The sequence below is a fragment of the Dipodomys spectabilis genome, unplaced genomic scaffold (assembly GCF_019054845.1).
Source record: "Dipodomys spectabilis isolate Male_0828 unplaced genomic scaffold, ASM1905484v1 ptg000080l, whole genome shotgun sequence".
Classification (NCBI taxonomy): Eukaryota; Metazoa; Chordata; class Mammalia; order Rodentia; family Heteromyidae; genus Dipodomys; species Dipodomys spectabilis.
Genome location: NW_024870757.1, coordinates 1,482,772 through 1,554,860, shown reverse-complemented (window position 1 = coordinate 1,554,860; position 72,089 = coordinate 1,482,772).

Below are 72,089 nucleotides of genomic sequence, written 5' to 3'. Positions count from 1 at the left end.
TACTGTACAGAGGGGTTACAATTAAATGGGCAAAATAATGAGTACATTTCTTACCAAGCATTGTAGCCTCCTCCTTTGTTTCCCCTTCCCATCCTCCCCCGGTCCCCCCCAACTAATACTCCTCCCCCCACCAAAGTTGTAAAGTTCGTTTTTCCACACAACGACTTGTACATCTCATTTTTGCAATGGATCCACCTGTATCCCTATTTAAACAATTTGTTACCATTTTGACTTTCCAAGGTACAGAGAATATAGAAATCCTTAGAACCTCTCCCTCTGAATCCAGCATAGCCATTACACATAATTCTAAAGGACATAACTTACATACATATGTTACAAAAGGGAAGACCAAACTTCCCCACATCTCATCACTCCTTACAGAGCACAAAAAATACTAACAAGGTAAACATAGTATGAAGACAAGAAGAAGCACATAAATATAAATGCAGATGAAGAAAAAGTAATAGAAAACAAAATCATCAAACCAAATGTTGGATGACTGAAAAGATCCAAAGCAAGACCAAACTTTACTTAGATTGATAAATGAATGATATGGAGGACTGAAATTAAAAAATCAGAAAGGGTTACTATTTGTTATTCCTAACCTGCAGAAATGTAAAATAGACCCAGGCAAAGGTGGCTAAGGCCTATAATCCTAGATCTTCTGAAAGATGAGATTAGAAGGACCATATAAAACCAGAACAAGCACAGAACCACATGAGAATGCATCTCCAAAACATCCTACTAGGTGGGTGCGGGTGGCTCATGTCTCTCATACCAGATACTCAGGAGACTGAGATTTAAGAATCTCAGTTCAGCAATAAGAGACCTTCCATCTAAGAAAAGCCCAGGACCAGATGGATTTACAGCAGAATTCAACAAGGCCTTCAAAGCAGAACTCACACCAATACTCCTTCAACTATTCAATGAAATTGAATGAGAAAGTTCACTACCAAATTCATTCTATGAAGCTATAATAACCCTCATCCCAAAATCAGGCAAGGACTCATCAAAGAAAGAGAAATATAGACCCATATCTTTGATGAACATTGATGCAAAACTTCTCAACAAAATTTTGGCCAATCGACTTCTACAATTCATCCAAAAAATCATACATCACGATCAAACAGTATTCATTTCAGGGATGCAAAGCTGGTTCAATATAGGCAAATCAATTAACATAATTCATCACATCAACAAGAGCAAGGATAAGAACCACATGGTTATCTTAATAGATGCAAAAAAGGCATTTGGCTAGATCCAACACCCCTTTTTGATGAAGGTTCTGGAAAAACTGGGAATCCCTGAAACCTTCCTCAATACAATTAAGGCTGTATATGACAAACCTACAGCCAGTATTATATTCAATGGTGAAAAACTAAAGCCACTTCCTCTGAATTCAGGAATGAGACAAGGATGCCCATTCTCTCCACTGCTCTTCAATCTAGTATTAGAATGCCTAGCAACAGCAATAAGACAACATGCAAACATAAAGGGGATCCAAATAGGGAAAGGTGAAGTAAAACTTTCCCTCTTTGCAGATGACATGATTTTGTATTTAAAGAATCCCATGGACACTGCTCCCAAATTACTGAAGATGATTCAAAACTTTGGCAAAGTAGCAGGGTATAAAATTAACCCTCAAAAATCAATGGCTTTTCTATATGCCAACAACAAAAAAAGTGTAGCTGAAATCAGAAAAGGAACTCCATTCATAATAGCCCCACAAAAAATAAAATACCTAGGAATTAACTTAACCAAAGAAGTGAAGGAACTCTAACATGAAAACTTTAAAAACCTGAAAATAGAAATCAAAACAGAACTTAGAAAGTGGCAAAAACTCCCTTGCTCCTGCATTGGAAAGATCAAAATCGTGAAAATGGCAATACTTCCCAAGACTATCTACAAATTCAATGCGATACCTATCAATATTCCAACCTCATTCTCCAAGGAAATAGAAGAGACAATCCAAAAATTCATATGGAACAATAAAAGACCCTGAAGAGCAAAAATGATCCTTAACAGAAAAAACAGTGCTGGAGGAATATTAATACCAAATGTCAAAATCTACTATAAAGCCATAATAATGAAAATAGCTTGGTACTAGCACAAGAACAGACCTCAGGACCAATGGAATATACTTGAAAACTCAGAAATGAACCTAAAGACCTATAGCCATCTAATCTTTGATAAGGGAGCTAAAAAAATAGAATGGAAGAAAGACAGCCTCTTCAATAAATGGTGCTGGAAAAATTGGATAACTACTTGTAGAAAACTAAAGCTAGATCCTTATATATCACCTTGCAACAGATTCAACTCCAAGTGGATCAAAGATCTCGGAGTCAAAGCAGACACTCTGAAAACATTACAGGATGGAATAGAAAAAACCCTGGTCCTGCTGGCACAGGCCAAAATTTTCTTAACAGAGACCCAGAAACACAACAAATCAAAGAAAGGTTGGACAAATGGGATTGCATGAAATTGCAGAGCTTCTGCATGGCAAAGGACATAGCTCACAAGATCAATAGAAAGCCCACGGATTGGGAGAAGATCTTCACTAGCCCTACAACGGACAAGGATCTCATATCTAAAGTATACCTGCAACTTAAAAAATTAAATCCCCCAACAACAAATCCTCAAAGAAACAACTGCCCAATAAATAAGTGGCTAAAGATTTACAGAGAAACTTCTCTGAAGAGGAAGGATGGACAATAGACACATGAAGAAATACTCAACCTTCCTAGGCATAAAAGAAATGCAAATCAAAACAACATTGAAATACCACCTCACTCCATTTAGAATGGCTATAATCAAGAACTCTTATAACAACAGATGCTGGAGGAGATGTGGACAGAAGGACACTTTACTGCATTGTTGGTGGGAGTGTAAACTTGTTCAACCACTTTGGAAAGTAGTATAGAGGTTCCTCAAAATACTTCACATAGAGCTGTCCTATGACCCGGCAATCCCACTTTTGGGCATTTACCCAAAGGATCACAAACAATACCACACTAAAGCTACCAGCACAACTATGTTTATTGCAGCATTATTTACCATAGCTAAGATATGGAACCAACCCAGATGCCTCTCAGTAGATGAATGGGCCAAGAAAATGTGTTATATATACACAATGGAATTCTATGCCTCCATCAGAAAGAATGACATTGCCCCATTTGTTAGGAAATGGAAAGACTTGGACAAAATTATAGTAAGTGCATAAGCCAGGCCCAAAGAAACATAGGTCCCATGGTTTCCCTTATTGGCAATAACTAGTATATGTCTGAGTCAAGCAGAAATGTTCTGATAAGTTGATGTTAGGGGAATAAACCCCAAGATAAGTATTCAAATGTGTTTTTTTTGTTTTTTTTTTCCTTTCATGCAATTGTTTCTCTCACATTTGCAAGATGATTTCCATGTTTCTTTGTATGTCCCTCCCACACAATATAACCCATACTTCCACTCTATTTAATGTTGGTATAATTTGGGGAGGGGAAGGGAAAAAAACAAATTGTTTAACTAGGGATACAGGTGGACCCATTGCAACACTGAGATGAACAAGTTGTTATCTTGAAAAACGAACACAGACACACTCACACTCACACAGAGTTATTTACCAACACTTGATTCACCACAATGAAATGATGTATATTGTAGGAACAGTTTACACTAATTTAATAAAATTAAAACTTGAGAAACTTTTTTACTCGAATGCATACTTTATTTTAGTTGGACATCAACTAAATCATCTTTAGGTAGAGCGGCTGATATTGTGCATAAGGTTTGGCCTCACTCGGAGTCAGTTATACTTTTAGGATATAGAAGGAATTCTGGGCTGGGTGCCAACTATATTTAGGAGCCAGCAGTTATATCGGTTTACTGCTTAACCTCCCACCATGTCTCCTGGTCCACATCAATAATGGTGGCTATCTTCAGATCTCTGAAATCCCCATGTTTCACATGACACATCTTTCTAGACTACTCTTTTTTACCTCAAGATGCTGGATCCAAATATGTTAGAAGTTCATATGTTTTCAGGTACCCATCTGAAACACCAATAAGTAATATTACCCTTTTGTGCTAAATATTGAACTTTATTTCCGAGTTTAATATTGCCACTCATTTACTTAGCAAAATACATCAGGTAAGTCTTATAAAGTAGGGAGAACTGGTTCATCTTCTGGTATCTCTGTTGCTGTGAATTAGACAGCAGTTGTACCTTTCTTTATTCATTATTTGCTTAGTGAACTAGCAGTAAAAGATCATTAAGACACAATGTCTACATTGAAATTTTCATTAGTTTTATTTTAATTGAGGTTCAGGCAACAAACTCAGGGTCTCCAGTAGGCAGGAACTTCAATACTAAGATACTCCATGATGCTCTTTTTTGTCAATTTCACTCAGATTCTTTAAAAAAAATATCTTTTGTTCCATACTCATTTAATAATTTGTGGATTCTAGGGCTAGAACTCAGTATGTGGCATTGTCCCTGAGCCTCTCTGTGATCAAGGCTATCAGTCTACCATTTGAGCCACAGTGCCACTTCCAGCTTTTTCTGTTTATGTGGTACTGAGGAATCAAACCCAGGGCTGCATGCATGCTAGGTAAATACTCTACCACTACGCCACATTCCCAGCCCTTCATTTAATAATTTTAAAAATAAACATTTATGTGGGTTGCTGGTGGCTCACTCCAGTAATCCTGGCTACTCAGGAGGCTGAGATATGAGGATTGTGGTTTGAAGCCAGCCCAGGCAGGAAAGTCTGAGAAACCCTTATCTCAAATTACCCACTGGAAATCTGGAAGTGAAGCTGTGGCTGAAAAGAGTATAGTGCTAATCTTCAGCAAAAGATTTCATAGATATCATCCAGGCCCTGAGTTCAACAACAACAACTAACAGTAATAATAATACTTATAATAATAATTTAAAGGAAAGACTGATGTAAGATGGATGCAGGGGCTCACACTTGTAATGTTGAATCAGGAGGATTCTGTTTCAAGATCTGCCCAAGTAACAGTTCATAAGACTCCATCTCAAGTACTAGCTGGGTGTGGTGGCGTACACCTGTCATCCCATTGATGTGGGAGGCTGAGATTGTGATAACTGAAGTTATAGGACAAAAAAATTCCCAAGACTCTATCTCATCCAACATATCTAAAATCTTGGTTTACATTTGTCATCCCTGACACTTCAGGAAACACATAATGGGAATAAGGGGTTCAGGCTGCTCTGAATAAAAGCAAGTTGATTTCTAAAAAATAACCAGAATGAAAAAGAACTGGAACTCTCCTCTAGTAGTAGAGCACCTTGCCTATTGAGTGTAGGGTTTAAAGTCTAAATCTGAGTCAGTGCTATAAAAACAAAACTACTTTTTAACCAAACTTGGAAAAAATATTTTGTAAAAGAATAAAATACTTGAGTAGCACATGTGTCTCTGCTGATGAGTATATGGGGGCTCACTACTGAGAAACATGTACACAGGAACACAGCCGAGTCCAACAGCTACAGGACTGGCTTCCTAAGGAGACCAAGCAAAAGAGTGAAAATGGCAGAGAGGCAGTAGAAGGAGACAAATATGCTCACCAGTGTCAGGATGGTCCGCGTGGCCCTGGCCGCGTGGTCAGGTCTTCGGGAGAGAATATGGTTGTGAATGTGCCAGACCCTCTGTTTGTGTCTGTGCAGGACAATGATCATGCAGCCACTAGCCCACATCATGAAAACCAAACACATAACATCAATGGAAAAGAATAAGACTATCTGTGATAAATGTACAAATGGTTTTGGTGTGGTGGATCCTGTGGAGCAGTATCTATAAAACATGTGCAGAGTGACATTTTGTTTGTGTCTTGGGCCAATCACTATCAGAGGCACAGAAACATTGACCAGGAGCTGCAGGATCCAGAAAAGGGAACCACAGAATCCAAAGCACTTGGGGAATCTAGTAATGATCTTCCACCAAGCATTTCTAGTGCAAAGCTTTGAGACCTGGAAGCCACTCAGAAAACAGGTGATATTAAGAGAAACCCCTCTGGCTACTCTGCGGAAATACAAAACAAGTTTACAATCAGCATCATACAGGAAGTACTTCCATCCAAATCCTGCCACTGTGTGCGGGATCCCAGGGGATAAAACAACCAAGTTGTTTGCAATGACCAGATGGCTGAGGATGGGGTCTGTGGGCCTCACGTTCTGTCCAGTGAGGAGAGTATAGCTGTAAAAACAAAGGAGACAATATTTCTCCAGGACCCCTGCTGCAGTTTGAGTGAGGAAGGCAATCCCCATCTCCATGTTTGGTTGGGTCATCTCTTCCATATCTAGGAAATAATTGATTCTATTGTGGTAATAAAAACATGAAAACAATCAAATAGCTAAAAAAGCTAGATTGCCTGGTGCTAATGACTCTTGTTTATTATACTAGCTATTCAGGAGCTGGGATCTGAAGATCATTGTTCCATATCTGAGGGTCGGTGTCCCCAGTCAGCCATGGACGAAAAGGATAGTGATAGAGTTATCTTCAATTAAGTACTCAAAAGAAAATTGTGTTGTGCCTCCAAATGCTCAAGTACCAGCCTTGTGCAAAAGAGCTCACACAGCTCCCAGGCATTAGGTCAGGCCTTATGGCATCAAAAAACAAAACCAATGACAAAAAATAAAAAATAAAAAAATTGCTAGCCCAGTAGCAACTCAGGATGCTGAGATCTGATGAACACGGTTCATAGTCAGCCCAGGAAAATGGTCTGTGTGAGTCTGATCCCCATTTGAAATATGGATACTGTGTATAACTGGTGCCATCTTGGCCACATGGTGGATGATAGTGAATTAACTTTAACTGATGCCATATTGTCTTCATGGTGCAGGAAGGGGAAGTCCCATCCCAACTTTTCTGTTGATATATTGGAGATGAGAGTTTCATGCTCGAGCTTGCTCTGAACCACCATCCTCAGATCTCAGTCTCCTGAGAAGCTAGGATTACTGGTATGAGCCATCAGTGCCCAGCTCTACAGGAATTTTTAACTACAATTAATCACCCAAAGCCAGAAGTGGAAGTGTGTCTCTAGTGATAGAACAGCAACCTTGATTGAAAAACTAAGCAAGAGATGGAGGTACTCAGTTCAAGGCTTTCAATCGGACATCCCACTGAGCTGTGGTGTTTAAATGCTCCAGGCTCTTCAGTGACTCATGGACAACTAGGACTCTCAATCTCTCTGCTCCTAAACAATTTTCAAGGATGCAGAGAAACATATATGAAGTGCCTCCTACTCATGTATATAGATAAATTTCCCATGAAATAGAAATTCTGGTTTAAAGTATTCATTTGGAAAAGAATCTCCTAAGCTAGGCACTAATCCCTGTAATCCTAGTACCTCAGAAGACTGAAGCCTGTGCATAAAAGTTTGAAGCCACCATTGGTGCAATAAGTATCCAGGCAGAAAAGTCCAGGAGATACTTATTTTCCAGAAACCACCAGGAACACTGAAATGGCACTGTGTCTCAAATGGTAGAGTCTTTGGCTTAGCAAAAAGGCTCAGGGACAGAGCAGGCCCTGGGTACAAGCCCCATGACTGACAAAAATAATAAGATGAGTGCAAGAACAATGAGAGAGAAGGCAAAAGGAGAGGAAACAAACTGAAGAAAATGGTTGGAATGGAAATGACAAGACAAGGCCTTAAAATTAATGTCAACATGCCTCTTACATTCATATCATAAATTGTGATGTCACAGATTATTCCTTGACAAATCTCTTCCAATGTATATCTTCAAATAATATGTGATTACTTAAGTGAAAGGATAAATCAGGTGGAGATATTACTCATGACAAAAAGTTTCCAGAGGTGTATTAGATCATTTCAGCAGAGAATGCTCTACCCCTGATCACACAAAGCTGTGTGGTCTCCAGTATACGTAGAGATGTGGAGCTGCACTAAGACTGTGAACCTAGGCAGGAGAGAAGCCTGTGACTCTAACCACACATTTTTTCCTAAAATGCAAGCTATGTGCCTCATTCAAACCCCACACACCACACACATTTTACTGAGAAGTTACTTCTGCATTTTCTTGATGAGTTACATTAAATACTGTCACTTACCTGAGAAGAATAGCTGCTTACCCAGTAGGAACTGGCTGTCAGGACAGAGGAGCAGAGGCAGTGGTCACAGCATGTGTACTCAGCCACCCCAAGTAAAAAGCTCAGGACTGAATGATCTCATCTCCTCTGTGGATGTCACCTGGAAATGTTGTGACAGTATGTCCACAGGGAACAGAGTTCCCTGTGAGAAACACTGGAGAATTGTAGATACTGATGAGCACCCCTGAAATCCCACATCTATTTCCAACAGATGTGACCAATGGTTAGAGAAGTCCATGGAATATGGGGAAGCTTTTGAAGACATCTCATTAAAAGTGAGTAGAAGAAAAGGAAATCTATTTTGTAAGCGTATGATACTGTATGAATGGCTTTGGTGAATTTGTAGGTTTTTTCGCCTTTGTCTCCAATATACAATTTCTTTCCATAGCAAAGCACCATGATTTTAAAAAAAATCCAGGCGTCTAGGACTTATACCCATAATCCTAGTTACTCAGCAGTGTGAGATCTCTGGGTTGCAGTTTAAAGGCAGCACAGGCAGAAAAATAGATGAAACTCTTATATCCAATAAACCATTCAGAAAAAGCTGGAAGTGGCACTGTGACTGAAGTCGTAGAGCACTACCTTGTGAAAAAACACCCTCAGGAAGAGTGCCCAGGCCCTGAGTTCAAGCCTTAATATGTGTAAAAAAAAACCATGCTTATTATCTTCTTCATGTAAATGTAACCCCTCTTTACAGTATTCTTACAAAATAAAGTATAAAAAATGGCTATATCTCAAGTTGAAGTGCTATGTCCTAATCAATATTCAAATAATCAAGGCTCAAATTTTTACAGTAGTCTTTTTCATTTTTCCCCAGTATGTTCATAGGTACCCTCATAGGCTTTTCATATGATCACTGATTCCAGCCATTTTGACCTTCTAAGATTCAGAGAATATAGACCTGTCCTTCTCTGAACACAGCATGACCATATAACTTAAAAGTAAGGGGCATCCGTAGATGAAACTAGAAACCAGGATGGTACTAAGAGGGAAATGTATAACTTAGATTCTGTCATTACAAAAGGAAAGACCAAGAAGTCTCCACCTGTCATCACTCCTTACAGAGCAAGAAAATAATAGCAAGGTAAACACAATATGGAATCAAAGAAGAAGAGAATAACTATGAATGCAAGATGAAGACAGAACAAGAGAAATGAAAATCAGTGAAACTAAATGTTGGATGTTAAAAAAAGCAAAGGAAATGGACAGAAATTTTACTTAGATTTAACTATAAAACCAGAAGACTCAAATTACTGAACCAAAAATAGAAGTGTAGACAGGATTCCTGACCTGTGAAAATGGGAACCAGAGCCAGGAAAGGTGGCTCAGGCCTATGATCTTAGCTCCTCAGTAGGCTGAGATTAGGGGGATCACAGTTTAAAACCAGAACACGCACAAAGTCCACAAGAGTCCATCTCCAAAATACCCTACAAGCCAGCCACCAGAGGCTCATGTCTGTAATGTTAGCAGCTCAGGAGGCTGAGGTCTGAGGATCAATGTTTGAAGGCAGAAAAGCCTGTGAGACTCTTATCTCTGATTAACTTCAAACAAAGCTGGAAGTAAAGCTGCTGCTCAGATGGTAGAGAGCTAGCCTTGAGTAACAAAGCTCAGGCATAGCACCCAGGTCAAATGTTCAAATCCAGGACTGACACAAAAACAAAAACTGCAAAAAGCTGGGCTAGAGGCATGTCTTACGTGGTAGAATCCCCAGTTGAGTACACAAGTTTAGCAAGCATAAGGCCCTGAATTCATGTCCTGGGACAAGGAAAGAAGACAAAGAGAGAAAATGGATTCTAACAATTACAAATTACATAAACTAGGTGAAAAGTATTCAAGTGTCCAGGAACACTACTCTTGTCATAATTGACTGAAGAAGGACGGGTGCTGATGGCTGTACACCCAGCGACTCAGAAGGATGAGATATGAGAATCATAGTTTGAAGCCAGCCCTGGCAGAAAAGTGTGTGACACTCTTCTCTCCAAGAAATAACTCAGAAATGGCCGGAGATGGCAATATGGCTCTAGTGGTAGAGGATGAGCCTTGAGCCATAGAAGCTCAGGGACAGCATCCAAGCCTTACGTTCAAGCCCCGAGAAAAGAAAAAAAGTGACTCAAGAATTGTAGTAACTGTGAATATCACAAGAAAAGGAGAGATTGCATCTCCAGTATAAAGCCACCCAACACAGAAAAGCCCACAGATACACACACACATACACACACACACACACACACACACACACACACAGTTTATTGACTTAGATTCACATCACCACAGTGAAAGGATGTATATTTTAAGAACAGTTTTGACTAATTTAATAAAGTTAATAATTGTGAATTTTTTGTCAAATGCATACTACATTTTCATTGAACATTGACTAAATCAGCTTTGGGATGACCAGCTAATATTGTGCATGAGGTTAGGCCTCACAATGAGTCTGTCCTACTTTTAGGACAAAGATGGAATTTTGGGCTGGTCCTTCATTACATTTAGGAACCAGCAGTGACAAAAGTTTGCTGCTTGACCTGTCACCATGTCTCCTTGTCCAAGTCAAACGTGGTGGATGTCTTTAGATTTCTGAAATCCATGTGATAAAGAAGAAAGATCTTTCTAGATAAGTATACTTAACTGAAGATGCTGGATCTAATTATGTTTGAAGTAAAGTTTTTCAGGTATTCAGATAAAAATCAACATCTAATAACACTTTGTTTTGTGCTAAATATTGAAATGTATTTCCAATATTACAATTATGCAACATAATTTTTTAGGTAATGAAGAAAAATTGAGCATAATTCCTGTATAATAGGGGAGAATGATTCACCTTCTGATACCTTTGTTACTGCTAAGAAGATGGCAATTGTGCCTGCCTTTCCTTATTCTTCATTTGCTTAGTGAACTAATTGTAAAATACCATGAGAACTCAATAACTGCATTGAAATTTTCATTTATCTTTATTTTATTGTGGTTCTGTAAAAAAAAAAAAGCTCAGGATCTTGTGTAGGCAAGTGCTTCACTGCTGAGATAGCTCCTGGCCCTCTTTTGTCCATTTCACACAGATTCTTACAGAATGCTTTTTATTATATAATCGTTAAATCATGATAAATACACAATTTTCTGCCAAGTGCTGGTTTCTCACACCTGTTATTCTAGCTACTCACGAGATTGCAATCTGTTTGGGCTTCAAAGAAAACCCAAGCAAGAAAGCTTGAGAGAGTCTTATCTCCAATGAACCATTGGGAAACAAGAAGTAGATCTGTGGCTCAAAATGGTAGAATATTAGTCTTAAGCAAAAGAACCCAGGGATAACACCCAGATCCTGAGTCCAAGCCCCATAAATGACATAAGAATAATCATGGTAATAATTTAATGAAAAACGGATCCAAGATGTATGGAGTGGCTCATATCTGTAAGGTTGAATCAGGAAGATTCAGGTTCAAGGCCAGCCCAGGTAAACAGTTCATAAGATTCCATCTCAAGTGCTAGCTGGCTGTGGTTGTGTTCACCTGTCATCCCTTCCAAGTGGGAGGCTGAGATTGCAATGGCAGCAGGTATAGGTAAGACTGGGTGAAAAATTCCATCTCAACCAAAAATCACCTCAATATCTTTGCTCACATCTGTTATTCCAGGTACTTCAGGAAACACATAGTAGGGTACAAAGCAAGGCTACATCTCAAAAATACCTAGACTGAGAAAGAACTGGAGCATGTCTCCAGTAATCAATCCCCTGCCCTAGCAGTGCAGGGCACAGAGTATAAACACCAGTGCTGCCAAAACAAATTATGATCCAACTGTAAAATCTGATGTAAGGTATGGTTTAACAAATTAAGAAAATCATTTTCAGTGCATACATAAAACACCTGAATGGCACAGATGTCTGGCTGATGAGCTCAAAGGGGCTTAGTACTGAGAAACACGCATCCAAGAAAACAGCTGTGCCATGTGCTATGGGGCTGTGTTGCCTTTGAACTGCAATCTAGAGATCTCGGATTGCTGGGTAGCTAGGATTACGGGTATGAGCCACAGATGCCTGGATTTTTTTTAAATCATGGTGCTTTGCTATGGAAAGAAATTGTATCTTGGAAACAAAGGGGAAAAAAGCCTACAAATTCACCAAACAGTGAAAATGGCAGAGTCAGTAGAAGGAGACAAACATGCTCACCAGGGTTAGGATGGTGCATGTGGCCATAGACTCGTGGTCAGGTCTTCGGGAGGGAATGCGGCTGTGAATGTACCAGACCCTTTCCTTGTGTATGTGCATGACACGGACCATGAAGCCACTGGCCCACATTATGAAAGAAAAGCACATAACATCAATGGAAGAGAATAAGACCATCTGTAATGAAGTTGTGAAGGGTTGTGGTGGGCCTGTGGCACAGTATCTATAAACCATGTGCAGAGTGATATTTTGTTTGTGTCTTGGGCCAGTCACTCTCAGAAACATATAAACATTTACCCAGGAGCTGCAACATCCAGAAAAGGGAATAACAGACACCAAAGCACTTGGAGAATCTAGTAGTAATCTTTCACCAATCATTTCTAGTGCAAAGCTTTGACACCTGGAAGCCACTCAGAAGGCAGGTGGCTTTAAGAGAAACCCCTCTGGCTACTTTGGAAATACAATACAACTTTGCATGCAGCATCATGCCAGGACAATGGCCTCATCCTGCCATTGTCTGAGGGGTTCTCCTGGATTTTGTTTTATCCCCTGGATAAAACAATCAAGTTGTTGGCAAAGACCAGATAGTGGCAGATCAGGTCTGTTGGCCTCATCTTCAGTGTGTCCAGTGAGGAGGTTGTACCTATAAAAGCAAAAAAGAGAGGAGTTCGCCAGGATCCCAGCTGCAGTCAGAGTAAGGAAGACAACCCACATCTCCATGTTGCCTTGAGTCTAGGAAAGAATTCATTTTACCCTAGCCATAAAAGTAATGCAAGTCAAAACAACATTGAGATAACACCTCACTCCAGTTAGAATGGCTAAAATCAAGAACTCTAAAAGTAACAGATGCTGGAGGGGATGTGGACAGATGGGAACCTTACTGCATTGTTGGTGGGAGTGTAAACTTGTTCAACCACTTTGGAAAATAGTATGGAGGTTCCTCAAAAGACTCCACATAGAGCCCCTTATGACCCAGCAATCCCACTTTTGGGCATTTACCCAAATGTTGACAAACAAGACCACACTAAAGCTACCAGCACGACTATGTTTATTGCAGCACTATTTACTATAGCTAACATATGGAACCAACCCAGATGCCCCTCAGTAGATGAATGGATCAAGAAAATGTGGTGTATATACACAATGGAATTCTATGCCTCCATCAGAAAGAATGACATTTCCCCATTTGTTAGGAAATGGAAAGACTTGGACAAAATTATATTAAGTGAAGTAAGCCAGGCCCAAAGAAACATAGGTCCCATGGTTTCCCTTCTTTGCAATATCTAGTATATGTCTGGGTCAAGCAGAAAAGGTCAGATTAGGTGATATTAGGGAAATGAACCCTAAGATATGTGTCCAAATGTTTTTTTTCTTTTATGCAATTGTTTCTAACACATTTATAACATTATTTCTTTGTTGCTTTGTATGTCTCTCCACCACAGTATAATCCCTGCTTTCACTGTATTTGATGTTGGTATAATTTTTGGAGGGGAAGGGGAAAAACAAATCGTTTAAATAGGGATACTGGTGGATCCTTTGCAACAATGAGATGTACAAGTCGTTATGTCGAAAACGAACTTTACAACTTTGGAAAGGGGGGTGGGGCGAGGGTCCGGTAGGGGGGCTGTGGGGAGGATGGGAAAGGATGGGAAGGGGAAACAAAGGAGGAGGCTACAATGCTTGATAAGAAATGTACTCATTATCTTGCCCATGTAATTGTAACCCCTCTGTACAGTATTTTCACAATAAAAAAATTCATTTTTTGTGAGACAAAAATTATAATGAAAACAAACAAATAACTATGACCATGCTAGCTAGCTGGGCACTGGTGACTCACAACTTTAATCCTAGTTACTCAGGAGGCTGAGATCTAAGCATCGTGATTCTAGATCTGAGAATTGTGGTTTGAATAAGCCAGTCCAGACAGAAAATTCCCATGACATTCTTACCCTCAAATAATCACACAAAATCAGAATCAGTACTTTAGCTGAAATTGGTGGAGCAGTAGGCTTCACATTGAACCCAGGCTTTAGTTCAAGACACTTAGCAATTAAAAAAAAAAAAAAACGAAACTACCCAAGCCATGAAACAATAATCCTTGCAAAGCAGGAAGCTGAGATGTGAGGATCACAGTTCAAGTCAGCTTAGTCAGGAGGTCTGTGAGAATCTCATCCCCATTAACTTAAGATACTGGATCAACATGTTGCTAAAGAGGCCGGTGGCACCATCTTGTCTTTGTGAAGGGGAAAGGTGAATTCCCACACACAGGTTATAGGGCCCTGAATTCCTAAATGCAGTGGCATGAAAATAGATACTGGAACTGTGAATCCTGTACCTTGAACTTGACCCTTGATCTCCCCATGATACTGCCCCATGACCTTGACCTTCTCTAGGCCTGGTTCACCTCAGACTCCTTTATGCCTTGCCTCCCTCCTGATGTTCTCCTCCAATCATGATGGCATCCCAATTCACCTCTCCATTGGAGCTGCTCTGGTTTGTTGATGTGCTTTTTCAGCTCTGTCTCCTCTTGAATGCCTCTTTTCTGAAGTTGTTAAGTGTGTTTAAGTGGCCGCAGGTCTTTGTGACACAAGTCCACCTGCATTCATTGGCTCTCCAGTAAGACTCCAACTCAACCTCTCAAAATGTGGCTTCTCTATTTCTCATGACTAAGTTTCTGTACCACATATTAAGCTACAAAAACAGAAGTTGAGCCATATTGCAGTGGTACAGTGCTAGCTTTGAGCACAAATCTCACGTATAGTGGCCAGGCCCTGAGTTCAACCCCCAGGACCAACAAAAATAAAAAGAACAGAATTCCATGAAATGTTATTTAAGATCATACTCAGTGATACACACAAATACTTGATAGAATGGGGAGACATCAACCAACATCTTGCCTTTAAGGAACATTAATTTTTTTTTCTTTTTCTTTTTTGGCATTTGTGGGGCCTGGGTGCTGTTGCTGAGCTCTTGTTTGCTCAAGGCTAGTGCTCTTCCACTTTGGGCCTCAGGTCCTGGTTATCTGATGGTGATTGGAGAGAAGAGTGTCAGGGACTTTCCTGCCCTCTCTGGTTTCCAAGCAGGATCCTCAGATCCTGAGTAGCCAGGATTAGAGATGTGAGTCCCACAAGGAACATGTTTTCTTATAATTAAGGAGATTATCTTGGGCTGTGAATGTGGCTTGAGGGTAAAGTGCTTGCCTAGCATGTATGAAGTCCAGTGTTCATTTCCCCACTATCCCATAAACAGAAAAAGCCAAAAGTCGTGCTGTGCCTCAAGTGGGAGAGTGCTAGCCTTGAGCACAGAAAGGATCAGGGACAGTGCCCAGGCCCTATGTTCAAGCTTCAGTACTAGCCAAAAAGAAAAAAAAAGCAATTTATCTTAGATTGTAGTAGAGCTTGTCAAACCCCACAATCTTAGACTTTACTCTGAGCTTCTGTAACTCCATTTTTCTTTGTGACTCCATCTTAAAGAAAGGACAGCACCCCTACCTAGTGTCTTATGTTTTGACATTAAATATATAGGAATCCCTTGTTCACTGTTTCCTTAATAGTCTCTAGATAATGATCAGAGATAGTCATAGAAAGAGGTCATGTTGCCCTTGCTCTATGCTTGCTTAGAGCATTGATTAGTGTCTGTAACATCCTGCTTGGCTTGCACCTGCAAGAAAGAACTGGGAGAGACTCTCCACCATGGACTGAGGAAGGAGTTGAATTTTCTGCCTTTTTTTGTCCGTTATGGTGTATGAACTCTGGGCCTGGGCACTGTCTCTCAGCATTTCAGTTCAAGGCCAGGGCTTACCATTTGAGCCATAGTGCCACCTCTACTTTTCTTTTTTTTATTGTGAAAATACTTGTTTCTAACATATTTATAAGATGAATTCTTTGTTGCTATGTATGTCCCTCCCCACACGGTATAACCCCTGTTTCCACCTCTACATTTCTAATGGTTAATTAGAAACAAGAGGCTCATGGATTTTCCTGCCTGAGCTGGCTTTGAACCATGATCCTCAGATCTCAATCTCTTGAGTAGGTGGGATTACATGCGTGAGCCACCGGTGTTTGCCTGGGTTTTCTGCTTTAAAAGACCCCCCCCCCAAGAACAGGCTTAGGACTGCGATGGGGGACCACAAAGCCCTAATCTAAGCTAGCTTAGAAAGACTTTCCATTGAGTGTACTCTATGTCTGGGTGGTCTCTGCTGGTGGTCCTCCCCACAATACGAGAAAAACAGTTAAAACTTGGTCAAACAACAATTAGTTATAAGAAAATGGGAAGAAAACTATGATTTCTTAATGTATCCACATCACAAATAACAACAGAGGCATACTTTATATGAAGGACACACAGAAATTGAACAAACTTCAATTAGGTAGTTTCATAGCAAAGAAGTATAGTCTGAATTTACTTTAGCAGTTTCAATAAAGAAATCCAAAGAAGCCAGTTGGCTGAGAGCTGAGGATTACAGTTTGAAGCCAGCTTGAGCACACAAATGCAGAAGACATTTTATTCAAAATTAACCAACAAAAGGCAGAAGTAGAAGTGTGTCTCAAGTGATAGTACAGCAGCCTTGAGTGAAAAACTAAGCAAGACACTGAGGCCCTGAGCTCAAGCTCTTACCCTGCACATCCCACATGGCTGTGGGTTCTAAATTTTCCAGGCTCTTCAGTGACTCAGGGAGAAGAGCACTCTCCATCTCTCTGATCATAAAAGTTCTCAGAGATGCAGAAAGGATGGGATGAAGTGCTTTCTGCTCATGTACGTAGAAAAATTTACCCATGAAATAGAGTATCAGGTCAAAAGTTTTCATCTGAAAAAGAACAAACTAATCCATACGTTGGAGGCCCATGGCTATTATCTTAACAATTCTGGAGGCTAAAATGTCAGGACTGAGCTGTAGAGCCAACCCTGGGAGGAAAGTCAAGACTCTTATCTCCAAATAACCAACAAGAAAAACTAGAAACAATGCTGTGTAGCAAATGTTGGAACACTGTCCCTGAATGAAATGCTTAGGGACAGCACCCAGGCACTGAAGTCAAATCCCACAGCAAACAAAAAAAATCTTAAATACGTTGTAGGGCAATAAGAGAGAGGACAGAGGAAAAGAGAACACATTGAGGAAATTGTCTGGAATGTAAATGAAAGCCAAATTATTTTTAATTAAAGTCAACTAGCATCATACATTCATATCATAATTTGTCAGGTCACAATTTCTTCTTTTGCAAAATCTCTTCTAATGTCTATCACCAAATAATATACTATTGCTTTAAATGTATGGAGAAATCACGTTGAGACATTATGCATGATAACAAAGTACGGGGTTTATTAGATTATTTCAGCAGAGAAGCCTGTACACCTGAGCACACAAAGCTGTGTGGTCTCCAGAATATGGAGGGATGTGGAGCTGCAGGAAGACTATTAACCGAGGCAGGAGACAGGCCGGTGACTCTCACCAATTATTTTTCCTAATATTCAAGACAAGTTCCTCATTCTAACCCCAAACAGCACACACATTTTACAGAGAAATTACTTCTGCATTTTCTTGATGAATTCCATTTACTACTGTCACTTGCCTGAGAAGAATAGCTGCTTACCCAGTGGGACTTGGCTGTCAGGAAAGAGGAGCAAAGGTAGTGGTCACAGCATGTGTGCTCAACCACGGAGCCCCAAGATAGTCTCAGGACTGTTTGATCTCATCTCCACTGTAGGCATTCTCATCATGTCTCCTGGAAGTGTGGTGACACTGTATGCATGGGAACAGACCTTTTGTGCAACAAACACTGGAGAATTGTGGATTCTGATGAGTACCACTGAACTTCCACCACCATTTCCAACAGATGTGACGCATGGTTAAGCAAGTTCTGAGAATATTGGGAAACTTTAGAATTAGAAGTGAGGAGAGGAACAGGAAATCCACTGTATAAAACATTGAAATTGAGCAAATGGCTTTGGTGAATTTTAGGGTGATTTTTTCCAAGATTTCGTTCCTAAGATTCTCCAAGATGTCGTTTCTTCCTTTAAAAAACCATTATCTTAAAGAATAAAAATCTGGGCACTGGTACTGGTGGCTTATGCCTATAATCCTACCTATTGAGGATGCGGAGATTTGAGGACTGCAGTTTGAGGCCATCCCAAGAAAAATAGTCTGAGACTCTTATCTCTAAAAAGTCCCCAGTTTAGCTCAATACTGGTTGCTCATGTCTTTTAATCCTACCTACTCACCAGACTGAGATATAAGGATCACAGTTCAAAACCAGTCTGGTCAAGAAAGTCCATGAGACTATTATCTCCACTAACCCACTAGAAAACCAGAATTTATACTTTGCTTAAGTGGGAAAGTGCTAGCCTTGAGGTGAAGGGCTCAGTCCTGGAGTTCAAGTCCCAGGACTAACAAAAACAAAACAAAAACTACTCAGACAACCCTGTAAGTGCACTGTGGCTCAAGTGATTGAGCACTAACCATGACCGCAAAGAGATGCAGGACCAGTGCCCAATGGGCTGAGTTCAAGTTTCAGGAAAGGCTGGTGGAAAAAAAAAAAAAAGAAAATATCCCAAGTGGAAGTACCATGTACTATGTGATGGTTAACGATGCTTAAATTATCAAGGCTCAGAGATATGTTCTACAACAATCTTTTTGATGTTTCCGTCATAAACATCCTACATGATCACTTATTCCAGCCATTTTGAACTTCTGAGATAGAGAATATAGAAAACCTGAATGCCACTCTTCCTCTGAATACAGCATGACCACATTGCCTAAATCTAAGGGTATCTGTATATGAAAAAAGAAACCAGGTCAGTGTTGAGCGAGAAACTCTGATGCTTACCTTACAAAAGGGAAAAACCCAAAAGTCTTCACCTGTCGTCATTCCTTACAGAGCAAGAAAATAATAGCAAGGTAAACACAATATGAAAGGAAAGAAGAAGAGCATAACTATAAATTCAGTCTATAAAAGGAGCAATTGTAAAGTCTGTGCTGGACAGCGGTCGCTCATGCCTGTAATCTTAGCTACTCAAAAGGCTGTCTGAGAATTGCAGCTTAAAGCCAGGTCAGGCAGAATACTCTGTGAGACTCTTTTTCTTATTGTGAAAATACTGTATAGAGAGATTACAATTACATGGGCAAGATAATGAGTACATTTCTTACCAAGCATTGTAGCCTCCTCCTTTGTTTCCCCTTTCCATCCCTTCTCAACCTCCCCACCCCCGCTTCCTCCATGCACACACACCCATTAAAGTTGTAAAGGTCGTTTTCGACATAACTACTTGTACATCTCATTGTTGCAATGGGTCCACCTGTATCCCTATTTAAATGATTTGTTTTTCCCCTTCCCCTCCATAAATTATACTGATATCAAATACCGTGAGACTCTTATCTCCAATGAACCACCAGAAAACTGGAAGTAGCATGTTGGCTCATGTGGTAGAGGGCTTGTCTTAAGCTAAAGAGTTCAGGGACAAGGTCCAAGACCAGAGTTCATGCCATACCAATGACATAAAAAAATGAAGAAAAGTCAGTTAAACCAAATGTTGGGTGTTTGAAAAAAAATCAAAGAATTGCACAAAACTTTTACTTAGATTGGCAAAGGAAAAACCAGAAGATTCTAATTTATGTACCAGAAATGGAAGTGCACACATGATTCCTGACCTGTGCAAATGCAAAACAGAGCCAGGAAAGGTGGCTCAGGCCTATGATTTTAGCTCCTGCGGAGGCTGAGGATCACAGGTTACAATCAGACCAAGCACAAAAGTCCACAAGACTCCATCTCCAAAATAGCCTATAAGCCAGGCACAGGTGGCTCATGTCTGTGAGCTGCTCAGTAGATTGAGGTATTAGGATCAGTGTTTGAAGCCAGACCAGGCAAAAACATGTGAGAGTCTTATTTCAAAATAACCACAAAAAAGCTGGTGGTGAAGCTGAGGCTCAAATGGTAAAGAGCTAGCCTTGAACACAAAAGCTCTGGGACAGAACTAGACCGTGAGTTCAAACCCCTGGACTGGCAGAATACAAATGTAGAATAAAAACATAAAAATCCTGGGCTGGTGTAATGGTTAAAGTGGTAGAGGACCAGTAGCGGAAGCAATATAACCTACCACAGGCCCTGAATTCATGTCCTGGTATCTAAGAAACAGAAAGAGAAAGAGAGAGAGAAAGACAGACAGAGGCACATGCATGTGTGTGTGGGCATGCAAAGACACACACACACAGAATGGATTCTAATAATTACATATAATTAGGAATGTTAAAGTTTCTAGGAGCACTACCCCTGTCAAAATTGACTCAAAGAAGCAGACACTGTTGGCTCAGGCCTATAATCCTAGTTTTCAGGAGGCTGAGGTCTGAATATCACTGTTGGAAAGAGTCATGAGAAGAAATTAATGAGACTCTTCAACAAAGTACTCAGAAAAGGCCAGAAGTGGTGCTATGGTTTAAGTGGTACAGTACTAGCCTTGATCTAGTAAAGCTCAGGGAGAACACCCAGAACCTCAGTTCAAGCCCCAAGACCATAAAGGAAAAAAAAAAGGAACAAGAAAACAAAATAGAATTAAAAATAGTAGGAAACCAGAATAACTGAAGAAGAGATTGAATCTGTAATATAAGGCCTCCCAACACAGACAATCTCACAGACACTCACAAAAACACACACTATCACACACAGTTATTTACCTATATTTGAATCACCAAAATGAAATTTTATATATATATATAAATATAATATATATATATATATATATTCTAGTAACAGATTATAAGAATTTAATAAAACTAAAACTTGTGAAACTTTGTCAATGCAATGTACATTTTAGTTGAACATTGACTAGATCATCTTTAGGATGACTGCTGATATTGTGCATAAGGTTAGCCCTCACACTGTGTCTGTAATACTTTTAGGACAAGGATGGAATTCTGCGCTGGTCCTGGGTTATATTTAGGAACCAGCAGTGACACAGGTTTACTGCTTGACCTGACACCATCTCTCCTGGTGCAGGTCAAACATGGTGGATGTCTTCAGATCTCTGACATAGTCGTGATATACAAGAAAGACCTTTCTAGACGACTCTTCTTTCCCTGAAAATGCTGCATCGAAATGTGTTTGAAGGTAGTATGTTTTCAGGTACCAATGTGAAAAACCAACAAGTAATAACACTTCTTCTGTGCTAAATATTGAATTTTATTTCAAAGTTTAATACTTCTACTCATTACACTTACTCAGCACAATATATGGGGTTATGAAGAAAAATGAAGTGTAATTCCTGCATAATAGGTTGATAACATTTATTTTCTGGTATCTCAGTTACTGCAAGTTAGCAATTGTACCTTATGCAATATTTAATTAATGAACTGACAATAAAAGATCAGTAGGCCTCATTAACTACATTGAAATTTTCTATAACTTTGTTTTATGTGAAGTTTAGGCAACAAATTTGGGATCTTGCGTTGGCAGGAACTTCACTGCTGAGAAACTCCCAAAGTCTGCTTACAGTCGATTTAACAAAGATTCTTACAGAGTACCTTCTATTATATACTCATTTAAGAATTTTAAAGATAAAATATATCTTAGGTGTTGGTGACTCATGCCAGTAATCCCAGCTACTCAGGAGGCTGAGATCTGAGCACTGCAATTGGAAGCCAGCCTGGCAGGAAAGTCCATGACACTTCTCTCTCCAATAAACTACTCAGAAAAGGCCTGAAGTGGCATTGTGGGTCAAAATGGTAGAGTGCTAGCCTTGAGCAAAAGAGCTCTAGGACAGTGTCCAAGCACTGAGTTCAAGTGCAACAAATAATAATAGTAATAATAATTATTATTTTTATTGTTGTTGTTGTTGTTATTATTATTATTTAACTCTAAGATTGATCCAAGGTGGATGCAGTGGCTTAAACATGAAAGGTTGAATCAGGAGGATTCAGATCCTAGACCTGCCCAGTAAAACAGTTCACAAGATCCCCCCTCCAAAAGTAGCTGGGTTGTGGTGGTATACACCAGGTATCCCAACCATGTGTGAGGCTGAGATTGGGGTGTTTTCATTGATAGGTCAGCCTGGGTAAAAACAATTCCCTAAGACTCTATGTAATCAACAAAACCTCAGCATCTACATTCATATCTCTCAGGAAACACATAAAACCAGTATAAAGGTGGAGGCTGACCTGGCTACAAAGCAAGGCTATAGCTCAAAAAAGTAACCAGAGTGAGATTGGGGGGTGGGTCAGTGGTAGAGTGCTTGCCTGGCATGCATGAGGATTCTTAAGTACCACATTAATAAGAAAGCTGGAAGTGGTGCTGTGGCTCAAGTTGTAGAGCATAGTCTTGAGCTAAAGAACTGAGGAACACAACCCAGGCCCAGACTTCAGGCCCAAGGACCACAAATTAATAAATAACCAGATTGAAAAAATTCTAGAGCAGGTCTCTCTAGAGCCCATGCTCTTACAGTGCAGAGCATAGTGTGTAAATGCCACTGCTGCAAAAACAAAACTATGAACCAACTGGAAATTGAATGTAATGGCTTGGTTTAAGTGAATCATGAAAATCTTTTATTCAGTGCAGGAATGAAACACCTGTGTGATAGGAGTGTCACTGCTGATGAGCACAAAGGAGCTCAGTAATGAGAAACATGCATCCAGGAACACAGACATGTCCAGTAGCCACAGGTCTGGTTTCATATTTAGACCAACACAAAGAGTGAAAATGGCAGAGAGGCAGTAGAAGGAGATGAACCTGCTCACCAGGGACAGGATGGTATTCATGGCCCTGGCCTCGTGGTCAAGTCTTCCTGAGAGAATGTGGCTATGAATATGCTGGACACACTGCTTGTGTCTGCGCAGGACAAAGACCATGGAAGCATTGGCCCACATCATGAAAACCAAGCACATAGCATCAATGGAAGAGAATAAGACCATCTACAATAAACTTAAAAATGGTTTTGTGGGGCTGCTCCTGTGGTGCAGTATCTATAATACATATACAAAGTAATATTTGTTTTTGTCTTTGACCAATCACTCTCAGAGGCACAGAGATGCAGGATCCAGAAAAGGGAACCACAGAATCCAAAGCACTTGGGGAATTTAGTAGTGATCTTCCACCAAGCATTTCTAGTGCAAAGCTTTGAGACCTGGAAGCCATTCAGAAGGCAGGTGGCATTAAGAGAAACCCCTCCGGTTACTCTGTGGAAATACAAAACATCTTTATATCTGGTATCATCCAGGAAGTATTTCCATCCCAAACCTGCTATCGTTTGAGGGATCCCTTTGGATAAAATAAACAAGTTGTTGGAAAGACCAGATGGTTGAGGACTGAGTCGATGGGTCTCACCTTCCGTCCAAATAGGAGGGTGTAGTTGTAAAGACAAAGGAGACCCGATTTCCCTAGGATCCCTGATGTAGTCAAGTGAGGAAGGCAATCCCCCATTTCAATGTCGGCTTCGGTCATCTCTTCCATATCTAGGAAATCATAGATTTTATTGTGACACAAAAAATAGCATGAAATCTGAACAAATATGAACTTGTTAGCAAAGCCAGATTCATGCAAGACAGTCCAGGCAGAAATGTCCCCATCAGAATCTGTGGCTCAGGCCTAAGCCCTGATTTTTAGCCCCATAACTAACGGGAAAAAAGAATTCCAGGAAATATTATTTTAATTAATAGCATGATTAGTGATATACACAAATACTTGATTGAATGATGAGGCAAAAACCAACCCTTTATTTATAAGGATCATTATGTCTTTTTTCTTTTCCTATTTTTGTCAGTAGTGGGGCCTCAGTGCTGTTCCTGAGCTAATATTGCTCAAGGCTAGTGCTCTTCCACGTTGAGCCACAGCCAATTCTGGCTTTTTTGTGATGAATTGTCCATAACAGCCTCATGGACTTTTCTGCTGGGCTGGCTTTGAACCTGGATCCTCAGGATTCATCCTCCTGAATAGCTGGAGTAACAGTCCTGAGCCCAACAAGCAACCTTATTTCTTATAATAAAGCAGATGAAAACAGCTAAAATTTTATAAAGCAACACTTGGTTGTGAAAAGCACAATGTTTTAATGCATTCACACCAGCATCAAGTAGCAGCAGAGAAATATGATAGACTGAGAAGGAAACAAAAGTGGAAGATAGACTGAGAAGGAAACAAAAGCTCTGTGAAATCTCCATGATCCACAGGAGAGACCTTTCTAGACTACTCCTCTTACCTGAAGATGCTGGATCTAAGTATGTTTGAAGTTAAGGTTTTCAGGTATCCAAATGACAAAAACAACATCTAATAACACTTCTTTTGTGCTGAATATTGAACTTTATTTCCAAGTTTAGTATTTACAAACATTAGAGTTGTGCAACACAGTTTATTAGTAAGGAAGAAAAATTAAGCTTAATTCCTGTAAAAGAGGGGGGAAAGATTCATCTTCTGATAACTCCAAGAAAATAATTGTGCCTTTCCTTTTCATATATCTTTATTTTATTGTGGTTCTGTCAAGAAACTCAGGGTATTGTGTAGGCAAGTGCTTCACTGCTGAGATACTCTCCTGGCCCTCTGTCCACTTCACACGGATTCTTACAGAGTTTCTTCTATTATATAATCATTAAATAATGATAAATACAAAATTTTCTGCCAGGTGCTGGTGGCGCACACTTGTTATCCTAACTACTCAGATGGTTGAGGTCTGAGGATTGGACTTCAAAGAAAACCCAGGTAAGAAAGCTAGAGAGACTCTTATCTCCGATGAACCAACAGAAAACCAGAAGAGCTGTGGCTCAAAATGGTAGAATATTAATCTTGAGTAAAATAGCCCAGAGATAGCACCGAGGTCCTGAGTTCAAGCCCCATAAATGACATAAGAGTAATCATAGTAACAATTTAATGGAAAAACTGATCCAAGATGTAAGCAGTGGCTCATATCTGTAAGGCTGAATACAAAGATTCATGTACAAGGCCAGCCCAGGTAAACAGTTCATAAGTTTCCATTTCAAGTGCTAGCTGGGTGTGGTGGTGTTCACCTGTCATCCCATCCATGTGGGAGGCTGATATTGAAATGGTTGCAGTTATAAGTAAGTCTGGGTGAAAAATTCCATTTCAACCAAAAACCACCTCGATATCTTGGTTCATACCTGTCATACCAGGTACTTCAGGAAACACATAATAGGGTACAAAGCAAGACTATATCTCAAAAATAACTTGACTGAGAAAGAACTAGAGCATGTCTCCAGTAATCAATCACCTACCATAGCAGTTCAGGGCACAGAGTATAAACTCCAGTGCTGCCAAAACAAATTATGATCCAACTGTAAAATCTGATGTAAGGTACGGCTTAACCAAATTAGGAAAATCATTTCTTAGTGCATGCATAAAACACTCGAATGACATGGGTGTCTCTGCTATGAGCACAAAAGGCTCAGAACTGAGAAACATGCATCCAGGAACACAGCCGTGTCCATGAGCCATGGGACTGTCTTCCTATGTGAACTAAACTAAACAGTGAAAACGGCAGAGAGGTAGTAGAAGGAGATGAACATTCTCACCAGGGTCAGGATGGTACAAGTGGCCCTGGCCTCGGGGTCAGATCTTCCGGAGGGAATGAGGTTGTGAATGTGTCGGACCTTCTGTGTGTGTCTGTGTCGGACAAGGACCATGGAGCCACTGGCCCACATCATGAAAACTAAACACATAACATCAATGGAAGAGAATAAGGCTACCCGTAATGAAGTTGTAAAGGGTTGTGGTTGGCCTGAGGTTCAGTATCTATGATGCATACTAACAGTAATATTTTGTTTGTGTCTTGAGCCAATCACTCTCAGAGGCACAGAAACATTTACAAGGAGCTGCAGGATCCAGAAAAGGGAACCACAGAATCCAAAGAACTTGGGGAATCTAGTAGTGATCTTCCACCAAGAATTTCTAGTGCAAAGCTTTGAGACCTGAAAGCCACTCAGAAGGCAGGTAGTATTAAGAAAAACCCCTCTAGCTACTCTGTTGAAATACAAAACAACTTTACATGGGGCATCATCCAGGAAGTACTTCCATCCAAATCTTGCCATTGTCTGAGGGATTCCCCTGGATAAAACAACCAAGTTGTTGGCAAAGACCAGATGGTGGTGGATAGGGTCTGTGGGCCTCATCTTCTGTCCATCCAGTGAGTAGCTATAAAAGTATAGTGTAGCTATAAAAGCAAAAAAGAGAGGAGTTCCCCAGGATCCCAGCTGCACTCTGAATGAGGAAGACAACCCTCATCTCCATGTTGGCTTGAGTCTAGGAAAGAAGTCATTTTATTGTGAGACAAAAAATACAATGAAAACAAACAAATAACTATGACCATGCTAGCTATCTGGGCACTGATGACTCATACCTTTAATTCTAGCTACTCAGGAGCCTGAGATCTGAGCATCATGATTTTAGATCTGAGAATTGTGGTTAGACGAAGCCAGCCCAGCCAGAAAATTCCCTTTACACTCTTACCTTCAACTAACCACTCAAAATCAGAACCAGTGCTTTGGCTGGAAGTGGTAGAGCAGTAGACTTCACATTGCACCAGGCCTTAGTTCAAGACACTTGGCAATAAAAAAAAGCTATCCATGCCATGTAGCACTAATCCTTGCAATGCAGGAAGCTGAGTTCTGAGGATCACATTCAAGCCAGCCTAGGCAGGTGATCTGTGAGAGTCTCATCCCTTGAAATTAAGACATTGGGTCAACATGTTGCTAAAGTGGTCACTGGCACCATGCTGTCTTGGTTTTGGGGGAAAGTGAATTCCCACACACAGATAATCAGGGCCTGACTTCCTAGAGGCAGTAACATGGACTTGGAAAATAGATCCTAGACCTGTCAGTACGGTGCCTTGAACTTGACCCTTGATCCCCCATGACACTACCCCATGACCCTGACCCTCTCTAGGCCTGGACCAGCTCTGGCTCCATTATGCCATGTCTCTGGCTCCTGCTTTCCTCTGGTCACCATGGCACCCAATTCAACTCTCCATTGGAGCTGCTCTGGTTTGTTGACGTTGTTTTTCAGCTCTGTCTCCTATTCCATGTCTCTTTTCTGAAGTTGTTAAGTGTATTTGAGGGGCTGCAGGTCTTTGTGACACAAGTCTACCTGCATTCGGCGGCTCTCCAATAAGACTCCCTACTCAACCTCTCAAAATGTGGCTTCTCTGTTTCTCATGACTGAGTTCCCTTACCACACATTAAGCTACAAAAAAGCCAGAAGTTGTGCCATATTGCAGTGGTAGAGTGCTAGCTTTGGGCAAAAAAGCTAATGCACAGTGGCTAGATCCTGAGGTCAAGCCCCAGGACCAACAACAATAACAACAAAACAATTCCATGAAATGTTATTTAAGAGCATGCTTAGTGATGCACACAAGTACTTGATACAATGGGGAGATATCAACCAACGTCTGCTACCTTCAGGAGTCACACCTTACTCATAAAAATAAACACATTTTGAAGGTGAAAGGCTGGAACAAAATCCACCAAGCATTTGGCCTCCATAAAAAGGCAGGAGTTGCAATCTTAATATCAGATAAAATAGACTTCAAATTAAAATTAATGAGAAGAGATTTAAAAAAAGGTCGCTACATACTAATTAAGGAATCTCTCCTTCAGGAGGGTATTAGAATTCAAAACCTCTATTAGCCAAACACCGCAGCACCCAAATTCATCCAAAAAACAATACTTTCCTTCAAATCTCACATATATATAAAGACATTGATTGTAGGGAACTTTAACACACTGTTATCCACACTACATAGATCAAGTCCGCAAAAACTCAACAGAGAAAGCCCAGATCTTAACAACTGCATAGATCAACTAGATTTAACAGACATCTACTGAATATTTCACCCAGCAGCATCAGAATACATGTTTTTTCAGCAGCACATGGAACGTTTTCCAAAATAGACCACATTTTAGGTCACAAAGCAAACTTGTCCAAATTCAGAAACATTGAAGTTCTACCTTGCATATTCTCAGACTACAAGGGAATAAAATTAGAACTCAAAAAGCCACCAAAGAAAGTCCTGTAACACATGGAAGATGAACAACACACTGTTGAATCACGAGTGGGTCAAGGAAGAGATTAGAAAGGAAATTCAAATGTTCATGATATTCAACAAAAATGAACACACTAACTACCAGCTGCTCTGAGACACAGCAAAGGGAACTCAGAGGCAAGTTTATAGCTCTGAGTTTCTACATCAACAAATTGGAGAGATTTGAAAAAAACAATTTAATGAGACATCTGAGCCTCCTTGCAAAAGAGCAGCAAGATAAAAACCAATCGAGTAGATGGAAAGAAATAATTAAAATTAAATCAGAATTAAATGAATTAGAATCCAAAAAAAACCATAGAAAGAATAAACAAAACAAAGTGTTGGTTCTTCGAAAAAATTAACAAAATTGACAGACCGTTAGCAAATCTTATCAGAAAAAGAAGAGAACACACCCAAATAAATAAACTCAGAGATGAGAATGGAAACATCACCACAGAAACAACCAAGATTCAGAACATTATAAGGGAATACTTCTCAAACCTTTACGCTAATAAGTTTGAGAACTTGCCAAAAATGGACCTTTTCCTAGCAAATATCCACATGCCAAAACTAAACCAAGATGAGTTAAACCATCTTAACAGGCCCATATCAAGCATTGAAATAAAAACAGGAATAAGAGACCTCCCATCTAAGAAAAGCCCAGGACCAGATCGTTTTACAGAGGAATTCTACAAGGCATTCAAACCAGATCTGACATCAATACTCCTTCAAATATTCAATGATATTGAAAGAGAAAGTTCACTACCAAATTCATTCTAAGAAGCTATAATAACCCCCAACCAGGCAGGGACTCATCAATAAAAGACATCTATAGATCCATTTCTTTGATGAACATTGATACAAAATTTCTCAACAAAATTTTGGTCAATCGACTTCAACAATTCATCCAAAATATCATACACCACGATCAAACAAGATTCATTTCAGGAATGCAAAGCTGGTTCAATACACGCAATTCAATTAACATAAGGCATGTGACAAAATCCACCACCCCTTTATGATGAAGGTTCTGGAAAAACTAGGAATCCACGGAACCTTTTCAATACAATAAAGGCTATATATGACACAGCTAAAGCCAATATTATACTCAATGGTGAAAAAATTAAGCCACTTCCTCTAAACTCAGGATTGAGACAAGGATGCCCACTCTCTCCACTGCTCTTCAATCTAGTATTAGAATGCCTAGCGACAGCAATAAGACAACATGCAAACATAAAGGGGATCCAAATAGGAAAAGATGAAGTAAACCTCTCCCTCTTTGCAGATGACATGATCTTGTATTTAAAGAATCCCATGGTTCCCAAACATGCAAAAAGATAGGCCTATTCAGATACAAGAAGCCTTTAGAACCCCAAATAGACCAGACCAGAATAGGACATCCCACCGTCACATTATAATCCACACAGGATCAACTCAGAACAAGGAAAAGATCCTTAAAGCTGTCAAGGAGAAAAGGGTAATCACCTATAGAGGGAAACCAATTAGAATCACCTCAGATTTCTCAGCAGAGACAATCAAAGCAAGAAGAGCCTGGAATGATGTATGCCATGCCCTAAAAACAAACAACAATCAACCAAGAATACTGAACCCAGCTAAACTCTCCTTCATAACTGAAGGCCAAATAAAAACACTCCATAGCAAAGAAAAATTGAAACAATACATCTCCACCAAACCAGCCCTACAAAAGATTCTTAAAGATGTCCTACACATAGAAAACCAACAAGACCGCAATGAAGGCCAAGAAACTGCACCCAAACTGAGAATCCAAGAACCATAGGAAGAACCCAGTTTTCGCAGCCCCCAAGAAGGTGGATAACATAGCAGGAACTCCCAAATACCTCTCAGACCTATCTCTTAACGTTAACGGACTGAACTCTCCAATTAAGCAACATACACTGTCTAGTTGGATTAAAAAACAAGACCCTTCTATCTGCTGCCTACAGGAGTCACATCTTGCCCATAAAAACAAACACATTTTCAATGTTAAAGACTGGAACAAAATCTACCAAGCAAATGGCCCCCATAAACAGGCGGGGGTTGCAATCCTAATATCAGATAAAATAGACTTCAAATTAAAATTCGTGAGAAGAGATAAAGAAGGTCGCTACATACTAATTAAGGGATCTCTCCTTCAGGAGGACATTACAATTCTAAATACCTATTTGCCAAATAATGGAGCACCCAAATTTATCCAAGAAACACTACTTTCCCTCAAATCCCATATAGATCCAAAGACATTAATTGTTGGGGATTTTAACACACCACTCTCCCCACTAGATAGATCAACTCGGCAAAAACTCAACAGAGAAACCACAGATCTAAACAGCTGCATAGATCAACTAGACTTAACAGACATCTACTGAACATTTCACCGAGCAACATCAGAATACACGTTTTTCTCAGCAGCACATGGAACGTTTTCTAAAATAGACCACATTTTAGGCAACAAAGTGAACTTGTCTAAATTCAGAAACATTGAATTTATACCTTGCATTCTCTCTGACCACAAGGGAATAAAATTAGAACTCAACACCAAAAGCCACCAAAGAAAGTCCGGTATCACATGGAGGCTGAACAACACACTGCTGAATCACAAGTGGGTCATGGAAGAGATTAGAATGGAAATTCAAATGTTCATGCTATTCAACAAAAATGAACACACAAATTACCAGCTCCTCTGGGACACAGCAAAGGCAGTACTCAGAGACAAGTTTATAGCTCTGAGCTCCTACGTCAACAAATTGGAGAAATCTGAAATTAACAATTTAATGACACATCTAAACCTCCTTGAAAAAGAGCAGCAAGATAAACCCCAATCCAGTAGACGGAAAGAAATAACCAAAATTAAATCAGAATTAAATGAATTAGAATCCAAAAAAACTATAGAAAGAATCAACAAAACAAAGAGTTGGTTCTTCGAAAAACTTAACAAAATTGACAGACCATTAGCAAATCTTATGAGAAAAAGAAGAGAACACACCCAAATTAATAAACTCAGAGATGAGAATGGAAACATCACCACTGAAACAACCAACATTCAGAACATCATAAGGGAATACTTCTCAAAACTTTACGCTAATAAGTTTGAGAACTTGACAGAAATGGACCTCTTCCTAGCAAATATTGACATGCCAAAACTAAACCAAGATGAGTTAAACTATCTTAACAGGCCCATATCAAGCATTGAAATAGAAACAGCAATAAGAGACCTCCCAGCTAAGAAAAGTCCAGGACCAGATGGTTTTACAGCGGAATTTTACAAGGCCTTCAAAGCAGAGCTCACACCAATTCTCCTCCAACTCTTCAAGGAAATTGAAAGAGAAAGCTCACTACCGAACACATTCTATGAAGCCATCATAACCCTCATCCCAAAACCAGGCAGGGACTCATCAAAGAAAGAGAACTATAGACCCATTTCTTTGATGAACATTGATGCAAAACTTCTCAACAAAATTTTGGCCAACCGACTTCAACAATTCATCTAAAAAATCATACACCACAATCAAACAGGATTCATTTCAGGGATGCAAAGCTGGTTCAATATACGCAAATCAATTAATATTATTCATCACATCAACAGGAGCAAGAATAAGAACCACATGGTTATCTCAATAGACGCAGAAAAAGCATTCGACAAGATCCAACACCCCGTTATGATGAAGGTTTTGGAAAAATTAGGAATCCATGGAACATTCCTTAATACAATAAAGGCTGTATATGACAAACCTACAGCCAGCATTATACTCAATGGTGAAAAACTAAAGCCATTTCCTCTTAACTCAGGAACAAGACAAGGATGTCCACTCTCTCCACTTCTCTTCAATCTGGTATTAGAATGCCTAGCTACAGCAATAAGACAAGATGCAGACATAAAGGGGATTTAAATAGGGAAAGAAGAAATAAAACTCTCCCTCTTCGCAGATGACATGATCTTGTATTTAAACAATCCCATAGACTCCACTCCCAAATTACTCAAGCTGATTAAAAACTTTGGCAAAGTAGCAGGTTTTAAAATTAACCCCCAAAAATCAATGGCTTTTCTGTAGGCCAACAATGAGAAAAGTGTGGCTGAAATTAGGAAAGCAACTCCATTTGTAATAGCCCCACAAAAAATAAAATACCTAGGAATTAACTTAACTAAAGAAGTGAAGGACCTCTATGATGAAAACTTTAAAATCTTGAAAAAGGAAATCAACACAGAACTTAAAAAATGGCAAAACCTCCCATGCTCCTGGATTGGAAAGATTAACATCGTGAAAATGGCAATACTTCCCAAGGCTATCTACAAATTCAACACAATACCTATCAAAATTCTACCCTCATTCTTCAAGGAAATAGAAGAGGCAATCCAAAAAATCATATGGAACAATAAAAGACCCCGAATAGCAAAAACACTCCTCAACGGAAAGAACACTGCTGGAGGAATATCAATACCAGATTTCAAACTCTACTATAAAGCCATAGTAATCAAAACAGCTTGGTATTGGCATAAGAACAGACCTCAGGACCAATGGAATAGAATTGAAAACCCAGAAATGAACCTACAGACCTATAGCCATCTAATCTTCGATAAGGGAGCTAAAACAATAGAATGGAAGAAAGACAGCCTCTTCAGTAAATGGTGCTGGCAAAATTGGTTAACTACATGTAGAAAACTAAAGCTAGATCCTTATATATCACCCTGCACCAGAATCAACTCCAAATGGATCAAAGACCTTGAACTCAAAGCAGACACCCTGAAAACATTACAGGATGGAATAGGAGAAACCCTAGGTCTCCTTGGCTCAGGCTGAAATTTTCTGAATAGAGACCGGGAAACACAACAAATCAAAGAAAGGTTGGACAAATGGGATTGCATAAGGTTGCAGAGCTTCTGCAGGGCAAATGACATAGCTAGCAAGATCAATAGAAAGCCCACGGATTGGGAGAAGATCTTCACTAGCCATACAACGGACAAGGGTCTCATATCTAAAATATACTTGGAACTCAAAAAATTAAACCACCCAACGACAGATCCTCAAAGAAACAACTGCCCAATAAATAAGTGGGCGAAAGACTTAAAGAGAAGCTTCTCTGAAGAAGAAAGGAGGATGGCCAATAGACACATGAAGAAATGTTCAACATCCCTAGCCATAAAAGAAATGCACATCAAAACAACATTGAGATATCACCTCACTCCAGTTAGAACAGCAAAAATCAAGAACTCTAACAACAACAGATGCTGGAGGGGGTGTGGACAGAAAGGAACCTTACTTCATTGTTGGTGGGAATGTAAACTTGTTCAACCACTTTGGAAAGCAGTATGGAGGTTCCTCAAAAGACTTCACATGGAACTCCCCTATGACCCAGCAATCCCACTTTTGGGCATTTACCATAACGTTTACAAAAAAGACCACACTAAAACTACCAGCACAACTATGTTTATTGCAGCATTATTTACCATAGCTAAGATATGGAACCAATCCAGATGCCCCTCAGTAGATGAATGGATCAAGAAAATGTGGTATATATACACAATGGAATTCTATGCCTCCATCAGAAAGAATGACATTTCCCCATTTGTTAGGAAATGGAAAGGCTTGGAAAAAATTATATTAAGCGAAGTAAGCCAGGCCCAAAGAAACACAGGTCCCATGGTTTCCCTTATTTGCAATATCTAGTATAAGTATGAGTCAAGCAGAAAAGGTCAGATAATGTGATGTTAGGAAAACGAACCCTTAAATATGTATTTTAATGTTTTTGTTTCTTTCATGCATGTGTTTCTAACACATTTATAAGATTATTTCTTTGTTGCTTTGTATGTCCCTCCCCCACAGTGTAACCCCCGCTTTCACTATATTTGATGTCAGTATAACATGTGGAGGAGATGGGGACAAACAAGTCGTTTAAGGATTCAGGTGGACCTGTTGCAACAATGAGAAGTACAACATGTCATGTCAAAACCAGCTTTACAATGTCGGTGGGGGGGGTATGATTGGGTGGGGATCAGGGGGGAGGCTGGGAAGGGAGGTGAAGGGTAAACAAAGGAGGAGGCTGCAATGCCTGGTAAGAAATGTATGCATTATCCTGCCCATGTAATTGTAACCCCTCTGTACAGTATGTTCTCAAATAAAATAAAATTAAATTTAAAAAAAAATAAGGAATACCATGGACTCCACTCCCAAATTACTCATGCTGATTCAAAACTTTGGCAAAGTAGTAGGGTATAAAATTAACCCTCAAAAATCAATGGCTTTTCTATATGCCAATAATGAGAAAAGTGTGGCTGAAAAGAGAAAAGCAACTCCATTCCTAATAGACCCACAAAAAATAAATACCTAAGAATTAACCAAAGAAATGAAGGACCTCTATGACGAAAACTTTAAAAACCTGAAAACAGAAACCCAAACAGAACTTAGAAAGTGGCAAAACTCCCATGCTCATGCATTGGAAAGATCAACATCGTGAAAATGGCAATAATTCCCAAGGCTATCTACAAATTCAATGCCATATCTATCAAAATTCTAACCTCGGGGTTCCGGGAAGATGGCGGAGGAGAAGCTGGAATCTGAACAAGCTCTTGCATAGAAAACAGTTTCAGAGTTCCAGTGAACAGTCCCAAGCCAGAGAATCACACCAAGTGTGCCATCACAGGACAGAGAGTTAGCCAAGAGAGGGGAAGCCAAGCAGACACATCTGAGCGTCTGCCAGCAGCTGCTGCTGCGGCGGCAGGGTCGCAGCGGTGACCGCAGCCGCGGCCATACCTGAGTGCTCACACAGAGAGTCCGGGACGAAGGAGCCAGACGCAGCGGGCGAGCGGATTCTACTCAACACCAGCAAGAACCTACAAGGAGCGGACAACTTCATCCTGCACTTTGCAGACCAGAGACGACCCAGGATCCAAGACTAGGCGTGAGTAGCCCCACTTCCTCACTCCTTCCCAGGGAGCAGAGGAGGGAAGGCCACCCCTCCCCCCCCCCAGCACAGGTGATCTCCATCTTGGATACCGACAAAGCTCGGAGGAGCGGCTAGCTCCAGCTCAGGCCTTGGAATAAAACGAGTCATTTAGCAGGTCACAAGAACTTAACGGCGAAGTGACCTCACAGACTCAGTTCCATCCAGGGAAAAGTCACCCAGCTCAGGCGCCAGCCATTGGAGTGGCTCTCCTCACCGGGTAACCAGAGCCAGAGGCTGCCCCTCCCTCTAGCAGCCACCACAATCAATTGAAAAACAGAAACCCTGAGAATGGCTCCAGGCTGGGTGCTGTGACTTTTTTTCACAAAATAGCCCCAGGGAAAAGCTACTGTTTGTTGAAAGGCCTCAACTCTACCCAGAACCTAGCCTCATCACTGCATCCCCCTCTTTTGTGATTCTCAAAGCAGATCACCCTCCCAGTAAACTAACCTGGGAGGGGGAATCTCAAAATCTTGGGTAAAGCAGAGCATTTTTCTGCCTGTTCCAACAAACTGACTTAAGAAACCAATCAAGCCACAGGACCTCAAGCTGACCAGAGACTCCAACCACACTCTGGTTACAGACAAAAGGGAGATACAGGACTCTTCCCACCCCTCCCCCCCCCAAAAAAAAAAATCAAAGACCTTTTTTTTTTTTTCTTCTTCTTCTTCTTTTCTTTTTTTTTGTTTTGTTTTTTTTTTCTTCGTTTTTTGTTACCTTATATATATAAAAAAATTTTTTTTTGCTTTGCTAAAACTTTTATTAATCTTTAATTTTTGCCTCTTCTGAAAAAATAATTGTTTTCCATTAACTTTTTTTTTCTTTTCTCCTCTTATAATTTTTATTTTAGGAATACGTGAATGTGTGTTTTCCTTTCTTTTCTTGTCTTCTTTCTCTTTTTCTTTCATTCTTAATTATCTTTTTGTTTTTTGTCTAGCTCTACTGAACTTCTGATCTTTTCTTCTCACTTTCCTATCCTTTCCATCTTTTCCTCTTTGTTCTTCTTTATGTGACTTAACTCTTGTCCTGCACATCCTCAGATAAACCCATAGTTAACCAGTAGACCCTACCCCCCATTGTGTACACACTTAACCCACAAACTTATTACTCAATTCAAAACCTCTGAGACTTAAATTCATTAATAGCAGTACTACCTCTTTATACCTATATAATATTTTAAGTTAAAGTTTTTTTTAAAGTTTTCCACATCTCCTCTATGTCCCTCCCTTTCTCTCAACATATTCATATTCCTCTATAAATAGATGGTCTTTTAATCTCTAAAATAACATTAATTTTTACGTTTCTATTTTTTTTTCTGGTCTCTTTTCATTCCCCTTTCCCTTTCTTCTTTCTCTCTCTCTCTCTACTTGCATCCTACCCAACCTATTTCCTGCACTGTGATTAGGACATAGTTAACTCTCCCTGTGCCTCCCCACACCAATCTATTCCTATTTTTTACCCACATCTCTCCCTAACCCTAATAATTTCTGGTTTTCCAAATTCTTCTCTGCGGTTCGAAGTCCTTTAACATATAGTTGTTTGATGTCGAATAGATGTATCTGTTGAACTAGATTGTATCTGTAGACTATTGACTGTACAAATGCAAACTTTGGTTGATGGTTGCCTTAAGATAGTGTTCTAGCACAAAACTGGTGCTATCTTCATCTCAAATGGGCAGAGTAAGCCGGAAAAACACAAGAAAAATGGCAAATTCGGGTATCTCAATTCCCAATCTTGATAATCAGGGGTTAGAACAGATAATGAATAATCCAGAGGAGAGTTCCCAAACAGCTCTACAAACACTGCTGGCAAACATGATAAATGAAAAGTTTGACAATGTACAAAGGACTCTGTATGAGCGTGACAGGGAGAGAGAGGAGGCATCCCAGAAGTTTATACAGGAATATCATAAGCGTGAGGAAGCTACTCAAAAACTGATACAGGATTTGCGTGAACAACTTGAGAATACTCAAAGAGAAAGGGAGGAATGGCGTGAGCAGGCTGAGAACACTCAAAGAGATCTGCAGGAATCCCACGAACGGGAGGAAGCTAATCAAAGAGTAATACAGGAATTGAGAGACCAGGTAGAGAACACACAAAGATCACTAAAGGCATTCATGGAATCCATTAACAAAGAGCTGAAGGAAGACAGGGAGACCACAAAGGGAATGCTGAATGGAACCCAACAAAAGGAATGGGAGCCCAAAGAAACCATAACCAATCAACTAAGTGATTTGAGGACAAACACTGAACACCAAATTAAGGAAGTAAAGAAATTCATACAAGACCTAAAACAGAGCTTCAACAAAGAACTTGAAGCCATCAAAGCTGACCAACTAGAAGGAAAAGAGATAAAAAACAAAGTAGAGAGTCTTGACAGCAGGTTAGACCATGCAGAAGATCGAATCTCAGGGATTGAAGACAGCCTAGATATTATAGAGAAAGAACATACAACCATCCAAGACAAGTCCAAGAAATATGATAGATCTATCCAACACCTGGAAGACACCATCAGAAGGCCTAATCTAAGGATAATGGGTGTGGAGGAGCACCTAGAAACAGAAGTTAATGGTCTAGGAAATTTGTTTAACAGGATCCTAGCAGAGAACTTCCCAAACATGCAAAAAGATAGGCCTGTCCAGATACAAGAAGCCTTTAGAACCCCAAATAGACCAGACCAGAATAGGACATCCCACCGCCACATCATAATCCACACAGGATCAACTCAGAACAAGGAAAAGATCCTTAAAGCTGTCAGAGAGAAAAGGGTAATCACTTATAAAGAGAAACCAATTAGAATCACCTCAGATTTCTCAGCAGAGACAATCAAAGCAAGAAGAGCCTGGAACGATGTATGCCATGCCCTAAAAACAAACAACTATCAACCAAGAATACTGTACCCAGCTAAACTCTCCTTCATAACCGAAGGCCAAATAAAAACCTTCCATAGCAAAGAAAAATTGAAACAATACATCTCCACCAAACCAGCCCTACAAAAGATTCTCAAAGATGTCCTACACATAGAAAACCAACAAGACCGCAATAAAGGCCAAGAAACTGCACCCAAACTGAGAATCCAAGAACCATAGGAAGAACCCAGTTTTCGCAGCCCCCAAAAAGGTAGATAACATGGCAGGAACTCCCAAATACCTCTCAGTCCTATCTCTTAATGTTAACGGACTGAACTCTCCAATTAAGCGACATAGATTGTCTAGTTGGATTAAAAAACAAGACCCTTCTATCTGCTGCCTGCAGGAGTCACATCTTGCCCATAAAAACAAACACATTTTCAATGTTAAAGGCTGGAACAAAATCTACCAAGCAAACGGACCGCATAAACAGGCGGGAGTTGCAATCCTAATATCAGATAAAATAGACTTCAAATTAAAATTCGTGAAAAGAGATAAAGAAGGTCACTACATACTAATTAAAGGATCTCTCCTTCAGGAGGATATTACAATTCTAAATATCTATTCACCAAACAATGGAGCACCCAAATTTATCAAAGAAACACTACTTTCCCTCAAATCCCATATAGATCCAAAGACATTAATTGTTGGGGATTTTAACACACCACTCTCCCCACTAGATAGATCAACTCGGCAAAAACTCAACAGAGAAACCACAGATTTAAACAGCTGCATAGATCAACTAGACTTAACAGACATTTACCGAACATTTCACCCAGCAGCATCAGAATACACGTTTTTCTCAGCAGCACATGGAACGTTTTCTAAAATAGACCACATTTTAGGCCACAAAGCAAACTTGTCTAAATTCAGAAACATTGAAGTTATACCTTGCATTCTCTCTGACCACAAGGGAATAAAATTAGAACTCAACACCAAAAGCCACCAAAGAAAGTCCGGTATCACATGGAGGCTGAACAACACACTGCTGAATCATGAGTGGGTCATGGAAGAGATTAGAAAGGAAATTCAAATGTTCATGCTATTCAACAAAAATGAACACACAAATTACCAGCTCCTCTGGGACACAGCAAAGGCAGTACTCAGAGGCAAGTTTATAGCTCTGAGCTCCTACATCAACAAATTGGAGAGATCTGAAACTAGCAATTTAATGACGCATCTAAACCTCCTTGAAAAAGAGCAGCAAGATAAACCCCAATCCAGTAGACTGATAGAAATAATCAAAATTAAATCAGAATTAAATGAATTAGAATCCAAAAAAACTATAGAAAGAATCAACAAAACAAAGAGTTGGTTCTTCGAAAAACTTAACAAAATTGACAGACCCTTAGCAAATCTTATCAGAAAAAGAAGAGAACACACCCAAATTAATAAACTCAGAGATGAAAATGGAAACATCACCACGGAAACAACCAAGATTCAGAACATTATAAGGGAATACTTCTCAAAACTGTATGCTAATAAGTTTGAGAACTTGACAGAAATGGACCTCTTCCTAGCAAATATTGACATGCCAAAACTAAACCAAGATGAGTTAAACTATCTTAACAGGCCCATATCAAGCATTGAAATAGAAACAGCAATAAGAGACCTCCCAGCTAAGAAAAGTCCAGGACCAGATGGTTTTACAGCGGAATTTTACAAGGCCTTCAAAGCAGAGCTCACACCAATTCTCCTCCAACTCTTCAAGGAAATTGAAAGAGAAAGCTCACTACCAAACACATTCTATGAAGCCATCATAACCCTCATCCCAAAACCAGGCAGGGACTCATCAAAGAAAGAGAACTATAGACCCATTTCTTTGATGAACATTGATGCAAAACTTCTCAACAAAATTTTGGCCAACCGACTTCAACAATTCATCCAAAAAATCATACACCACGATCAAACAGGATTCATTTCAGGGATGCAAAGCTGGTTCAATATACGCAAATCAATTAATATTATTCATCACATCAACAGGAGCAAGAATAAGAACCACACGGTTATCTCAATAGACGCAGAAAAAGCATTCGACAAGATCCAACACCCCTTTATGATGAAGGTTTTGGAAAAATTAGGAATCCATGGAACATTCCTCAGTACAATAAAGGCTGTATATGACAAACCTACAGCCAGCATTATACTCAATGGTGAAAAACTAAAGCCATTTCCTCTTAACTCAGGAACAAGACAAGGATGCCCACTCTCTCCACTTCTCTTCAATCTAGTGTTAGAATGCCTAGCTACAGCAATAAGACAAGATGCAGACATAAAGGGGATCCAAATAGGGAAAGAAGAAATAAAACTCTCCCTCTTTGCAGATGACATGATCTTGTATTTAAAGAATCCCATAGACTCCACTCCCAAATTACTTAAGCTGATTCAAAACTTTGGCAAAGTAGCAGGTTATAAAATTAACCCCCAAAAATCAATGGCTTTTCTGTATGCCAACAATGAGAAAAGTGTGGCTGAAATTAGGAAAGCAACTCCATTTGTAATAGCCCCACAAAAAATAAAATACCTAGGAATTAACTTAACTAAAGAAGTGAAGGACCTCTATGATGAAAACTTTAAAATCTTGAAAAAGGAAATCAACACAGAACTTAAAAAATGGCAAAACCTCCCATGCTCCTGGATTGGAAAGATTAACATCGTGAAAATGGCAATACTTCCCAAGGCTATCTACAAATTCAACGCAATACCTATCAAAATTCCACCCTCATTCTTCAAGGAAATAGAAGAGGCAATCCAAAAATTCATATGGAACAATAAAAGACCCCGAATAGCAAAAACGCTCCTCAACGGAAAGAACACTGCTGGAGGAATATCAATACCAAATTTCAAACTCTACTATAAAGCCATAGTAATCAAAACAGCTTGGTATTGGCATAAGAACAGACCTCAGGACCAATGGAATAGAATTGAAAACCCAGAAATGAACCTACAGACCTATAGCCATCTAATCTTCGATAAGGGAGCTAAAACAATAGAATGGAAGAAAGACAGCCTCTTCAGTAAATGGTGCTGGCAAAACTGGTTAACTACATGTAGAAAACTAAAGCTAGATCCTTATATATCACCCTGCACCAGAATCAACTCCAAATGGATCAAAGACCTTGAAGTCAAAGCAGACACTCTGAAAACATTACAGGATGGACTAGGAGAAACCCTGGGTCTCCTTGGCTCAGGCCGAAATTTTCTGAATAGAGACCCGGAAACACAACAAATCAAAGAAAGGTTGGACAAATGGGATTGTATAAGGTTGCAGAGCTTCTGCAGGGCAAATGACATAGCTAGCAAGATCAATAGAAAGCCCACGGATTGGGAGAAGATCTTTACTAGCCATACAACGGACAAGGGTCTCATATCTAAAATATACTTGGAACTCAAAAAATTAAACCACCCAACAACAAATCCTCAAAGAAACAACTGCCCAATAAGTAAGTGGGCGAAAGACCTAAAGAGAAGCTTCTCTGAAGAAGAAAGAAGGATGGCCAATAGACACATGAAGAAATGTTCAACATCCCTAGCCATAAAAGAAATGCAAATCAAAACAACATTGAGATATCACCTCACTCCAGTTAGAACAGCAAAAATCAAGAACTCTAACAACAACAGATGCTGGAGGGGATGTGGACAGAAAGGAACCTTACTTCATTGTTGGTGGGAATGTAAACTTGTTCAACCACTTTGGAAAGCAGTATGGAGGTTCCTCAAAAGACTCCATATAGAGCTCCCCAATGACCCAGCAATCCCACTTTTGGGCATTTACCCAAATGACCACAAACAAGGCCACACTAAAGCTACCAGCACAACTATGTTTATTGCAGCATTATTTACCATAGCTAAGATATGGAACCAACCCAGATGCCCCTCAGTAGATGAATGGATCAAGAAGATGTGGTATATATACACAATGGAATTCTATGCCTCCATCAGAAAGAATGACATTGCCCCATTTGTTAGGAAATGGAAAGGCTTGGAAAAAATTATATTAAGTGAAGTAAGCCTGGCCCAAAGAAACATAGGTCCCATGGTTTCCCTTATTTGCAATATCTAGTATAGGTATGAGTCAAGCGGAAAAAGTCAGAGAATGAGATGTTAGGAAAACGAACCCTCAAATATGTATTTTAATGTTTTTGTTTCATTCATGCATGTGTTTCTAACGCATTTATAATATTATTTCTTTGTTGCTTTGTATGTCCCTCCCCCACAGTGTAACCCCCGCTTTCACTATATTTGATGTCAGTATAACATGTGGAGGAGACGGGGACAAACAAGTCGTTTAAGGATTCAGGTGGACCTGTTGCAACAATGAGAAGTACAAAATGTCATGTCAAAACCAGCTTTACAATGTCGGTGGGGGGGAGGGAGGGGGGGTATGATTTGGTGGGGGGGAGGGGGGAGGCTGGGAAGGGAGGTGAAGGGTAAACAAAGGAGGAGGCTGCAATGCTTGGTAAGAAATATATGCATTTTCCTGCCCATGTCATTGTAACCCCTCTGTACACTATGTTTTCAAATAAAATAAAATAAAATAAAATAAAAATTCTAACCTCATTCTTCAAGGAAATAGAAGAGGCAATTCAAAAATTCATATGGAAAAATAAAAGACCCCGAATAGCAAAAATGCTCCTCAAAGGAAAGAACACTGTTGGAGGAATATCAATACCAAATTTCAAACTCTACTATAAAGCCATAGTAATCAAAACAGCTTGGTATTGGCATAAGAACAGACCTCAGGACCAATGGAATAGAAATGAAAACCCAGAAATGAATCTACAGGCCTATAGCCATCTAATCTTCGATAAGGGAGCTAAAACAATAGAATTGAAGAAAGACAGCCTCTTCAGTAAATGGTGCTGGCAAAATTGGTTAACTACATGTAGAAAACTAAACCTAGAACCTTATATATCACCCTGCACCAGAATCAACTCCAAATGGATCAAAGACCTCGAAGTCAAACCAGACACTCTGAAAACATTACAGGATGGAATAGGAGAAACCCTAGGTCTCCTTGGCAGAGGCCGAAATTTTCTTAATAGAGACCCGGAAACACAACAAATCAAAGAAACGTTGGACAAATGGGATTGCATGAAGTTGCAGAGCTTCTGCATGGCAAAGGACATAGCTAGCAAGATCAATAGAAAGCCCACGGATTGGGAGACGATCTTCACTAGCCATACAACAGCCAAAGGTCTCATATCTAAAATATACTTGGAACTCAAAAAATTAAATCCCCCATCAACAAATCCTCAAAGAAACAACTGCACAATAAATAAGTGGGCCAAAGACTTCAAGAGAAGCCGGGCGCTGGTGGCTCACGCCTGTAATCCTAGCTACTCAGGAGGCTGAGATCTGAGGATCGTGGTTCAAAGCCAGCCCAGCCAAGAAAGACCGTGACACTCCTATCTCCAATAAACCACCAGAAAACCGGAAGTGGCGCTGTAGCTCAAGTGGTAGAGCGCTCGCCTTGAGCTGAAGAGCTGAGGGACAGCGCCCAGGCCCAGAGTTCAAGCCCCACGACCGACAAAAAAAAAAAAAAAGACTTAAAGAGAAAGTTCTCTGAAGAAGAAAGAAGGATGGCCAATAGACACATGAAGAAATGCTCAACATCCCTAGCCATAAAAGAAATGCAAATCAAAACAACGTTGAGATACCATCTCACTCCAGTTAGAATGGCAAAAATCAAGAACTCTAACAACAACAGATGCTGGAGGGGATGTGGACAGAGGGGAACCTTACTTCATTGTTGGTGGGAGTGTAAACTTGTTCAACCACTTTGAAAAGCTGTATGGAGGTTCCTCAAAAGACTTCACATAGAACTCCCCTATGACCCAGCAACCCCACTTTTGGCCATTTACCCAAATGTTTACAAACAAGACCACACTAAAGCTACCAGCACAACTATGTTTATTGCAGCATTATTTACTATAGCTAAGATATAGAACCAACCCAGATGCCCCTCAGTAGATGAATGGATCAAGAAAATGTGGTATATATACACAATGGAATTCTATGCCTCCATCAGAAAGAATGACATTGCCCCATTTGTTAGGAAATGGAAAAACTTGGAAAAAATTATATTAAGTGAAGTAAGCCAGGCCCAAAGAAACACAGGTCCCATGGTTTCCCTTATTTGCAATATCTAGTATATGGATGAGTCAAGCAGAAAAGATCAGATAATGTGATTTTAGGAAAATGAACCCTTATATATGTATTTTAATTTTTTTTCTTTCATGCATTTGTTTCTAATGCATTTATAAGATTATCTCTTTGTTGCTTTGTATGTCCCTCCCCCACAGTATAACCCTTGCTTTCACTATATTTGATGTCAGTATAACTTGTGGAGGAGATGGGGAAAAACAAGTCGTTTAAGGATACAGGTGGACCTGTTGCAACAACGAGAAGTAGAAGTTGTCATGTCAAAAACAAGCTTTACAACGTTGGTGCGTGGGGGGGGGGATGATTGGGTGGAGGGTTGGGGGGAGGCTGAGAAGGTATTTAAAGGGTAAACAAAGGAGGAGGCTGGAATGCTTCATAAGAAATGTACGCATTATCCTGCCCATGTAATTGTAACCCCTCTGTACAGTATGTTCACAAAAAAAATAAAATTAAATTTAAAAAAAGGAAATAGAAGAGGCAATTCAAAAATTCATATGGAACAATAAAAGACCCTGAATTGCAAAAATTATCTTTAACAGAAAGAACCGTGCTGGAGGAATATCAATACCAAATTTCAAACTCTACTACAAAGCCATAGTAATCAAAAGAGTTTGGTACTGGCACAAGAACAGACCTCAGGACCAATGGAATAGACTTGAAAACTCAGAAATGAACCTAAAGTCCTATAGGCATCTAATCTTGGTAAGGAAGCTAAAAAAATAGAATGGAAGAAAGACAGCCTCTTCAGTAAATAGTGCTTCCAAAACTGGTTAACTACTTGTAGAAAACTAAAGCTAGATACTTATATATCACCTTGTACCAGAACCAATTCCAAATGGATCAAAGACCTCGGAGTCAAAGCAGACACTCTGAAAACATTAGAGGATGGATTAGGACAAACCCTAGGTCTCCTTGGCACAGGCAGAAATTTTCTTAATAGAGACCCAGAAACACAACAAATCAAAGAAAGGTTGGACAAATGGGATTGCATGAAATTGCAGAGCTTCTGCATGGCAAAGAACATAGCTATCAAGATCAATAGAAAGCCCATGCATTGGGAGAAGATCTTCACTAGCCATACACCAGACAAGGGTCTCATATCTAAAATATACCTGGAACATAAAAAATTAAATCCCCCCAAAACAAATCTTCAAGGAAACAATTGCCCAATAAAAAAGTGGGCTAAAGAATTAAAGAGAAACTTCTCTGAAGAGGAAAGAAGGATGGCCAATAGACACATGAAGAAATGCTCAACCTCTCTAGTAACAAAAGAAATGCAAATCAAAATAACATTGAGGTACTACCTCATCCCAGTTAGAATGGCTATAATCAAGAACTCTAATAACAACTGATGCTGGAGGGGTTGTGGACAGAAGGGAACCTTACTGCATTGTTGGTGGGAATGTAAACTTTTCTAACCATTTTGCAAAGCAGTATGGAGGTTCCTCAAAAGAGTCCACATAGAACTCCCCTGTGACCCAACAATCCCACTTTTGGGCATTTATCCAAATGTTCACAAACAAGACCACACTAAAGCTACCAGCACGACTGTTTATTGCAGCATTATTTACCATAGCTAAGTTACGGAACTAACCCAGATCCCCCTCAGTAGATGAATGGGTTATGAAAAAGTGGTATATATACACAATGGAATTCTATGCCTCCATCAGAAAGAGTGACATTGCCCCATTTGTTAGGAAATGGAAAGACTTGGACAAAATTAAATTAAGTGAAGCAAGCCAGGACCCAAGAAACATTGGTCCCATGGTTTCCCTTATTTTCAAAAACTAGTATATGTGTGAGTCTAGCAGAGAAGGTCAGATAAGTTGATGTTAGAGGAATGTACCTCAAGATAAGTATTCAAGGGTTTTTTTTTTCTTTCATGCAATTGTTTCTATCATATTTATAAGATGATTTCTATGTTGCTTTGTATATCCCTTCCCCACAGTATAACCCATACTTTCACTGTATTTCATATTGGTATAATTTGTGGAGGAGAATTGAAAAAAACAAATCATTTAACTAGGGATACTGGTGGACCCATTGCAACATTGAGATGTACAAGTTGTTATGTCGAAAAACGAACTTAACAACTTTGGTGGGGGTTAGGGGGAGTATGAGTTGGGGGAGGGGACAAGTATGGAAAGGAATGGGAAGGGGAAACAAACAGAAAGCAAAAATACTTGATAAGAAATGTACGTGTTATCTTGCCCATGTAATTGTAACTCCTCTGTGTGGTATTCTCATAATAAAAAAATAAAAACAAAAAAAGAAATATGCTGGAGAAATATCAATACCAAATTTCAAACTCTAGTACAAAGCCATAGTAATCAAAACAGCTTGGTACTGGCACAAGAACAGACCTCAGGACCAATGTAAGAAAATTGAAACCTCAGAAATGACCCCACAGTCCTCTAGCAAACTAATCATTGATAAGGGAGCTAAAAAAACAGAATGGAAGAAAGATAGCTTCTTCAGTAAACGGTGCTGGCAAAATTAGTTAACCACTTGTAGAAAACTAAAGCTAGATCCTTATATATCACCCTGAAACAGAATCAGCTCCAAATAGTTCAAAGACCTCGGAGTCAATTCTCACACTGTGAAAACATTACAGGATGGAATAGGAGAAACCCTAGTTCTCCTTGGCACAGGCAGAAATTTTCTTAATAGAGACCCTGAAACACAACAAATCAAAGAAAGGTTGGACAAATGGGATTGCATGAAATTGCAGAGCTTTTGCATGGCAAAGAACATAGCTAGGAAGATCAATAGAAAGCCCCCGGATTGGGAGAAGATCTTCACTAGCCATACAACAGACAAAGGTCTCATATCTAAAATATACCTGGAACTCAAAAAATTAAATCTCCCAACAACAAATCTTCAAAGAAACAACTGCCCAATACATAAGTAGGCTAAAGACTTAAAGAGAAACTTCTCTGAAGAGGAAAGAAGGATCGCCAGTAGACACATGAAGAAAGGCACAACCTCCCTAGCCATAAAAGAAATGCAAATCAAAACAACATTGAGAAAACATCCCATGCCAGTTAGAATGGCTAGAATCAAGATCTCTAATAACAACAGATGTTGGAGCGTATGTGGACAGAAGGGAACCTTACTGCATTGTTGGTGGGAGTGTAAATTTGTTCAATCACTTTGGAATGTAGTATGTCTCTACATAGAGCTCCCCTATGACCCAGCAATCCCACTTTTGGCCATTTACCCAAATGATCTCAAACAAGACCACACTAAAGCTACCAGCACAACTATGTTTATTGCAGCATTATTTACCATAGCTAAGATATGGAACCAGCCCAGATGCCTCTTGTAGATGAATGGATCAAGGAAATGTGGTATATATACACAATGGAATTCCATGCCTCCATCAGAAAGAATGACATTGCCCCACTTGTTAGGACATGGAAAAACTTGGAAAAAAATATATAAAGTGAGGTAAGCCACCCCCAATGAAACATAGGTTCCATGACTTCCCTTATTTGCAATAACTAGTATATGTCTGAGACAAGCAGAAATGATCAGATAAGTTGATTTTAGGTGAAATCAACCACAAGATAAGGACACAACTGTTTTTTTCTTTCGTGTTATTGTTTCTAACATATTTATAAGATATTTGTTTGTTGCTTTCTATGTCCCTTCCCCACAGTATAACCCGTTTTTCACTGTATTTGATGTTGGTATAATTTGTGGAGGAAAAGGGAAAAAACAAATGGTTTAAATAGGGATACAGTTGGACTCATTGCAACAATGAGATTTACAAGGCGTTATGTCAAAAAATGAATAAGATGGACTGGGTGGGGGGGAGTGATGGGAACGGGAAACAAAGGAGCAGGTAACAATGCTTGATAAGAAATGTACTCATTACCTTGCCCATGTAATTGTAACCCCTCTCTATGGTATTTTCACAATAAAAAAAGAGAAAAGCCCACACATACTCCCATCCTCTTTCTCTCTCTCTCTCTCTCTCTCTCTCTCTCTCTCTCTCTCTCTCTCTCTCTCTCTCTCTCTCTCTCTCACACACACACACACACACACACACACACACACACACACACACATAGAGTTGTTTCCTTACATTTGAATTACCACAATGAGATAAACACTCTATAGTAATTTAATAAAATCAATACTTGTGAAGCTTTTTTCAAATGCATAGTACTTTTTAGCTTATCACAATTTAACAGTTAATGAAGAAAATTAAATGTAAGGCCTATAACTAGTGTGGAAATATGTATTCTCTGCTTTCTTTGTTACTGTTAATTATTGTAACTTTCCTTATTCCTTACTTGCTTACTAAACTAACAGTGAAAGGTCATTAGGCCATAATAACTACATTGAAATTTTCTATAACTCTATTTTATTTCAGTTCAGGCAACAAACTCAGGGTTCCATGTAGGCGAGTATGCCACTACTGATATACTCCCATGGCACTCATTTTGTCAGTTTCACACGGATACTTACAGAATAACTTATGTTATCATTTAAACATTTTTTAAAAAACATTATACTGGTCCTTGGTGGCTTATGCCTGTAAACCTAGATACTCAGGAGTATAACATCTGAAACCACAGTTCAAAGCCAACTCAACAGGAAAGTTGAGATACTCTTATTTTTAGTTACTCTTGGGAAAACCAAAATGGAGCTGTGGTTCAAAAGAGTACTTTGCTAATACCTAGTATATGTCTGAGTCATGCAGAAAAGGTCAGATAAGTTGATGTTAGGGAAATGAACCCAAAGATATGTATTCAAATGTTTTTTTTTTCTTTCATGCGATTTTTTTCTAACACATTTATAAGATTATTTCTTTGTTGCTTTGCATGTCCCTCCCCCACGGTATAACTCCTGCTTTCACTGTATTTGATGTTGGTATAATTTGTGGAGGGTAAGGGAAAAATAAATCGTTTAAATAGGGATACCGGTGACCCATTGAAACAATGAGATGTACAAGTCGTTATGTTGAAAACAAACTTTACAACTTCGGTGGGCAGGGGAGGAGGATTGGGTGGGGGGTGGGGGGAGGATGGGAAGGGATAGGAAGGGGAAACAAAGAAGGAGGCTACAATGCTTGATAAGAAATGTACTCATTATCTTGCCCATGTAATTGTAACCTCTCTGTACAGTATTTTCACAATAAAAACAAAAAGAGTATTGTGCTAGTCTTGAACAAAGGAGCTCAGGGATAGCACTCAGTCCCTGAGTCCAAACCTAATGAATCACAAATAATGGTTATACTACTGCTACTACTAAAGCTAATAATAATACCTTAAACAAAACATTGATCCAATATGTATGCAGTTGTATAGCCTGTAAGATTGAACCAAGAGGATTCAAGTTCAAGGTCAACCAAGGTAAACAGTAAGACCCCATCTCAAGTACTAGTTGGGTGTCGTAGTGTACACCTGTCATGGCATCCTGGTGTGAGGCTGAGATTGAGACGGTTGCCGTTATAGGTGAGTCTGGACAATAAGATTTCCTAAGACATTAGCTCAACCAAAACACTCTCAGCATCTAGACTACCATCTCTCGTCCTCGATACTTGAAGAAACACATTATAGGAGTATTACAGGGCAGGATAATCTGGGTAAAAAACAAGGATATATCTTAACAACAACCAGAGTAAACAAGAACTAGAGCATGTCTCTAGCAGTATAGCCCCAGACTAGGGAGAACACAGCATAGAGTCTAAATGCCAGTGTTGCAAAGAAACAACTATGAAACCAAGTATAAAAGGTGATGTATTAAATTATGATTTTTCTTTTTATCGGTCATGGGTCTTGAAGTCTGGATCTGGACAATGTACCTGAGCTCTTCAGATCAAGGCTAGCAATCTACCACTTGAGCCGCATTGCCACTTCTAGTTTTCTGTTGGTTCATTGGAGATAAGAGTCTCCCAGGCTCTCGGGCTGGCTTTCAACTGTAATACTCAGATCTCACCCTCCTAAGTAGCTAGTATTACACATGAGTGAACAATCCCTGTTCAGCTTGATAATATTCTTTAGTGTAGAAATAAAATACCTGAGTGATACGAGTGTCTCTGCTGATGAGCACAAAAGGGCTCAGGACTGAGAAACACACACCCAGGAACACAGACGTGTGCACCCACACAGTCTGGTATTGTATTTAGACCAACACAAAGAGTGAAAATGGCAGAGAGGCAGTAGAAGGAGATGAACATGCTCACCAAGAACAGGATGGTGTGCATGACTCTCTCCTTATGGTTAGGTCATGAGGTGAATGCTGCTGTGAATTTGCCAGACCCTCTGCTTGTGTCTGTGCAGGACAAGGACCATGGAACCACTGGCCCACATCTGATAACCAAGCACATAATACCAATGCAACACATAAAAAGACACGTAATAACATTGCAAAACGTACTGATGGGCCTAGGGAGCAGTATCTATAACGCATGTACACAGTGACAATTTGTTTGTATTTTGGGCCAATCATTGTCAGAGGCACATAAACATTTACCAGGATCTGCAGGATCCAGAAAAAGGAACCACAGAATCTGAAGCACTTGGGGAATCTACTATTGACCTTCCACCAAGATTTTCTAGTGCAAAGCTTTTAGACCAAGAAGCCACTCAGAAGGCAGGTGGCATTAAGAGAAACCCCTCTGGTTGGTATAATTTGTGAAGGGGAAGGGAAAAAAACCAAATCATTTAAATAGGGATGCAGGTGGATCCATTGAAACAATGAGATGTACAAGTTGTTATGTGGGAAACACGAAGTTTACAACTTTGGGGTGGGGGAGGAGAATTGGGTACGGGGGCAGGGGAGGATGAGAAGGGATGGAAAGGGGAAATAAAGGAGGAGGCTACAATGATTGATAAGAAATGTACTCATTACCTTGCCCATGTAATTGTAACCCCTCTGTATAGTTTTTTCAAAATAAAAAAATAAGAGAAACCCCTCTGGCTACTCTGTAGAAATACAAAATGACTTTACATGCAGCATCATCCAGGAAGTACTTGCATCCAAAACCTGCCATAGTCTGAGGGATCCCTCTGGATAAAACAACAAAGTTGGTGGCAAAGACCAGATGGATCAGGATGGGGTCTATGGGCCTCACCTTCTGTCCAGTGAATTGGGTATAGCCATAAAAACAAAGGAGACAGATTAGGGGGGGAGGGGGGAGGCTGGGAAGGGATGTGAAGGGTAAACAAAGGAGGAGGCTGCAATGCTTGGTAAGAAATGTACACATTATCCTGCCCATGTAACTGTAACTCCTCTGTACAGTATGTTCACAAATAAAATTAAATTAAATTAAAAAAAAAAAAAAAACAAAGGAGACAGGAGTTCCCCAGGATCCCTGCTGCAGTCTGAGTAAGGAAGGCAATCCCCATTTTCATGTCACTTAAACATCTCATAAATAAATGATTTTATTGTGACACAAAAACTAACATTAAAACAAACATCTAGCTGGGAGAGGTGGCTCACGCCTGTCATCCTACCTACTCAGAAGGCTGAGATCTGAGGATCTTGGTTCAGAGCCAGCCCAAGCAAGAAAGTCTGTGAGACTCTTATCTCCAGTAAATCACTAGAAAACTGGAAGTGGTAATGTGCCTCAAGCGTTAGAGCACTCGCCTTGAGCTGAGGAACAAAGGGATAGAGCCCAGGACCAGCATTCAATCCCCATGACTGACAAAAAATAACTATAAATATTACAGCTAGCTGAGTTCTGTGACTGCTGTGTGTTATCCTATATACTCAGAAGGCTGAGATATGAGGATCATAATTGAAGATCTCAGGATTGCAGTTTAACGCCATTCCTGGGAGAAAGACCCATAATACTCTTATCTCCAATTAACCACTCCAAAACTGAAAATGGTGCTGTGACTCCAAATAGTCGAGCACTAGCCTTGAGTAAAAAAGCTCACAGAACACCCAGACCTTAGGTCAAGTCCCATGGCCTTTAAAAACAAAAACAGAATGCTAGCAAGGCAGGTAATCATAGGGGCTCAGGAAGCTGAGATCAGATGATCACAGTTCAAGCCAGCCCACGCAAGAGGTCTGTGAGACCCTGATCACCATTTTAAATAACGGTATTCTGTATAAACAGCACCATTTTGGCCATGTGGGGAATAGTAGGGACTTAGGTTTCATAGCGCCATCTTGTCTACATGATGGGAGAAGGTGAAGTCCCACACACAGGGGACAGGTGATGAAAGGCCTGAATTCCTAGGGGCAGTGCCAGGACTGGACAATACATTACTGGACCAGTCAGTCAGTCCTGTGCCTTTCACATCAGAGATTCTGTTGCTCCCTGTGACCCTGTCCCATGAACCTGATTCTATGGAAGGGCAAACCAGCTGAAGTGTGATGAAGCCCAGCCTCATTCTCCTGGCTCTTCTCAAGGAACCATGGTGTCCCAGGTCAGCTCAGTATTAGAGTTGATCTGGTTTGTTGGTACTGTTTTCTTAGTTGTGTCTTTCCTGTGCTGCTCTCATGGCTTAGTTTTCTAACAGTGTAAAGTGTATTCAAGGGGCTGCAGATCTTTGGAACAGGGGTCCATCTGTGGTCAACAGCATTTGGCTCTTCAAAATTTGGTTCCTCTGTTTATCACAACTTAGTTCCCATACACTGCATTAAACTAATGAGAAGCCAGAAGTGCAGACATGACTGAAGTGGTAGAGCCCTAGCCATACACAAAAAGACTCTTTGGGCAGTGTCCAGGACATAAATTCAAGCCCCATAAAGACAAAAAATAATTACATGAAATTTTATTTGAATTAATAGCATGATTACTAATATACACAAATATTTCATAGAATGGTGAGGCATCAACTAACATCTTGTGTATTAGGAACATTTTTTTTCTTTTTGTTCCTCCACTGGTGGGGTCTGAGTGTCATCTCTGAGCTCATTTTAGCTCTCCCACTTGCAGCCAAAGTTCACTGTGGTTTTCGTATAGTGAATTGGAAATAAGAATCTCATGGAATTTTGTCTGGGCTGGCTTTCAACCAGGATCCTCAGATCTCAGCCAACTAGGTAGCTAGATTATAGGCATGAGCCAGAGAAGGAGAATTCTTTCTTATAATAAAAGAGAATATCTTAGATTTAAAACAGTTAAAAAATTTTAAAACAACACAATTATAAGAAACATAGAAAGAAACAGATAAGAGCTTAATATAGCCATAACATCATTAAAAACAACAGAGACACACTGTACACAGAGAAGGAAACACAAAAATTGCATGAACTTCAATTTGTAAAAGGTGGATTTTGTTAGTTTATTAGCAAAGAAGTACAGTCTGAATTACTCTAGCAATATCAGAAAAGAAATCCAAAGAAGCCAGGTGCTGATGACTAATGCCTGTAATCTTAGATACTCAGGAGCCTTATAGCTAAAGTTTGCCGTTTGAAGCCAGCCTGAGCAGACAAATCCACAAAACTTAATGTTCCAGACTCTTTGGTGACTCATGGACAACTAGGGCTCTCCATCTCTCTGATCCTAAAAAGTTATCCACCATGCAGAAAGGATTACATTACATGCCTCCTGGTCATGTATATAGATAAATTTGCCCATGAAATAGAGATTTCTGTTAAAAAAATTTCATTTGAAGAATGCCCTAAGCTAGGTGCCCTAGCCTCATGGCTGTAATCATAGCAACTCAGAAGACTAAGATGTGAGGATTGAGGGTTGAAGCCAACAGTGTCAGGAAAGTTCAGGAAACTTTTACCTCCCAATAACCACCAGGAACACTGGAAATGGTCCAGTGGCTCAAATGTTAGAGCATTAGGCTTGAGCATCACAAGCTCAGGGACAATGTCCAGGCCCTGAGTTCAAGTCCCATGACTGACAGAAAGAAAAAAAGAATCTCCTTCAGTAAGTGCAAGGGAAAAGAGAAGGAAGAGGGAGAGAGAACACACTGAGGAAAATGGCTGGCATGTGATTGACAAGCCAAGGCATTTAAAATTAACATTGACTAGCTTCTTCCATTCATATCATGATTTGTCATCTTACAAAATATTCCTTTTCACAATCTCTTACAATCTTTTCCTTCAAGTAATGTGTCATTTTTTAATGAAATCAGAAATCACATTGAGACATTACTCATGACAACAAAGTACACAGTTATATTAAATCATTTCAGCTGAGAATACTCTATCCCTGAGCCCACAAAGCTGTGTGGTCTTCAGGATATGAAGAAATGTGGAGTTGCATCAAGACTTCTAACTGAGGCAGGAAACAGGCCTGTGACTCTCACTTAACATTTCTCCTAAAATACAAGACGGGTACCTCATTCTAACTCCAAACAGCACACACATTTTACAAAGAAGTTACTTCTGCATTTTCTTGATGAGTTCCATTGACTACTGTCACTTGCCTGAGAAGATTAGCTGCTTACCCAGTAGGAATTGGCTGTCAGGACAGAGGAGCAGAGGCAGTGGTCACAGCATGCATGCTCAGCCACGGAGCCCCAAGATAAAGGCTCAGGACTATGTGATCTCATCTCTTCTTTTGGTGTGCTAATCATGTCACCTGAAAGTGTGGTGACACTGTGTGTGTGGGGAACATTGTTTCCCCATGACAAACTCTGGAGAATTGTGGATACTGATGAGCACCACTGAACTTCCTCAACCTTTTAGAACAGATGTGTCCTACAGTGAGGGAAGTCCAGAGAACATGGGGAAAGTTTTGAAGATGATCTCATTAGAAGTCAATAGAGGAACAGGAAGTCTATTGTATAAGAGTGTGAAACTGAGCAAATGGTTTTGGTGAATTTTTAGGTTTTCTTTTTTCTGTTGTCTCCAAGATGCAATTTGTTTCCTTAGCCAACCACTATGTTTTTTTTTTTTTAAAGACAAAAGTTAAAGAAATATTGGTGCCAGTCACTCATGCCTGTAATCCTAGGTAGTCAGGAGGCTCAGATATGAGCATTGTGGTTTGAAGCCAGCCCAGGCAGAAAAGTCCATAAAACTCTTATCTAAAAAAATTACTAAAAAAAAAAAGCCAAGGGGCTGAGAGGGAGGCTCAGTGGAAGAGAGCTTGCCTTGCACACATGAGACCCTGGGTTTGATTCCTCAGCACCACATAAGCAGAAAAAGCCAGAAGTGCTGCTGTGTCTCAAGTGGTAGAGAACTAGCCTTGAGCTGAAGAGCTGATGGACAGCCCCCAGGCCCAGAGTTCAGGCAGATGACTGACAGAATTAAAAAAAGCCAGAAGTGGAGTGGTCCTCAAATGGTAAAGCACTATTCTCCAACTTAAAGGGACTCATGTACAGCACCCAGGTTGTGAGTTGAAGCCTCAGGACTGGCAAGCCAATTTATAGATAGATGGATCTATTGATCTATCTATCTATCTATCTATCTATCTATCTATCTATCTATCTATGAATAGTTATCTATATCTCTCCTCTCTCTCTCTCTCTCTCTCTCTCCCAAAGTTGAAGTGCAATGTGCCTGTGAGTGATGTATAAGTAACCTCCCATTGTCATCAATCATTTCTAAATGACTCTATGTCTCTATGTTCTTGACCTCACATATGGTGTGTGTGTGTGTGTGTGTGTGTGTGTGCATGTGCGTGCGCACGCACGCGTCCGCACACATCTGAGGGAAGCTAGGAGGCAGGCACAGAATCAGAGGGAAATAGGAAACAATACAACAGAGCGGCCCATCAGCAGCAGTGGACATTGATGAAAATGAACTAAGCAACTCAAGGACAGCGATGGGAGGGAGGGAATGAGAGGGAAAGAGGGAACAGCTTACACTAAGCAAAAGGAAAGAAATGAACATATTATGTGGAGGGAATAGTTGTATTTTCAAAGCTTATAGAATTCACAAACATTATAGACCATGATAATGACAAGTTGCCTTGTGAAGGTTAAAATGTGTTTGTGACTTTAACTATCATCTTTTCACAATATTGTGAAATTTGTGAAATTAAATTAATCTCAATAAAATTATTTTAAAAAAATTTTTAAAAGCTTGAGACCTTGGATAAAGGAGTCAAGTACCACGATACTCACCCTATTGTCTGCCTGATCCTGCAGTCACCTCCTCTGAACTGAACTCAAGTAACCTCTCTCTCCTTGCTCAGACTGCACAAAAGCCTAACTCTGAAACCACCTCCTGATATAACCTCCATATCTGCAGGAAGGCTGCAGCCCTGATTGTTCCTAACCTGTTGAGAACTGAGTCCTGCCTATTTCTTTCCCTTTCCTTTCCATTTCCTTAACAGGGAGAGAGAGACAGACAGACAGACACAAAGAAAGGGACAGAGAGATGGAGAGTAAGAGAAAGGGTTCTAACAATTAAAAGCAAATTAAATATCCTACATGAAAAATGTTCAACATTCTAGGAACCCTACTCCTATCAAAATTGACTCCAGAAAGTCAGACACTGGTGGCTCACACCTGTAATCCTAGCTACTTAGGAGTCTGAGATCTGAGAATCACAGTTCAAAGCCAGTCCAGGCAGGAAAGTCTATAAGACTCCTATCTCCAATGAACTACTTAGAAAAGGACAGAAGTGGTGCTATAGCTCATGAGGTAGAGCAGTAGTCTTGAGGTAAAGAAGCTCAGGAACAGCATCCAGGCTGAGTTCAAGCCCAGGACTAGAAAAAAATTGGCCCAGGAAATAGCAGCAAATCTGAATATCTACAAGAAGAAGAGAGATTGCCTCTCTAGTGTAAATCCACCCAACACAGAAAATCACCCCTCACATACAAGGATACACACACACACACACACACACACACACACACACACACACACACACACACACACACAGAGTTGTTTGCATACATTTATGTCACCAAATTGTGTATTTCAGGAACAGTTTTTAGTAATTTAATCAAATTAAAATGTGAACTTTTTTTGGAGGGGGTCGGTCCTGGGGCTTGAACTCTGGGCTTGGGATCTGTCCCTACATTCTTCAGCTCAAGGCAAGGGCTCTACTGCTTGATCCACAGTGCCACTTCTGATTTTCTAGTGGTTTATTGAAGGTAAGAGTCTCACAGACTTTCCTGGGTGGGCTGACTTTGAGCTGTGGTCCTCAGATCTCAGATTATGGAGTAGCTAGGATGACAGGCATGAGCTACTGGCATCCAGTAAAACATGAACCTTTTTGTGTGAAATGCATACTACATTTTCATTCAACATCAACTAAATCATTTTTAGGATGACTGTTGATATTGTGCAGGAGGTTATGCCTCACACTAAATCTGTTTTACTTTTAGGATGAAGAGGGAATTCTGGGCTGGTCCTGGGTTACATTTTTGAACCATCAGTAACACAGGTTTACTGCTTGACCTGCCACCATGTCTCCAGGTCTAAGTCAAAATGGAGGATTTCTTCAGATCTCTCAAATTGTTGTGTTCCACATGATAGCTCTTTCTAGACTACTTTTCTATACCTCAAGATGCTGGATCTAATTATGTTTGAAGTCATTACATTTTCAGGTACCAATGTGAAAAACCAACAAGTAAAATTCTGTGCTAAATATTGAACTTTATTTCCAAGTTTAAATTTCCACTCATTACACTTACTCAGCACAATTCATTACATAATGGAAAAAAATAAGTATAAGTCCTGTAAAATAGGGTGATAATATTCATTGTCTGGTACCACTGTTACTGTGAATTAGACAGCAATTGCACCTTTCCTTATTCATTATTTGCTTAGTGAAAGATCATTAGGCCTCAATAACAATTTTTTGTGACTTTATTTTACTTGAGGTTCAGGCGACAAACTCAAGGTCTTGTGTAGGAAAGTACTTCACAACGGAGATACTCCCATGGTCAGTTATACACAGATGCTTACAAATACCATTTGTTATGTAATCATTGAACAACTTTAGAAATAAAAATTTATGCAGGTCTCTGGTGGCTCAGGCCTGTAATCCTAGCTACTCAGGAGGATGAGATCTGAGGGTTGTAGCAATGCTGATCCAGTTAGGAAAGACTGAGAGACTGACCTCCAACAAGCTACAAGAAAACTGGATGTGGAGGTGTGATTCATAATGGAAGAAGTCTAAACCTGAGTGAAAGAACTCAGGAATAGTGCCAAGGCCTTAAGTTCAAGCCTTATCACTATGACTGACAAATGATAATAATAATAATAATAAATTAAATTAAATAAAAGTGATTCAATATGCACAGTGGCTTGCATCTGCAAATTTAATCAGGGTTCAAGATCATACCAGATAAACATAAGACCCTATCCCAAACACTAGTTGGGTGTAATGGTGTACATCAGTCATCCCATCCATGGGTGCAGGGCGTGGGAGTGGGAGAGGGGGGCTGAGATTGGGATATTTGTAGCTTTAGGTAAGCCTGAGGATCTCTTTCAACAAAATAATCTCAGAATCTTGGTTCACATCTGTCATTCCAGATACTTCAGGAAGCACATAACACGAGTATGAGGGTGCAGGCTGAACTGGAAGGAAAGCAAGGCTATCTCTCAACAATAACCAGAGTGAAAAAGAACTAGAGCATGTCTCTAGTAGTAGGGCCCCTGCTGTAGCGACTGCAAACCACAGCATCTAAATCCCAGTGCTGCAAAAACAAAACTATGATCCAACTCTAAAATCTGTTGTAATGTATCGAGTTAACCAAATTATGAAAATGTTTATTTAATGCAGACATAAAACATCTGAATAAGGCGAGTGTCTCTGCTGATGAGCACATAGGGGCTCAATACTGAGAAACCTGCACCCAGGAACTGACATGTGTCCATCAGCCATAGACCTGGCTTCCTACTTAGACCAAGCCAAAGAGTGAAAATGGCAGAGAGGCAGTAGAAGGAGATGAACATGCTCACCAAGGTCAGGATGGTGTGTGTGGCCCTGGCCTCATGGTCAGGTCTTTGGGAGGGAATGCGGCTGTGAATATACCAGACCCTCTGCTTGTGTCTCTGCAGGAAAAGGACTATGGAGCTACTGGCCCATATCATGAAAACCAAGCACATAACATCATTGGCAGTGAATAAAATGACATGTAATAACGTTGCAAAGGGTTCTGGCGGGCCTGGGGAGCAGTATATATAATGCATGTGCAGAGTGACATTTTGTTTGTGTCTTGGGCCAATCACTCTCAGAGGCACATAAACATTTACCAGGAGTTGCAGGATCCAGAAAAGGGAACCACAGAATCCAAAGCACTTGGGGAATCTAGTAGTCATCTTCCACCAAGCGTTTCTATTGCAAAGCTTTGAGACCTGGAAGCCACTCAGAAGGCAGGTGGCATTAAGAGAAATCCCTCTAGCTACTCTGAATAAATACAAAACAACTTTACATCCCGCATCATCCAGAAAGTACTTCCATCCAAACCTTGCCATTGTCTGAGGGATCCCAGAGGAGAAAACAACCAAGTTGTTGGCAAAGACCAGATGGCTGAGGATGGGGTCTGTGGGCCTTACCTTCTGTCCAGTGAGGAGGGTGTAGCTGTAAAAACAAAGGAGACAGGAGTTCCCCAGGATTCCAGCTGCAGTCTGAGTGAGGAAGGCAACCCCCACCTCCACCTGAGCTTCTGACATCTCTTCCATATCTAGGAAATAACGGATTTTATTTTGAGATGAAAAGCAGCATGAAAACTAACAAATAACTCTGAACATACTAGCTAGCCCGGTACAGGTGACTCACATCTGTTATCTTAGCTACTCAGGAGGCTACGATCTGATCTGAGTATTGTGGTTCTAAGACAGGTGAGGTAGAAAATCCTCAAGATACCCTTATCTCCCATTAACCACTCAAAAACCAGAAGTGGTGCTGTGGTTCAAAGTGCTTGAGCATTAACTTGGAGGAAGAAGCTCACACAGCAGCCCAGAGCTGAGTTCAAGCCCCATGGCCATCAAAAAACAAAAATAAAAATCATACTAGCCAATCCATGCCCAAGGAATCATAGTGAATCAGGAGGCTAAGATCTGATTTTCATGGTTCAAATCCAACAGGGCAAGAAGTCTGTGAGGCTCTGATCACCATTTGAGATAAATATACTATGTCTAACAGGTGCCAATCCTACCACATGGTGGGATGATAGGGAATTAGGTTTAACTTTCATCATCTTATCTTCATGATGGAGGAAGGTGAAGTTCCAAACATAGGTGATGGGTGTATCTGAATTCCTTAGAAGAAGAGCCAGGAACTTGAACAATTGGTTACTGGACCTCTCAGTCCTGTGCCTTGAACTCTGAGACTCTGGGATTCCCTGTCACCATGTCAGCCTGTCCCCTGCACCTCTAGATCTAGACCAGCTCAGGCTCCATTGAACCATGCCTTCTGACTCCTGGCACTCCTCCTGTCTCCATGGTGTTCCACTTCAGCTCTCTAGTAGAGTTGATCTTATTTGTTGGTATTTTTGATAGGCTCTTTATTTCCTCTCCTGCTCTCATGGCTCAGATTTCTGACAGTGTTAGGTGTATTGGAGGGACTGCACATCTTTGGGACAGGAGTCCACCTGCAATTGACAGCTCTCCAATGAAGACTCCCAATACCAGGCCTCAAAATTTGATTCTCTGTTTCTCACACTGAGTTTCTGAAGAACACATTAAACTAATGAAAGCAGCAGAAGTGGACCCATGTGTCAAATGGTAGAGCACTAGCCTGGAGCAAAAAGAATCTCATGCACAGGCCCAGGCCCTGAGTTAAGCCCCAGGACCCACAAAAAAGAATTACATGAATTAATTGAATTGATAGCATTATTACTGATACCCACAAATACTTGATAGAATGATGAGACATCAGTGAACATCTTGAATACAAGGAACATTATTTCTTTTTTCTTTACTTTTTTGTTACTAGTGGGGTTTGGGCTATCTCAGAGCTTTTTTTGCTCAAGGTAAGTCCTTTCCCACTTTGAGCCACAGCTCTACTTCTGGGTTTCTGATGATGAACTGGAAATGAGAATGTCATGGACTTTCCTGCCTGGGATGGTTTGAACCACAATCCTCGCATCTCAGGCTCCTCTATAGCTAAGATTAGAGGCATCATCCAGAAAAGAAACATCATTTCTTGTAATAAAGGGTATTATCTTTGATAAAAATAGTTAAAATTTTGTAAAACAACAATTATGTAAAATATGGAAAGAAAAGGACAATGTCTGAATGTATCTACATTATGATTCAATAACAACAATCATACCGTACACAGAGAAGGAAACACAAGTATTACACAAACTACAGTTTATCAAAGAAACACCTTGCTAGTTTATTAGCAAAGAAATGTAATCTGAATTTGCTCTTGCATTTTCAAAAAAGAAATCCAAAGAAGGCAAGTGCTGGTGGTTATTCCTGTAATACTTGCTACTCAGGAGGCTAGGAGCTGAGGATTACAGTTTGATAGCAGCCTGAGCAGACAAATCTATAACACATTGATCTACATTGAACCACCCAAAAGCCAGAAGTGGAAGTGTGTCTCAAGTGATAGAAAGCAGTCTTGAGTGAACAACTAAGCAAGAGACTGAGGCCCTGAGTTCAAGCTCTTAGAGTGGATGTCCCTCAGTGATGTAGTTTGAGTGCTTCAGCCTCTTCAGTGACTCGTGGAAAACTAGGGCTCTTAATCTCTCTGAGATGCAGAAAAGCATAAGTTAAGCACCTCCTGGTCATTTACAAAGATCAATTTTCCCACCAAGTACAGCTTCTGTTTACAAGGTGACATTTGAAAAAAAAAAATCTGCTAAACTAGGTGCTGGTGACTCAAACCAGTAATCTTAGACACTCAGAAAACTGAGATGTGAGAATTGAGATTTGACTAAAGACTGAGATGTGAGGATTAAGATTTGACTGCTGGCTGGGTAGGAAAGACCAGGAGACTCATATCTCCCAAAAACCACGACCAAAAGTGGAAGTGGCTCTGTGGCTAAAATGGTAGTGCTAGTCTTGAGAGAAAAACCTCAGGGGCAGAGCTGAGGCCCTGAATAAAAGCCCTATAACCAAGAGAAAATAAAAGGATCCCTCAAGTAAGATGACTACAAGGACAATGAGAGAGACAGCATAGGGAGAGAGAACACACTGAGGAAATTGGCTGGAACAGGAATGACAAGTCAAGGCATTTAAATTAAAGTCAACAGGCTTCTTATATTCATATCATAATTGTTCATGTCAGAATTTACTCCTTTACAAAATCACTTCCAATGTTTATCTTCAAATAATAGGTGATTGCTTTAAATATAATGAGGTCATGTTGACATATTAAACATGGCCAAAAAATATAGAGAATGCTCTACCCCTAAGCACACAAAGCTATGTGGTCTCCAGGATGTATTCGAGTGTGAAACTGCGCCATGATTGCAAACCGAGGCAGGAGAGAGGCCTGTTACTTTCACCGAACATTTCTCCTAAAATATAAGACATGTGCCTCATTCCAACCCCACACAGCACACACATTTTACAGAGAAGTTACTTCTGCATTTTTTTTTGATGAGTTACAAAAACTACAGTCACTTGCCTGAGAAGAATAGGTGCTTACCCAGTAGGAATTGGCTGTCAGGACAGAGGAGCAGAGGCAGTGGTCACAGCATGTGTGCTCAACAACAATGCCCCAAGAAAAAGTCTCAGGACTGTGTGATCTCATCTCCTCTGTGTGCATGCTCATCATGTCCCCTGGAAGTTCGGTGACACTGTGTGCTTGGGGAATAGAGCTTCCCTGTGACAAACAGTGGAGGATTGTGGCTACTGATGAGCACCACTGAACTTCCACAAACATTTCCAACAGATGTGACTCATGGTAAGGGAAGTCCAGGGAATATGGGGAAACTTTTGAAGATGATCTCATTACAAGTGAGTAGAGGAACAGGAAATCTATGGTGTAGGAGTGTGACATCCATAATATGTATTTGGTGAATTTGTAGCGACTTTTTTGTTTTCATTTTTATTTTTTTATTGTGAAAATAATGTACAGAGGGGTTAAAATTACATGGGCAAAATAATGAGTATATTTCTTATCAAGCATTGTAGCCTCCTCCTTTGTTTCTCCTTCCCATCCCTTCCCATCCTTCCCCCCATCCCCCACCAATTCCTCCTCCACCTCCCACCAAAGTTGTAAAGTTCGTTTTCGATATAACGACTTATATGTCTCATTGTTGGAATGGGTCCACCTATGTCCCTACTTAAACGATTTGTTTTTCCCCTTCCCCTCCACAAAGTATACTGACATCAAATACAGTGAAAGCAGGTATTATAAGTGGGGGAGGGACATACAAAGCAACAAATAAATAATCTTATAAATGTGGTAGAAACAATCGCATGAAAGAAAAAAAAGCATTTGAATAATTACCTTGGGGTTCATTTCCCTAACATTCTGCTTGTCTCAGACATATATTAGTTATTGCAAATAAGGGAAACCATGGGACCTATGTTTGTTTGGGCCTATCTTACCTCACATAATATAATTTTTTCCAAGTCTTTCCATTTCCTAACTAATGGGGCAATGTGATTATTTCTGATGGAGGCATAGAATTCCATTGTGTATATATACTAAATTTTCTTGATCCATTCATCTACTGAGGGGCATCTGGGTTGGTTTCATATCTTAGCTATGGTAAATAAGGCTGCAATAAACATAGTCATGCTGGTAGCTTTAGGATGATCTTGTTTGTGAATATTTGGGTAAATGCCCAAAAGTGGGATTGCTGGGTCATAGGGGAGCTCTATGTGGAGTCTTTTGAGGAACCTCCATAATGCTTTCCAAAGTGGTTGAACAAGTTTACATTCCCACCGACAATGCAGTAACGTTCCCTTCTGTCCACATCCTCTCCAGCATTTGTTGTTATTAGAGTTCTTGATTATAGCCTTTCTGACTGGGGTGAGGTAGTATCACAATGTTGTTTTGATTTGCATTTCTTTTATTACTAGAGAGGTTGAGCATTTCTTCATGTGTCTATTGGCCATCCTTCTTTCCTCTTCAGAGAAGTTTCTCTTTACGTCTTTAGCCCACTTATTTATTGGGCAGTTATTTCTTTGAAGATTTGTTGTTGGGGGATATAATTTTTTGAGTTACAAGTATATTTTAGATATGAGATCCTTGTCTGTTGTATGGCTAGTGAAGATCTTCTCCCAATCTGTGAGCTTTCTAATCTTGGTAGCTATGTCCTTTGCCATGCAGAAGCTGTGCAACTTCATGCAATCCCATTTGTCCAACTTTTCTTTGATTAGTTGTTTATGGGGCTCTGTTAAGAAAATTTTGGCCTGTGCCAAGGAGACCTAGGGTTTCTCCTATTCAATCATGTAATGTCTTCAGAGTGTCTGCTTTGACTCCGAAGTCTTTGATCCATTTGGAGTTGATTCTGGTGCAAGGTGATATACAAGGATCTAGCTTTAGTTTTCTACAAGTTTTTCTACCAGTTTTGTCAGCACCATTTACTGAAGAGGTTGTCTTTCTTCCATTCTATTTTTTTAGCTCCCTTATTAAAGATTAGATGGCTATAGGTCTGTAGTTTCTGGGTTTTCAATTCTATTCCATTGGTCCTGTGGTCTGTTCTTGTGACAGTACCAAGCTGTTTTGATTACTATGGCTTTGTAGTAGAGTTTGAAATTTGATATTGTTAATTCTCCAGCACTGTTCTTTTTGTTGAGGATTTTTTTGCTGTTCGGGGTCTTTTATTGTTCCATATGAATTTTTGGATTGCCTCTTCTATTTCCTTGAAGAATGAGTTTGGAATATTGATAGGTATCGCATTGAATTTGTAGATACCCTTGGGAATTATTGCCATTTTCACGATGTTGGTCCTTCCAATCCAGGAGCATGGGAGTTTTTGCCACTTTCTAAGTTCTGTTTCATTTCTGTTTTCAAGTTTGTAAAGTTTTCATCATAGAGGTCCTTCACTTTTTGGTTGACTCTTAGTTATTTTATTTTTTTGTTGGGCTATTAAGCATGGGGTTGCTTTCCTAATTTCAGACACACTTTTCTCATTGTTGGCATACAGAAAAGCCATTGCTTTTGGGGGGTTAATTTTATACCCTGTTATTTTGCCAAAGTTTTGAATCAGGTTGATTAATTTGGGAGTGGAGTCCATGGGATTCTTTAAATACAAGATCATGTCATCTGCAAAGAGGGAGAGTTTTATTTCTTCTTTCCCTATTTGGATCCCCTTTATGTTTGCATGTTGCTAGGCATTCTAATACTAGATTGAAGAGAAGTGGAGAGAGTGAACATCCTAGTCTTGTTCCTGAGTTTAGAGGAAATGGCTTTAGTTTTTCACCATTAAGTATAATGCTGGTTGTAGGTTTGTCATATACAGCTTTTATTGTATTGAGGAATATTCCATGGATTCCTAATTTTTCCTGAACCTTCATCATAAATGGGTGTAGGATCTTGTCAAATGCTTTTTCTGCATCTATTGAGATAACCATTTGGTTCTTATCCTTGCTCCTGTTGATGTGATGACTTATGTTAATTGATTTGCATATATTGAACCAGCTTTGCATCCCTGATATGAATCCTGTTTGATCGTGGTGTATGATTTTTTTGGAAAAATTGTTGAAGTCGATTGGCCAAAATTTAGTTGAGAAGTTTTGCATCAATGCTCATCAAAGAAATGGGTCTATATTTCCCTTACTTTGATGAGTCCCTACCTGGTTTTGGGATGAGGGTTATGATGGTTTCATAGTATGAGTTCGGTAGTGAACTTTCTCTTTCAATTTCATTGAAGAGTTGGAGGAGTATTTGCTTGAGCTCTGCTCTGAAAGCCTTCTAGTATTCTGCTGTAAAACCATCTGGTCCTGGGCTTTTCTTAGATGGAAGGTCTCTTATTACTGTTTCTATTTCAATGTTTGATATGGGCCTGTTAAGATGGTTTAACTCATCTTGGTCTAGTTTTGGCATGTGAATATTTACTAGGAAAGGGTCCATTTTGCCAAGTTCTCAAACTTATTAGCATAAAGCTTTGAGAAGTATTCCATTATAATGTTCTGATTCTTGGTTGTTTCTGTGGTGCTTTCCACTTTCATCTCTGAGTTTATTTATTTGGTTGTGCTCTATTTTTTTTCTCATAAGATTTTCTAAGGGTCTGTCAATTTTGTTTATTTCTTTGAAGAACCAACTCTTTGTTTAGTTGATTCTTTTTATGTTTTTTATTCTATTTCATTTAATTCTGATTTAATTTTAGTTATTTCTTTCCGTCTACTGGTTTGGGGTTTATCTTGCTGCTCTTTTTCAAGGAGAGTCAGATGCCTCATTAAATTGTTGTTTTCAGATCTCTCCAATTTGTTGATGTAGGAACTCAGAGCTATAAACTTACCCTTGAGTACTGCCTTTGGTGTGTCTCAGAGGAGCTGGTAATTTGTGTGCTCATTTTTGTTGAATATCTTGAACATTTGAATTTCCTTTCTAATCTCTTCCATGACTCACGCATGATTCAGCAGTGTGTTGTTCAGCCTCCTTGTGTTACAGGACTTTCTTTGGTGGCTTTTGGTGTTGAGTTCTAATTTTATTCCCTTTTGGTCAGAGAGAATGCAAAGTATAACTTCAATGTTTCTGAATTTGGACAAGTTTGCTTTGTGACCTAAAATGTGGTCTATTTTGGAAAATGTTCCAGGTGCTGCTGAGAAAAATGTGTATTCTGATGCTGCTGGGTGAAATATATGGTGGATGTCTTTTAAATCTAGTTGGTCTGTGCAGTTGTTTAGGTCTGTGGTTTCTCTGTTGAGTTTTTCCCGAGTTGATCTATCTAGTGGGGAAAGTGGTGTGGAAAATTCCCCAATAATTAATGTGTTTGGATCTAGGTAGGATTTGAGGGAAAGTATTATTTCTTGGATAAATTTGTGTGGTCTGGTGTTTGGTGAATAGATATTTAGAATTGTAATATCCTCCTGAAGGAGAGATCCCTTAATTAGTATGTATCGCCCTTCTTTATCTCTTCTCACTAATTTTAATTTGAAATCTATTTTATCTGATATTAGGGTTGCAACTCCTGCTAGTTTATGGGGTCTGTTTGCTTGCTAGATTTTGTTCCAGTCTTTCACATTGAAAATGTGTTTTTTTTTTTTTATCGCCCAGATATGACTCCTGAAGGCAGCAGATAGAAGTTTCTTGCTTTTTATGTCACTTAATTGGAGAGTTTAGTCCATTAATGTTGAGAGATAGGACTGAGAGGTATTTGGGAATTCGTGCCATTTTATCCACCTTCTTGGGAGCTGTGGCAACTGGGTTCTTCCTATGGCTCTTGGATTCTCAGTTTGGGTGTAGTTTCTTGGTCTTTTTTGAGGCCTTGTTTTTATATGTGTAGGTCATCTTTAGAATCTGGTTTGGTGGAGATATATTGTTTCAATTTTTCTTTGCTATGGTAGGTTTTTATTTGACCTTCGGTTATGAAGGAGAGTTTAACTGGGTACAGAATTCTTGGTTGATAGTTGTTTATCTTTAGTGTATGACATACATCATTCCAGGCTCTTCTTGCTTTGATTGTCTCCGCTGAGAAATCTGAGGTGATTTTAATTGGTTTCCCATTATAGGTGATTGTTCTTTTTTCCTTGACAGCGTTAAGGATGTTTTCCATGGTCTGAATTAATCTTGTGTGGATTATAATGTGATGGTGGGATGTCCTGTTCTGGTCTGGTCTATTTGGAGTTCTAAAAGCTTCTTATATCTGAATAGGTCTACCTTTTTGCATGTTTGGGAAGTTCTCCGCTAGGATCCTGTTAAACAAATTTCCTAGACCATTAACTTCTGTCTCTAGGTGCTCCTCTACACCCATTATCCTTAGCTTAGTCCTTCTGATGGTGTCTTCCAAGTGTTGAATAGATCTATCATATTTCTTGGATTTGTCTTGGATGGTTGTATGTTCTTTGTCTATAATATCTAGGCTGTATTCAATCCCTGAAATTTGATCTTCTGCTTGGTCTAACCTACTAAGAAGACTTTCTACTTTGTTTTTTATTTCTTTTCCTTCTAGTTGGTCGGCTTTGATTGATTCAAATTCTTAGTTGGTGCTTTGTTTTAGATCTTGTATGAACTTCTTTACTTCCTTAATTTCGTGGTCAGTGTTTATTCTCAAATCACTTATTTGATTGGTTATGGTTTCCTTGGACTCCCATTCCTTCTGTTGGGTTCCTTTCAGCATTCCCTTTGTGGTCTCCCTGACTTCTTTCAGCTCTCTGTTTATGGATTTCATGAGTGCCTTTAGTGTTCTTTCTTTATTATCATCCCGCTCTCTCAATTCCTGTATTACTCTTTGATTAGCTTCCTTACATTCACACAAGTCCTGTAGTTCTCTTTGAGTGTTCTCAGCCTGCTTACACCATTCCTGACTTTTTCTTTGACTTATCTCAGCCTACTCATGACATTCCTTTATTTCACTTTGAGTGTTCTTAAGCTGCTCATCCAATTCCTGTATCAATCTTTGAGTAGCTTCCTCACACTCATGAGATTCCTGTATTGAACTTTGATTTGCCTCCTCTCTCTCCCTATCATGCTCATACAGAGTCCTTTGCAGGTTTTCAATCTTTTCCTTTACCATGTTTACCAGTAGTGTTTGTAGAGCTTTTTGGGAACTCTCCTCTGGATTATTCATTATCTTTTCTGTCCCCTGATTATCATGAGTGGGAGTTGAGATACCCGGACTTGCCATTTTTCTTGTGTTTTTCTGAATTGCTCTGCCCATTTATGATGAAAGTAACACCATTTTTGTGCTATACACTATTTTAAGGCAAGCATCAACCAACGTCTGTAGTTGCACATTCAAAAGTCTGCAGATACAATCTAGTATAACAGATATATCTATTCAGCATCAATCAACTATGTATTAGTGGGCTATGAACCACAAAGAAGAATATAGCAAACCAGAAATTATTAGGTTTAGGGAGAGATGTGGGAAAAAATAGGAATAGAGGGATGTGGGAGGGCAGAGGGAGATTTAACTAAACTAACTCCTAATCTCAAAGAAGTGAAATAGGTTGGATAGAATGATATAAGAGATAGAGATAAAAAGAAGAAAGAGAAAGAAAAAAGCCTAGAAAAAAATAGAAAAACAAAAATTAAAAATTAAAAAGTGCAGCACTTGAAAATTATGCAAATTAAAACCTAATGTTCAGAGAAGAACGTGGCTAGAATAAGAGAAGGGGAGGGATAGTAAGGAGATGTGAAAAACTAAAAATAAAAATGCTTAAAATATTATATAGGTATAAGGAGGTAGTACTGCTATTAAGGAATTTACATCTGAGAGGTTTTAAATTGAGTAAAAAATTTCTGGATTAAGTGTGTACACATTGGGGCTAAGGTCTAATAATCTACTACGGGTATATCTGAGGATGAGCAGAATAGCAATTAACTCACGCAAAGAAGAACAAAAGAGAAGAAAAAGTGAAAAGAGTGATTAAGAAAGAAAAAAAAGGATCAAAAGGTCTGTAGAAATAAACAAAATTTTATTGGGGGGGGTTAAATTTTTATTTATTTTTTATTGTGAAAATACTGTACAGAAGGGTTACAATTACATGGGCAAGATAATGAGTACATTTCTTATCAAGCATAGTAGCCTCCTCCTTTGTTTTCCCTTCCCATCCTCCCCCCCCTCCCTCCACCCAATCCTCCCCACCCCCCCCCCACTAAAGTTGTAAAGTTCGTTTTCGACATAACGACTTGTACTTCTCATTGTTGCAAGGGTCCACCTGTATCCTTATTTAAAGGACTTGTTTATCCCCTTCCCCTCCACAAGAAGAAAAAGAAAAAAGTACACACACATATACCCCTAAAATTAAAATTATAAGAGGAATAAAACAAGTTAATAGAAAACAAATTTTTTAAGTTAAAAATGAAAAATGAAAAAATGTTTTAGAAAAAAATTTTTTATAAAAAGTACAAAAACAAGAGTGCTTTGATTTTTTTTGGGGGGGGGGTTGGGAAGATCCTGTATCTCCCTTGTGTCTCTAACCAGTCTCTTGGTGGAGTCTCTGGTCTGCTTGTGGGTTTATTTTCCTGGAGATTGCTTGGTTTCTTAAGTCAGTTTGTTTGAGCAGGCAGAAAAATGCTCTAATTTACCCAGTATTTTGTGATCCTCCTCCCAGGTTAGTTCAATGGGTAGGAGATCTGCTTTGAGTATCACAAAAGAGGGAGATGGCTGTTTCCTCTAGTTTGAGATGCTGTGATGAGGCTAGGTTCTGGGTAGAGTTGAGGCCTTTCAGCAAACAGCAGCTTTTCCCTGAGGAGCTAGCTTCTGAGACACTCACAGAGCCCAGCCTGGAGCCATTCTCAGGGTTTAGGTTTACTGAATTTTAATTGATTGTCAAGGCTGCTATAGGGAGGGGCAGCCTCTGGCTCTGTTTACCCAGTGAAGAAAGCCACTCCTGGGCCTGGTGGAGCTTGCTTGGCCCGGGCTGGGTGACTTTTCCCTAGATGGAGCTTAGCCTGGCAGGTTTGGGTAGGTTCCTGTGACATGCTAAACGACTTTGTTTTCTTCCAAGATCTTAGTTGGAGCTAGCTGCTCAGCCAGGCCTTGGTCAGTATCAAAGATGGAGATATCCGGTAATGGGGGAGGGGTGGCCTTCCCTCCTCTGTTCCCTGAGAAGGAGTGAGGATGTCAGGCTTCTACTCACAATGGAGTCTTGTTTCCTGGGTCATCTCTGGTCTGGGAACTGCAGGATAAAAATATCTGCACCTTGTCAGTTCTTGCTGGTGTTGAGTAGTAGTTCTTGCCCACAGTGTCTGGCGCCTTTGTCCAGGACTCTCTCTGTTGCAGGTATGGCAGCTATGGCCGCCGCCGCTACCATCACAGCCACTGGTGCTGCAGCCGCAGTGTCTGGCAAGTGCTCAGATCTGTCTCCTTGCCTGGATTTTCCCTCTCTGGCCTAACTCTTCATACTGTGATGTCACATTTGGTGTGATTCTCTGGATTAGGACTGTTCACTGGAACACTAAAACTGCTTTCTATGCAAGAGCTTGTTTATCCTCCAGCTTCTCCTCCGCCATCTTCCCTGAGCCTCTGTATTAATCTTCTAGGGACTTTTTTCTTTTCTTTTCTTTTCTTTTTTAATATATTGTGAAAATGCCATACAGAAGGGTTACAATGACATGAACAAGGTAATGAGTACATTTCTTATCAAGCTTTGTTGCCTCCTCCTTTGTTTCACCTCAACAACCCATCCCATTGCTCCCTCGACCCCCAAAAGTGGGGTGAAGTTTGTTTTTCGACATAACATCTTGTACTTCTCATTGTTGCAATGGGAGCACCTGTATCAATATTTAAACAATTTGGTTTTTCCTTTCTCCTCCACAAATTATACCAATATCAAATAATATATGCCTGAGTCAAGCAGAAATGGTCAGATAATTTGATGTTAGGCAAAATGAACCCTAAGATAAGGACTCAAACGTTTTTTTTCTTTCTTGCTATTGTTTCTAACATATTTATAAGATATTTCTTAGTTGATTTGATTGTCCCTCATCCACAGTATAACCCCTGTTGTCGCTGTATTTGATATTGGTATTAGGGACTTTTTTCTTTCATATCCAACATACATTTTCTCTCTTATTAAAACACTACATTAAAAATAAAAATGGGTGTCTTTGTTTCAGGCATGTGATCCCAGCAGCTAAGGAGGCTGAGATATGAGGTTGTAGTATGAAGGCAGCTCAGGCAGAAAAGTCTGTGAGGCTGGCTTTTCCAATGAGCTGTGAGAACCCAGGGAGTGGAAGTCCTGCCCACATTGAGAGAGAGAATGTAGATGCCCAAGGGGCATGAGAGACAGGTGCCCCCTGTAGCTTCAGACCTGAGGAGCCCCAGGAGCCAGAGGAGACCCGGGGGCTTGAGGAGACCAAGGCTGGCCTGAGAGGAGTGCAGGTCAGTAGAGAGGCACAGGAAGAGAGGCCCATGAAGGGCCAAGAGGCCTGGGGAAAGCC